The sequence below is a fragment of the Triticum aestivum genome, chromosome 3A (genome assembly GCF_018294505.1).
Source record: "Triticum aestivum cultivar Chinese Spring chromosome 3A, IWGSC CS RefSeq v2.1, whole genome shotgun sequence".
Taxonomy (NCBI): domain Eukaryota; kingdom Viridiplantae; phylum Streptophyta; class Magnoliopsida; order Poales; family Poaceae; genus Triticum; species Triticum aestivum.
This window is the reverse complement of record NC_057800.1, coordinates 610838993-610907746: the sequence shown is the minus strand read 5'-3', so window position 1 is coordinate 610907746 and position 68754 is coordinate 610838993. Positions and strand designations below refer to the sequence as shown.

Here is a 68754-nt window from a genome sequence, read left to right as displayed (position 1 = left end):
GGAAGGTGAAGGAAAAAACATAGACACTCCTAAAACAATAACACTTTCTTTTTAAAGGGGGAGACAATTATGTTATACCTACAAAGAATTACAAAGGTTTTACTTAACTTTTCCAACTACAACTCTCTTTCCCTGAATTCAACTTGTCCTTCATTGCGCTATTACCAATCATAATCCCCACATTAGCTTGCTTGTAAAAAAAACAAGTAACCTTGTAGATGTAGTATTAGGGCATGCACAATGATGTTGTCTTAGGTGTGTCACATAGGATAAATGTTGAGATGGAGATTAGCAAATTTATAAAAAAAGACTTGTCTTCTCTTGTCTTCTATCATTTAAGAGATAATCTTTTAGCATAATATGTTTCGTCATGTTTTTAAGAAATAGCTAATTATTTTAATAAGTAATAACCCATAACCCATTATAGACATATTTTTATTGTAATTCACTGAGTATAGATTACATGCAAGGTTTAAAATAAGACTATTTTATCAGCTGACCTTTGCTCATCCGAGAAACAATAACAACGGAAGTGGGATTTTCCCTCTGAAGCAACACGCCGGAGTCCAGTTCACTCCGCTGTACGATCCCATCCCCCGCATCGGGCAAGGCACCGCGCCGACGCCGACGCCGATCGCTCCCCACCCAAGGGCGGCCGGGCGAGCATGAAGGCCCTCGGCGCGCACGCCTCCGACCTGCTCCGCGGCCCGCACCTCGTCCGCGCCGCCGTGCTCTTCCTCGCCTGCGCCGCCTCCTTCCTCGTCGGCTACCGCTGGTCCGACGCCTCCGCGAGCCCCCTCTTCTTCTCGTCCGTCTTCTCCCCGGCGTCCCCCTCCTCCCGCATCTCCTCTCGCTCCCCTTCCGTCGCCATCTCGCCCAACTCCAACATCTCCTTCGACCCATCCCTAATCCCCGCCCCCGCAGTTGCTCCGCCCGCTTCGTCCACTCCCAATGCCTCGCCGCCCCCTCCAGCGCCAACTCCGTCGCCCCCGCCACCGCCTCCAGTGCCGACTCCGTCGCCCCCGCCCCCGCCTCCCCTCCAGCCCTCGCCCCCTCCCCCGCCCGCCCGCCTCGGCATCGTCGGCGAGGACGGCGCTATGCGGGACGACTTTGACATCGGCGCCGTCGTCAACGAAACCGATCTGGCCACGGACGAGGCCGCGACGCAGGAGCCTGGCAACGCGGGCACCGGCGGCGGCAACAGGGCTCGGATTGGGAAGTTCCCTGCCTGCCCCGCGAGCATGAGGGAGTACATTCCCTGCCTCGACAACGACGAGGAGATCAGGCGGCTGCCCTCCACGGAGCGTGGGGAGCGGTTCGAGCGGCACTGCCCGGCCAAGGACAAGGCCTTGAGCTGCCTCGTGCCGGCCCCCAAGGGCTATAAGGCGCCCATTCCCTGGCCTCGGAGCAGAGACGAGGTGAGCATTTGTGTTGATTCTTGCCGGTTCAACTGGTAAAGAACCTCTCGGTTTTACTGCTATGGAATAGTATGTCTTTGTACTGTAGTAATCTTCTTCTTGGGTTTCTGCTAGCACCTCTCTGCACACAGGGTTTATTGTTTCACTAATCACATCACTCAAAAGTTTTAGCTTGAATGAACTAGACATGATTTAAGCAACATTTGATGTATGCCATTATTGCTACAGAATCGAATTGAACCAACTGACAACTTAGTTGGCTTTTTTCCCAGAAACTGCAGCATCCATGTAATGGAATTTCTGTAATGTCATTCTGTGAATTGCAGGTGTGGTTTAGCAATGTACCTCATACACGCTTGGTTGATGACAAAGGAGGGCAGAATTGGATTACCAAGGCTAAAGACAAATTTACATTTCCTGGGGGAGGAACCCAGTTCATACATGGAGCAAATCAATACCTGGATCAGATATCTCAGGTTTGCCTTGATTATTATATTATAAATTACTCAAATCTTTTTGGAAACAGGAAAGGTAACTTCAAATTGCTTAAAACATGAAAGCAAATGAGTAGTTTCTAGAGAGTGTATAAGTAAAAGAAGAACTTAACACATATGGGTTCTAGATGCATTAGTGCTTAACAGGAACATGCAAAAGACAAATAACGGCTAAATTTTCATGGACTGCATCAGCTTCCACTGCTAAAAAACCTCTACCATTACTGAATCTCATTCAAAGCACATGTTTCTCTGTTTGCCCAGATGGTACCAGATATTGCATTTGGCTCTCGCACTAGAGTTGTTCTGGATGTTGGCTGTGGAGTCGCAAGTTTTGGCGCATACTTACTTTCACGTGACGTGTTGACATTGTCCATTGCTCCCAAAGATGTTCATGAGAATCAGATACAGTTTGCTCTTGAGCGTGGTGTTCCTGCAATGGTGGCAGCATTTGCAACACACAGACTATTATATCCCAGTCAAGCATTTGAGATTATCCACTGTTCCCGCTGCAGAATAAATTGGACACGTGACGGTGAGCACTCATTTTTTTTCTTTTTTGAGCATCAGTACAGACACAAGCGCTCATATACACGCGCATACACTCACGAGCACTCATTTTGATGTGTAGTTTTACTTCTTTTCTTTTCTTGATAATGCACCTACTTTATTCCTTCGATTGACAATCCACTTAATTCCTGTTGTCATAATTTACCTATTTCTAAGATGGAATCCTGCTCCTGGAGGTTAATAGAATGCTAAGAGCTGGCGGGTATTTTGCTTGGGCAGCACAGCCTGTTTATAAGCATGAAGAGGCCCAGCAAGAGGCGTGGAAAGGTATTGCTGCTTACTACTATGTGATAATTTTGTTTCTTTAGGGCTATATATACTATGTGTCAGTTTACACTGTTGTTATTTTTCCACGAGATGCATCCATAGTTGTCCATTTGTTGATTTTAGGATTTAGTCAGAGGAGTAAAGTATTCTTCTGTTTTCAAACCGGATTCCCGTTGACTGGTAATGGAAACAAGAAGTTCATTAGGACTAGAGGGAAACGAGTCTTATGCACTGCCAGAAAAACTCGATCTTGAGCTACAGGCATTACCTATTGGGTCTGTTTGTGATTCGTGCTATCCTATTGCAAAATACTAACTGATCTCAGCCAGAACAACTTAACACAGTCTTGACAGGAAAAATGTTATCATATTGTGTATGCCTGTATCTTTGGCATACACAAATGCTTTGACCTGAATTTCTGTGCTCTACTACCTATTCGGCCGTTCCCGGCTTCCCGCATAAGTTAAATTGCACGACTAGAAAGAGGATGCATTCCTATGGTTACACATGAACAATATTTTTCTAGTAACAACTATCTGCGCCAAACTGCTAATATGCACAGATGGCCTAATTAAATCTACAGTATGCCAGAGACATTCTTTCATGTAAAGGATGAGGAAAAGTGGGAGTACATAGTTAAACTGCAAATCCTTGGGATGTTGTAATAATAGTTTTTGATAACATTACTTATATCAGGTCAAGAAGCCTCTGATAATGAAATGCTGCATTGTTTTTTGTTTCCAAAATGATTGCTCACAGATAAATTTATTTGTAGAGATGGAGGACCTCACAACCCGACTTTGTTGGGAGCTTGTGAAGAAAGAGGGATATGTTGCTATGTGGAGGAAGCCTGTAAATAACTCATGCTATATGAGCCGTGATCCAGGGGTCAAACCTCCACTTTGTGATACTGATGATAATCCAGATAATGTCTGGTATGTTTCGACCTCACTTGACCTGGTTTTATTATTGAAGCCTCAGTTTAACACTTTAGTCACTTCTTGGATAAGTCTTGGCAGTGGAAATAACTTAACAACTCTCATTACTGGCCACATTGTTTTCTCTCCCATTAAGATCTTTAATTCTTGTTGGGCCTTAAAATAACACTTTAGATGAGAACGAGCTTTCATTTCCATCATCATTAGCAAGATCTGTCAAGCATTTTGCCATCAGTATGACAATACCTGATAAACACAAAGCATGTTGATAGCAAAATCTGCAAGAATCTGGCGTATAATTAATGTTGGGGCAACAATGTGCTTTAACCTGTTCATTTTGTTGTCTGCACTGCGATCATTTAACAGATGCTGAAATTCATATAGACTGCTTCTCCTTTCTTGGACTATATTATACTGGCACTGAGCTTATTTGACAAAAACTTTTTTTGTGCTACACGTTCTCTTTGGTTTCAGGTATGTTGGTCTGAAAGCATGTATCAGTCCACTACCTGTAAATAGTGACGGATCAACTCCCTTTCCATGGCCTGCACGCTTAATGGAGCCTCCAAGGAGACTTCAAGGTGTTGAAATGGACGCCTACTCATCAAAGAATGAGCTTTTCAAAGCAGAAACGAAATTTTGGGATGATATACTCGAAGGTTATATTCGTGTTTTCAAGTGGAAAAAGTTCAAACTCCGGAATGTAATGGACATGAGGGCTGGATTTGGAGGGTAATTTATTTGCTCAAAGCCCTTTCTTTCCTGGTCCCTCCATTCTCTTTCTCTTGTTGTTTCAAAGTTCAAACATAGAAATAGCCTCCAGTGCACACCTCTGACCATTAGAAGGTTGTTAAGAATAGACTTGGAGGTACTTACGATAGCAAAGCTACTAGATGGAGCACTCACATATGTTTGGATGAATATAGCCCGAAAATACATGGAAATACTGCTGGAACCGATGACCTCGGCTGTCACAACCTTTTGCTCGAATACTAGGCTATGAGTTGTCCTGAATACAAAATAATTAGCAGATCAGACTTTTGTGCTTGATGTGGAATATTGTTTTGTTTTGCGTGTAGGTTTGCAGCTGCATTAATCGGTCGCAAGCTTGATTGCTGGGTGATGAATGTTGTTCCTGTTACTGAGCCAAACACACTGCCTGTAATTTATGACCGGGGACTTCTTGGAGTGGCCCATGACTGGTAAGTTTTCGGTATATTCGTTGTCTGGCATAATATTAAGTTGGAATTGCTCTTCCTATAAGAATATTGCACTTCAACATGGAGTTCTAAGCATAGCATATCAGCCACCTATATTTTTTCTTCATTGCATCTTGTCTTCCTGAAGTGTTTGAATGAGTTCCTCAGAACGTGTTGCCATGCATTGAATTAGCCAACATTTTTTATTATAATATTATCAATGCTTTGCTTCCTATATTTTCCGGACATCAAATTTCTTTCTAAGAAGCAGCTGGTAGATGCTTGACGTGAACCTTTTTCTTGAAGAAGAAGAAAAGGCACCCAAAGGGCATCATGTAGTTTCCACCTTGATATTGCCCATTCTGCAATTTATATGTTTGTATGGACAGGTGTGAACCATTTGACACATATCCAAGGACTTACGATCTACTGCATGCATTCGGGCTATTCTCAAAGGAGCAGAAAAGGTAACCAGCTCTTTTGAACATAAATTCATGTTAGTTCTTTGTTCAGATTTCTCGACAAAAGATATGTAGAAATCTCCATGGTTGTATAACCCAGGAAACCCAAGAATACAATTGAGAACAAACTGCTGCTTTAGGCCTTCTAGCCTTTAGCAAAACATGTAAACAATTGATGTGCTTACATTAGAGGAGATGGTTTATTACATGGATGCCCGGCTATGTAGCTACGTTTGCACTCTTTAAGCACTCGGTTGACAACACCTTGCTTGGATTATTGTGTGATCTATTACTCTGTGGTAGTTGTAATGCAGAAGCACCGAGCTTACATCATCCATCGGATATACCTTATTTGCATCTCAACATATTCTCTCATTACCAGGTGTAACGCCTCAGTTATCTTGCTTGAGATGGATCGCATACTCAGACCTGGTGGTAGGGCGTATATCTGTGATAAAAAGGAAACGATAGAGGAGATCAAGGAAATAACAGACGCGATGGGATGGAGATCCACCATACGTGACACTGCTGAAGGCGCGTATGCTAGCAGGAAGGTTTTGATGTGTGACAAGCCGATGGTGCGCTAACCGATCAGGCAGACCATTCCCCGATCAGGCAGACCATTCCCCGGCAAGCAATGCTGCGGCGGGCGCCTGCGGTTTTAGTTCTCCGGCACCGCTGGAACTGACTACAAGAACTGCAGTGGACTGGAGATTGACATTGTGCTCCGTAGATAGGTTAGGTGGCGGTGAAAGCTGTAACTTAATTCGATTCATCATTTGTTTGTACGAGTCCGATCTAGCTCGGCGTGTTTTTGTTGTAACATATATATACGATGATCGAAAGAAGACTTGGCAAAGGTTTTGGTGAATAGAGAATGGATGAGATTTTTGTTGTACTGGGCTGTGATGAAAAGAGTGTTTGCTCCTTTGCGTGCATGGTGTCTCGATTCTGCTGACCGAGGTTTACAAATGTTCTATTACTGTTACGTTGGTCCATTGGATCTCATGTAGAATTGGAGTTGTCTCGACAGCTTTTGCATGTCACCTTTTATGTAGTTTTGATATGTTCTTCCATGCTGTATGTGGTACAGTTACATACTTGCATGCTATATGTGGGGGTGAAAAATGACAAGCCGGAAAATCAAACAAAAAATTCCGTATACAACTATAAGGATTTTTTTTTTGAGGGTCATAACTATAAGGAAATGAGCAATAGGATTGGAACACTTCCTTTTCGAGAAACGTAACAATCTTTTAGAGCAGTAGGATTTTTGTTAAAGCTTTATTAGAGCAAGTAGGGCTGGAACATTGTATTCTGATTTTTGGTTTAGAGTCGATCGGCATCACTGACCATGGGCTCTCACAAAAGCCCAACAGGCCGATCTATAAGAGCGGAGCCCTAAACCGTACCATTATGTGAAAATCTATAGTTCTCAAAAAAAAATGTGAAAATCTATTTTTTCCCTCACAAAGAAAAATGAAAATCTAAATAACTATGAGATCTGTCCCACCTAATGCCAAACAAATTGACTGGGCATGCGGGCAAAGCTCAATTATCTACTGATTGTGGACAGTACTATCTCCACATACACAAGAACTGTAATCACCGGCCCGAGTACAGTTCATGAGCTCCTGCACATGTGAGTACAGTCCATGAGGGGAGTATATCATGTGATACCATGACTCAAGTGCTCCCATGCTCTAAGTTTAAAAAAGGTCAAATTTGGATGTGTTAATTTTTTGGTGTTTTTTATGAATCTTCACAAGACATATGTCTACAACTCCTAAAAGTTTCAGATCCAAATTTGAAATACACATTGAGAAACAAAAATAAATAAATTCAGATGTGAATAGTGTTGTCTTGGACACTATTCATATTGTCTTTATTGTTGACACTATTCATGTTGGATTTGTCTTTTTTGTTCTTAATGTGTAATTCGAATTTCGAATTTAGATTTGAAATTTTTAGGGGGTGTAAACATATGTGTTACAACAAATTCAGAATTTTTTCCCCTGCAAAAAAGTCAGATTTTTTTGACACTTCTAATGCATTTGCGCGGCACATTAATTGGTTGGAGGGCCGGGAGAGATTCTCTAGCTAGCGCTAGGGTGGATTTCAGCCGGAATACACACATGTAGTGCAGTATACAGTGCTAGCTGTACCCCGTATACACGCTAGTTGGGAATAACACGAAGGGAGGATGGTCAGGATAGCAACCACCATTAGCATATTTTCCGCTTAATATACCATCTATTTGTAATTAAATTATATAGATAGTGAATGTAACATGCATATACTCAATCATAAACAACCATTGAACAAATATATTGTGTGTGTGGTGGTGGTGGGGGCCCCTGATATATAAATGGAGGAGCTGGAACACTTCAGAAATGCATTTGTTGCAAGCAAATGAGTGTGTGTCATCTTGGCACTGGGCACCGCGTATATGGCCTCACCCAAATCAAATCTAACCAAGTCCATAGCAAAAGTGCGGCCAAAGTGGACATCTTCTGGTGCAGCCCAAAGAATGACGACTTTAAATCTGCTTTGTAGTGGTTACTAGCAGGGCAATAGGAATATCATAGCCCCGTGGTCAATCCTGTTGCAACTGTGGCGGACAGAAACGACCGCGGTGACAATACCTGCCATTATCTTCATGTCTGCCACAACAACTGGAAATATGAATGAAGTAAATGATAGTTCTATATATACACATGGGAGTTAAAAAAACAGAAGAAAGCATACGAAGAAGAGAAAATAAAGACATGTAAACATGTAAATAAGCATGTCCAATCCATACTTTTCCAAAATGTATAAACCAAGCTTTAGAATCATTGGTTTCCCCCTCTGTTTTTTTCTGCACTATTGTACAATTTTGAAGCAATGATAAATAATTCAAATATGGAGCTGCACGTGGCCAATCAGAAGAGGGGTTTCCTTCTGTAATATGTCTCCTAGGAGTTAAGCAATCTAAGTATCTAACTTTGAGATGATGTGTAGCCATGAGATAGGCCAATAATACTTAACTTGCTTTGGTGCACCCGTTTAGAAGGTTAGTGTCACGTAAGCATGTTGGCCACGTGTATATCTAGAGGTTTGGACCATCGGTTTTGAAAGAGTCGCAAGAGTTTAGGTTTCATACGATTCAATGTTTCTCAGAAAAATTAATATGTTTAAACATTTGGAGTGGCTTATTTGCTGCGAGCAAAAGACTATAGCACCGAGAAAATAGAACTTTTGTCACAACTGTAGCAATTTGTGGCTTCTAAGATGGCAATTTTAATTTTATAACCGGTAATAAGCTGCGGGCAAAAGATAGGGAAAAGAGAACTTTTGTCACAACTGTAACAATTTGTGGCTTCTAAATTCTGTTTGATGGCTATTTTAATTTTATTAATCGGCAATAAGCCGCGGGCAAAAGATAGGATCTTAGTATTTCAAGTAAGAGTTTGTAGGGTAGCTCTTTACCTGGCACGTTGCTTGATGGACACGAAAAGTGATGTGAATGTTGTGTCAAGAAAAGCTTGGTTTAAAAAAAAAAGAGATCCATAGGCACTAGCATTTAGGACATATTTTTATAGAAGAAGCCTACTGGGTGAGATCGCGAAAATTCGCTTCCGACACGAGTCGAACCCCAGTCTGCAAGGAAACACCACTGTGTCCTTGCCTAGCCCAGTTCTCGAAGAAAAACTTGGTTTCATTTAGGTCATAATAGACTTACTAGAGTGTGATACATCCTTTTCTTGGATCATGTATAGCTCCTACTGTGATGTGAGTGGCTACACATTGTGGTTATTTTCCTCGAATTAGAAATGCAGATGTTAACCATGGGCTTGGCGTGCAGGACCTTTTTGCTATGGGACGCCAACTTTTCAGCAAGGCCCATGGTTCGGAGTCATATTTTTGAGTCCACGTAGTATAACAAAGATACCGTGGCAAAAAAAAAAATACCACTTTTATAACATTTTTTTGACCACAACAAAATAAAAATTTGATCGGCATGCAAGTTTTGTTTTGCTGTTCGAGTCATTTTTTGTCCCCAAACAAAAAGAATAGTGTCATTTTGTCACAGCTGCATTTTTTTGCGTGTGTTGGGTATATCAATTCTAGTGTTTCACTGTTAGTTGGTCCGCTGAATCTCATGTAGAGTTGGAGTTGTCTCTGCACATTTTTCATGTCAACTTTTATGCAGGAAATCAAAATAAAAAACGGGGAACTGGAAAATAAATACAAAAGCTGAAGGAAGAGAAAATCAGTACCTGATGATAGCTCGATATGTTGTTCAATTTTTTTGAACAATATTTTTCTTCGAGGGTTTTTTGAACAATATTTTTCGAGGACCTTTTGAACAATATTTGAGCATTTATCAAGTGTACCCGCCGTGGTCTGTACCATGGGCTCTCACAAAAGCCCACCAGGCCGAATGATAAGTACGGAGCCCTAAACCAAGTTCTCGTCTCAGATCCCCTGCCGTGTGGTAGACACAGCGCCAGCCGCCAGGTTGGTTAGGGCAAATCTTGTTTAGTCCCACATCGCTCGTCCGCAGCAGCAGGCACGACGAAGAGGCTATAAAAGGGACCAGCTGCCACCTTAATCCTCACTTACCTGGACGGGGTCAATGAGCGATCAAGAAGACTCATGGCCTAGGTTAGCAGCCTCCATTGCACTTGGGAGGAGTGCTGGCTTACCATCTCCCCAAGCGGGAGAATGGACGTCATAATTTGTGGTAGAGGGGGTACGCGTTCGCGCGGCCCCTGCCAATTTGAAGTTAAAATTTTCAGTTATCTTGCTTCCTTTTTGGTAGTTTGATTTGAAATTTGAAATGAAGTTTGCAGCCTTTGTCAAGCATCAGTGAAAAGAAGTCTCATGTTTTCCTTTTGGCATTTACACATTGCAATTCAGTTTAGGTATTTTGTTTGATCACACTAGTAATGCGATTCAAGTGCGCGTCGACCTCATCGTGTATTCTGCTACAAGCTTTGAGAACAGAGAGGATTTGTCCTCCAGCAACCTGGCTGGCGTTTGGTGCTCCACAGCCACGCCTGTAAAATTTTGCCAGTGTGTTCGTCAGTCCAGTACATAAATGTCACACCCAGATTGGGCAGATTAACAAGACGTTGCTTAAAGTTCATTTGAAGGGGTGATGATATGGTAGCTGACCATTGTCAAGAAGCAAGACTATATCGCTGTGAAGGACCGAGGTGATTCGATGCGCGATCGTGATGACGGTCGCCCCTGAGAAATGCTGCTGCAGTGTCTTCTGGATCAGGTTATCTGTTGCGGTGTCCACCGAAGCGGTGGCTTCGTCCAGGACCAGTATCTTGGTCCGTCTCAGGATCACCCTGCCGAGACAGACGAGCTGACGCTGGCCCACGCTCCAGTTCTCTCCGTTCTCCAGCACTGCGAGCGGAGTTTTGAATTTCAGAAATTTCAGAAAGAAGCCAGACTACAGGAATGTGAACTGTATGGTTCGATATAGATCAGACCTGGTGAGTCGAGTTTGAGCTCCTTTCTCCGAACTTCATCTCCTAGCTGACAGTGATCCAAGGCCTGATATGCAGAGTAACATTTTTTTAAGTGAGTGGTTTTAGAGCGTGTAATAATTCGAGAAATGAAAAGAAACGAAAGGACATCGAGACTACCTCCCAGATTTGATTGTCAGTGTACTCTCCTAGAGGGTCAAGGTTGTGTCTCACGGTTCCGTCGAACATCGTTGGGTCTTGCGGAATAATGCTCAATCTAGATCTCAGATCATGCAACCCGATGGTGCAAATGTCGACGCCGTCTACTATTATCTGGCCGACGGTGGGATCCATGATACGGAAAAGGGCCTGTATGAGTGTTGATTTACCACTGCCTGTTCTACCAACAATACCCGTCTTCATGCCTCCAGGAAAAGTGACTGTAAGGCCCTTCAGAACAAACGGTAGTTGTGGAGCATATTTCACCTGCATCACTCTGAAAATGTTAAGGAATTGTGATGGCAAAGCACCGGACCTAACAATTACTTTGGCCATGAGTCTAGATTTCTGACAGTTTACTGATAAGGGCAAAAAATGTACTTACATGGAGGTTATGGAGCTGAATTTCTCCCTCTGACGGCCAGTTATGAGCCAACCCATCTTCAGATATTGAAAGAGGGGCCTCTTCAGGAAGGCTTAGGTATTGCAAAATTCTCTCTACTGAGATGATCTTGTTCTCCAAATTGCACATGCTTGTTACAAGCGTTACTTGCATTATGTTCAGATTAAGCCCATATGTGACTACAAGGCCAGCAATTCCTGGACGTGGGATGGAATTTCAGTTGCAAACTCAGATCGTTTCCCCCACCATTTTGTTCAGTATAAAAAGTGTTCAAAACCTTTTCCTGTTTTTTTATACCGGTGTAAATTCCCCCTATCTTCAAATGAAACATAGATTCCAGGCTGTTATTTCAAAACAAATAAATGTCGGGAACTACCATCATACCTGGATCGATGATACCGGTCGGCAGATTGATTAAAAATATCAAAGAGATGGCAAATGTAAGGGATGATAGCATATCCATGCGGAAGCAAAGCCACTCCATTGCTCCAGCATTGTAGAATTTTGGTCGTGAGTAGGCATCCATTAGCTGGTTATTAGTTGCTAAAAACTGATTTTCCTTGCCAAAACTTCTAATGATTGTCGATCCAGTTATTGATTCTACAAAATGTTGTATGATAGGAGCTTTGCAAATCCCGACCATCCTTTGCAACTCTCTGGCTGTATCAATGTAGTAGCGCTGCAAAACAATAAATATAAGCGAAAATTCCATTTGTACCACCGAATAAGACCATAATTCTCTCTATACCGCTGAACACGTACCGCTAGTTTTGTTTTTTGATTTCATCTATTTTTGTACAGAAATTTGATCGGTTTTCTCCCAAAGAGCTGTGCCATAATTTGCTAAGAAAATTGTACACATAAGTTATAAATTTCTGGAAAATGGGTCTAAGTTTCTGTACAAAGGTGTTTGAAGTCTTCCAAAATTCTGTTCCCCCCAAAATATGCACAGAAATTTGTGCAAAAAGTATTTACAAATTTGTTCAGAGTTTGTACTTCCTCTGTTCCTAAATATAAGTCATTTTAGAGATTTCAATATGGACTACATACGGATGAATATAGACGTATTTTAGATTGTAGATTCACTCATTTTGCTCCGTATGTAGTCATATTGGAATCTCCAAAAGGACTTATATTTAGGAACGGAGGGAGTACGAAAGTTCTGCTGAGACTCAACGTCAACTTTTGGCGCCAGGGACATGGTGTACATAGTCCAACTAATGTCTATTTAGCATGCATAGAAAGAATCACATTACAAGTAAAAAACAGTCTTTACACACCTAAGGGGAATACATTGAATGAGGATGAGGATACATCGAATCGAAACGAAATACTCCCTCCGTTCATAAATATAAGTGTTTTTAGAGATTCCAATGCGGACTACATACGGAGCAAAATGAGTGAATGTACACTTTAAAATATGTCTATATACATCCGTATGTAGTTCTTATTGTAATCTATAAAAAGATTTATATTTAGGAACGGAGGAAGTAGTGATATTCAGTGGTACTGATGAACATTTCTCTCTATATACTTATATGTTGATCCTGCGGCTAAAACAGCGAAGGATAACAAGTAGGATAAAGTACCTGATACCAGAGGCAGATAGCAATTACAGGAATGAAAACAACAAAGACCTGCCATGCAACCTGAGACATCACAACAACAGTTCCACCAAGTTGTATGAAGGCAAACGCAATAGAGCCCATCCTGTTAGCAATGCTGGTGTCCACCAGGCTTTGATCAGTCGAAGCCTAAAAAAACAAGTTATTGTATCAACATGCTCCAAGCAAATAATAAACTGAACTTCCTAGGATTTGTTTTTGAGAATGACTTACCCTATTCAAGATGCGCCCACTTGGAGTGGAATCAAAGAAAGACATCGGAGCTCTGAATATGGACACATGCATCTTGTTAAACAGCAGAGTTGCTGTCTTGTATGCAGCTGGCACAAGAAACAGGGCTCTCACGAAGGTGCACACCGAGCTTCCTAGGGCCAATGCTACATAGACGTATATCAATGTGTACATGCTGACCGGAGGCTCGACGTCCTTCGACGCAGGAGCAGCCCAGGCCATCCAGTAATTGCTAGCAATGTGAAGCACTTCGAAAAGCATCTGCGCGAGCAGCACGAATGGCACAAGAGCTCCCCCATAAGCTAAGGTGAGATACTTCCAGTAGACCCAAAACCCCACCCTGCCCCTCTCCCTTTCTTCTTCTTGCACCAGCTGCCCACTCTGACCATGGCCATCATCTTGCTTGACATTTTGCTTATCCTTCTTCTCAGCTGATGGCAGTGATCCCGACAGGCTTGCTGCGCCGCTAGACGAGAAAGCCTCACTGGCTCCATTTGGAACTTCGATTGCGTCGATTGCTGCAAGAGCATCCTGGTGAGCACCAACCAGTTCCATAAACTCTTCCCCTGAGCCAAGTATTTCGTTGTAGCTGCCAGATTGTGCTATTACCCCATCTTTAATTACCTACAACACAGTTACTTTATAAGAGACATACTTCATGGCAATAAATATCACATGAAGATATTTCAAAAAGAAATATGCAAGAATGATCTGCTCATGAAGATCTCACCAGAATAAGATCAGCTGCAGGTAGAAATTCAAGCTGATGAGTGACATACACCACTGTTTTCTGAACCAAAGCCCCAAGCAAGCATTCCTACAGAAGACAGAAGAGACCGTAAGAAATGTGTTTGTCAAAAAAAAGGTAGTACCATTATACCTTGAATATGTGGGATCCTGTATGAGCATCGACAGCACTGAAGGGATCGTCGAACAAATAAATGTCGGCGTCCTGATACAGAGCTCGTGCTATCTGAACTCTCTGCTTCTGCCCACCGCTGAGGTTGATGCCTCGCTCTCCAATGACCGTCTGGTCGCCCGACGGGAAGCTCTCCAGGTCTTTCTTCAGCGAACACAGCTCTAGCACTCTGTCATACTTCTCACTGTCCATCTCCTTGCCGAACAGTATGTTCTCCTGAACCTTGCCGCTCTGTATCCACGCTGACTGGCTCACATACGCTATTGTCCCGCAGGTCCTGACCACTCCTGATAGCTTCGGAACCTCGCCAAGAATGCAAGAGAGCAGGCTCGATTTTCCGGAGCCGACCGTGCCGCAGACCGCGACGCGCATGCCTCGACGAGCTTGAAAGACGAGCTTGAAAGTTGAGGTCCTTGAGCGTTGGCATTTCAGGCGAGGCGTCCCAGGAGAAGCACCCATTGCTGACCTCGATTGCAACATCCGAGCTGCCGATTGGCAGCCTCTGCACAGCGTCCGTCGGGAACTCCTCGAGGCATAGGAAGGATGCTAGGTCTGGATGATGGCCGAGATCCTGTCTGGAAGGTTGTATATCGATTCCTGCAGCACCCGGAGTGTGGCCAATGCAGACAGCACCTTGCCCGACTCCAATGGTATCCCCATCAGGACGCACGCTCCGAAGGTGACCACGGCGATGAATGTAGGGGCGCTCCAGAAGATGAAGGTGATCATGGTCGAGGTGTAAAGGTACTTCTTGAGCCAGTTCGTCTCCGTCTTCCTGAGGGCGATGATCTTGGACAAGAACTTCATCTCCCACCCCTGCAGCTTGAGGATCCTCATGTTGCGCAGGATCTCGGACGTCGCCTTCATCCGAACGTCCTTGCTCCTCATCAGATTCTGCTGGACCTTCTCCTGGACTTTCACCGAAGGGACGTTGACGAGCATGACAGCCGCGGTGGCGCCGAGCGCGGCGAGCGAGGCAAGCCCGAGAGTGGAGTAGAGGACGAACATCGCCATGCCTACTTGGAGCGGCACCAGCCACAGGTCGTGGATGTACCAGGAGGAGTTCCCGACACGGTCGGCGTCGACGCCGACGATGTTGACCATCTCGCCGCTCGAGTGGGCCTGCCTGGAACGGCCGGAGAGGGCCAGCCCCTTCTCGTACACGACGGCGACCAGCGCGGACCGCGCGCGTATCCCGACCTGCTGCAGCCGGAAGCACGAGTGCTGCTGCGACAAACACTCGAACACCTTGGCTGCGATGAAGGCGAGGACGAGGAGCTGCCCCTTGCTCGGGCGCCTCTCGTCGCCGCCGTTGAGGTACTGCACGAGGGAGTCGATGAGGTACGGGCCGACGTAGGTGGCCACGTTGTAGACGAGAGCGTAGAGCGCGGTCACCGCGACGTGCCAGCGGAAGGTGCGCACCAGGACCTTGGCGAGCTTGAACGCCGTCACCCTTTGGCTCGTGGTGCCGTCGCCGGCGACCGTCGCGAGGTTGGCCTTGAACGAGGGGAGCAGGCCGGCCACGCTGTCGCCGGGGTCGAGGCCCGGGACGTCGTCGAGGCCGAGGGCCTTCTTGTGGCCCACGGCGAGCAGCGGCCCCATCCAGGAGAAGGTGAGGACGCCGAGGAGGCCGGCGCCGGCGTACGCAGAGGCACAGGCGCTGCTGCTCTCGCTCGCGCCATCTAGCAGGGGCTCCTCTGAAGCAGAACCGCCCGCTAGTTCGCTCTTGCCGAACAGCCCGGCGACGAGCAGCACCACGGCAGCGAGGACCGAGACGGCGTCGAGCGCCCAGGAACGCGCGGGCACGGGGAGCCCGTCGAGGCTCGTCGCGGCGTGGACGGCGACTGCGAGGACCGACAGCAGCAGGAAGAGCGCCCACCAGAGCCTGAGCGGCGCCGGGAACCGCTCGTCGCGGCGGAACTCGAACTGCAGGTACGCCGCGAGCAGCAGCCACGCCACCCCGCGCGCGGCGGCATCCACCTGCTCCACCGCCGCGTGGAGCGTCCACCCGGCGCCGGCGCCAAGGTAGCAGGAGTACGCGGCGAGGAGGAGCTGGAACGCCGCCAGAGCCCACATGGTGCAGGTCGCCACCACGTAGCACCGGACCCCGCCCACGGTGCTCACGGTGTCCTTCCCGCGGCGGGGGAAGAGCCGGCTCCCAGCAACGGCGAGCGCGAGGATGAGGTGGACCCCGGCGCTCACGCCGTGGAGGAGGAAGCAGGGCAGTGATCGCTCGCTCGCCTCCATCGCTGCCGCTCGGTCAGGGCGAGGGCTTACACAGGGTCAGTCACTCGCATCGCCTCTGGTCGTGACGGCGCGGCACCTTGCGGTGCAAGGCGACGCCGTCCTCTCCACGTTTGCTCTGATCGCCGGTAGTGTGTTGGCGGCCAAGTCCTTGGTCAATTCTTGACTTGGGTTGAAGTTGAATGTTCTCTCGTCGGTTGCTCTGATTGATTTTGTTTCTCCACTGCCTTGTTGGAAATGGCGTCACACCACACCGATGGAATGTGCGTGCACAAGCTCGTCTTTAGCTTTCGATACCGACTGCCGGCTCTCTGATTTCCACCGAAAAAAGGGACGGGGTGAATGCGTACGTGCATGGTGCCATTGGTGCGGTATATTACAAAGAGTTGAGTTGGTTAGGTGCACTGGCGGAGCCACGATTCGAGTAGAGGAGGGGGGGTTGCAGACCCCTGGTTAGGTGGACAGTGATATCCCTAACCCATCAGGGTTCAAATCCTGGTGCTCGCATTATTCCTGAATTTATTTCAGTATTTCCGGCGATGCGCTTTCAGTGGGAGGAGACGTTCCCGTCGACGACGAGGCGCCTACGGTGACTTCGTAAATCTCAAGATGATATGCCGGCTCAGTCTCTCGGAGGTGCTCATAGAGGTAGGGCGCTCCACCTCAGCCCATATCGCGAACTCGAGGTCCTTGGCTCTGCCGCACTTCACGACGTCCCCGACCACGCGAGCGATAGTGGATATGCAGGACTTCGTCGGGTAGAAGCTGAGCTGCAGGCGGGGTCTCGATGGCACGACGACATCTGCACGTCGGAGGAGAGATCAGTCTCAGCGTCGTGTCGGTGTAGACGACCATTGCCTGACCCATCATGGCTGGCCCTTCGCAACAGGTGTTAGACATCTAACGGACTAGCCAGGAGAGGGCTACCATACCAGGACTCATGCCCATTCTGCAACCAGGAGGAAGAAACTATCAATCATCTATTACTAACTTGCGTGTTCTCGAGAGAGGTTTGGGCGCACATCTGCCATGCACTGGAGGTGCCGGCATGGGCGCCTAGTGGGACTGAGGTGCTTTTCGCATGGTGCCAAGGTAGAGAGAAACAGGGCCTAAGCATCAAGACTACTAGGGCAATAATTTTGCTTGGTCTTTGGGAGCCGTGGAAGCATCGAAATGCAGTGGTCTTTAATTTGATGGTGTTGCTTCGAATATTGCCAAGGTCATGCGACATGTGGAGCAAGAAGGAAGAGCATGATGGAATGCAGGCTCATGAAGAGCAGCGTAGAGAGTTTATTCGGCAGGTTAAGTAGGTGGAGTATGAGTGACTAGTCGTATCCATGAGATAGACCATAAGTATGGTGTGGACTGTGGGGTGGATTAAATGGCGCGGTGTAACATGTAAAATGTAACCGCACCTGTGGAGGGCTCTGTTTGCCCTTTCCTTTTTTTATTTACTAGTAAGCTTGCACGTGCAACACACGTCTGGACTGAAAGCATATTATACAATGAAACATATCTTTTTATCATAATTTCATTTCAAAAATATACATTTCTAATTCCCAAGTTATAAAGATAGGATCTATTTTATTGACAGGATTTATCACTACTTTAGCTACTTTAGTAGCTTGGCCAATTACACGGAATTCGTGATTATTCTATTTCCTGATGCTTGCTATGTATAGTGGTCAAATAGGATTATTTTCTTTGCGAGACCTTTTACTATTTTTTATCATGTGGGAGTTAGAATTAATTCTTGTTTACTTACTTTTATCCGAGTGAAGCGGCCCCAGGTGTAACATGTGGAAATTGACAGGATTTATCGCTTCACTCGCAGCAAACCATCAGGTTGCATCGATATCATATCTTTATCACCAAAATAAAACATGAATCATGCTACTCATTGCCTATAGGTCCTGACCAATGTAGTTCAATGGCCAACCCTTCCCCTTGCGGTTGTACCAAGCGACGACCCATACATACCCGTCGACGGAGCCGCTTCGCCCAACTCACAACAGCTGTCGTCGGCTCGCTCGTCTCCCTCACAGAACGGCATCGCTTCGCTCGCAGCAAACCATTAGGCTGCATCGATATCATATCTTTATCACCAAAATAAGACATGAATCATGCTACTCATTACCTACAGGTCCTGACCAATGTAGTTCAATGGCCATCCCTTCCCCCTGTGACTGTACCAAGTGACGGCCCATACATACCCGTCGACGGAGCCGCTTCGCCCGACTCACAACAGTTGTCGTCGGCCCGCTCGCCTCCCTCATAGAACGGCATTGCTTTGCTCGCAGCAAACCATCAGGCTGCATCGATATCATATCTTTATCACCAAAATAAGACATGAATCATGCTACTCATTACCTACAGGCCTGACCAATGTAGTTCAATGGCCAGCCATTTCCCCTGCGGCTGTACCAAGCGACGGCCCATACATACCCGTCGACGGACAATGCGGATGCCCGAGCCAGTGCAGCAAGAATAACACTTATTACGTGGAGATCCGGACCAATGTAGTTCATTTGACAACATTTACTGTTCATTCTTCCATGGTCAGGTCCTGACCAATGGAGGTACAATTTTTTTTGCAATCTATCCATTTTAAATAGCATGCCTCTCCTACAACTTTCAGAAAACATGCTGGCATGTCCTATGCCCAAATAATGGCCATTCCAGGTCCACAAACAAATTAAAAAATACAGGTAGCCGTTCGAGATTGTAAGTCTAATAGTATAGTGACCAGGATGGGCATCCCATCTAGTCTCTAATTTGGGGTTGTACTTGGCCCCTTTTTTGTATGAATTTAGTCGGTTCACTCAAATTTTCATCTAAGCTCAATAAAACTGAGCCATGCATAGCTAGTCTTTCCACGGCCAATAGCAGCTTTACACAAAAATAGCTCATCATGAACCGGCAAAAGCATCAGCTACGCGATGCATGTGAAATCGCATCCCAAGTCCTAAAGGTATATGGCTATTGAATATCAAGAAACAAGCTAGAAAGCAGCAAGGCAATGAAAATGGATGGATTCCATGGCAGCATGATCTCTGTGCCCTCCTATCATTGTGAATCTTGATTAGGGCAGGGAGAAACTGCCGAGTTGCCTTCTTTGGTTCCCGTGTATAGACACCTGCAGCACACAACTTTTTGTAGCAAAATGTAAAATAGTAACACTGTTCCAAATGGATTTGCATAGGCCCTACGGAAAAAAGTATAGTCGTGAACCATGGTGCATATATATAACAATGTCTGAATTAAGATGATGAGCATTACAACAGGGGGAGGTAATTGACCTTAAATCACTTACATATGAATATGTATACTCTAAATGTAGGCCTTGACTGAGAAGCAAGACAGATCTGGACATTCAGTAAGTAAAGCCACAAACTTATCCACCTCTTCATCCTTGAACAACATATTTCTATAAGATAGTATATCTGTATATGCACTGAACAAAGCCCGTATGTTGGAATAGAATAATACTCATGAATGTAATCAAATGAATTAAGAATTTGCTAATATGTCTAGCAAGACACATCTCTCATCCTCGTTCCTCCTCGGCACAACTGCATTCCATAGTATGGTTATACATATCCTCAAACATGTAGGAACTAATATTTGTCTTTCTCATGTGCATGAAGAAATAGTTACATTTACGTGCTAGAAAACTAATTGGATGAGAAGTACATATGCCGCTCATTGTTGTTTTTGTATAAAAACAGTACGAAAGTGGGATCATAAACTCACCAATCCTTGTTGTCTCTCTTTATTTACAGAGCATTTAACCTCTGCCTCACACAACGTATATATGTCTCAGCATTCAGCATGTACCTTTTGTCAATGTCAACATACTCAAATACGACATCTTCACCAAGTTCCAATGTAACAGGCTGTCAAGAAAAAAGATGCAATACCAAAGGTGAGAATGGCAGTCTATTGGCCAATATATTCTACTGTAATAATTAGTCTAAAGGAGAAAAGATGCATGATATGTGATAAATTAGTACAAATATAAATAAAATTATAGAAATGTGGAACAAACCTTGACCCTAGGAGTTGCAGCAACTATAATCCTTTTACCAGTTTCATAGCTCCAAATTAATGCAACCTAATAGTTTATCCATCCCTTCACCTGGTGACCTCTTGGACTTAAGTAGAGATGATTTCTGAAACAAAATGTGAGATGTTTAATCTGGGCCACACCCAAACACACTTATGTACTTTGTTTTGGAAAATATGTATTCAAATAGTTGCATAGAAAATGGTGTCAAGAAAGAGCCAACTTAATCAAATGGCCTTGCTACATATAATCGATAACCTTCAAGCTATTTCGAAGTCCATATTTCTTTTATCAAAAACCATAATAAAGTTCTTGTGTCATAACAAATAACCTGCTGGGCAGGATGCAGAACCTGAATGCTTTTTCCATCTGCATAACACACTGCAGTTTATGAGAAACCGCAAAAAAAATCATATCACCCAAGAGAGGCAACCTAGCTACAAACACACATCAATTGCATTGTCCGAAATAAATATTTCTAGCATCAATTGAAACCATGTTTGAACTATAAATGAGTAATGTATGTAGTTAGTGACATACAGCGATCCAGCCACTGAAGTTTGTGCTCTTGAGCACCTGCACAGGCACGAAATAAGTAATCATAGGAGAGGGAAATCACTAATGAACATTGCAAGTTTGCAACTAATTTGTAGAGTGTGGTTAATCACAGTCGACCGGGCAGAGAAGAAAGCACTCATGATCCTACGTACTGCTGAACACCCTCCCGATTATGCACTCCAATGGACTATTGTTCGCGTCATCAATCTGCACAAATTTGCAAGATGAACTTGGATAATGCATTTCAAGTATGAACTGCTAGCTAGGAGATAATTGAATGTGGAGCACCTGACGAGGGTGACGATGCGCTTGGAGGCGGGAGCGATGCACTGGCCATGGTCATCAAGGACGAAGCCAGCGGGTGGCTTGGGCATGGCGTCGCCCGACCATGTCCTCCCCCCCAGCGAATCTCCCCCTCCCCCTCAGCCTCCTCGTTGTCATAGTCCTTATACCCTGCCTCATCGTCGAAATTCTCATCCAGCCGCAGAGCGTCGGGCGAGCGGGCCATGCCTGCCGGCGGCGCGCGTCTGGATTGCTCCCTGGACGGCGGCCGCTCGGCTAAGCCTCTCGGCGGCCCGCGGCCCTGGTGGTGGCGACTGGGTGCGCCAGCAGGGCCTCGCCTCCCTGGCGTACCTTGTTCTTCGCCGTCGTCGTCGTGGAGCCTGGGCGGCAGCCCATGCTGGCGGGTCTGCGGAGGAGGGCCGTGGTTCCTGGGTGGCGGCCTGGACGACCGCTGCTGCCTCGGCGGTGCAGTCACTCGGACGGAGACACACCTCCCGCAACCCACTCTTAAGCAGATTAAGCCTCGGCCCAGCGTTGAATCGGCTGGCGGCGAGACCGCGACCCACGCTTAAGCAGATGCGAGCGCTCATAGGGGTGTGGCGACGGCATGGGGCGGTGGCGGGGCGGCGGAGTGGAGGAGCGGTGATCGGTGACCCTCCGAGCGGTTGGCGGCAGCAATAGGGGAGGGATGGCATGTGGATCGTGGCATCGTGCTCATGTATTCTAGGACGACGAAGGGGTACGGATGGATTAGCGCGGGATCGGTGGGTTAGTGGAAACGTGGAGTGGCATTGGTGGGTAATTAAAGTGTAAAATACGTTTGATAGATTGGAGCCATTTGGACCATCAGATTGCAAGTTTCAACGGATAGGATGATTTGGTTCTCCGCCCTCTCGTGCTTTTATAGGGGTAGTAGATACAGCGATCCAGCCACTGAAGTTTGTGCTCTTGAGCACCTGCACAGGCACGAAATAAGTAATTATAGGAGAGGGAAATCACTAATGAACATTGCAAGTTTGCAACTAATTTGTAGAGTGTGGTTAATCACAGTCGACTGGGCAGAGAAGAAAGCACTCATGATCCTACGTACTGCTGAACACCCTCCCGATTATGCACTCCAATGGACTATTGTTCGCGTCATCAATCTGCACAAATTTGCAAGATGAACTTGGATAATGCATTTCAAGTATGAACTGCTAGCTAGGAGAAAACTGGATGTGGAGCACCTGACGAGGGTGGCGATGCGCTTGGAGGCGGGAGCGATGCACTGGCCATGGTCGTCAAGGACGAAGCCAGCGGGTGGCTTGGGCATGGCGTCGCCCGACCATGTTCCCCCCAGTGAACCTCCCCCTTCCCCTCAGCCTCCTCGTTGTCATAGTCCCTATACCCTGCCTCATCGTCGAAATTCTCATCCAGCCGCAGAGCGTCGGGCGAGCGGGCCATGCCTGCCGGCGGCGCGCGTCTGGATTGCTCCCTGGACGGCGGTCGCTCGGCTAAGCCTCTCGGCGGCCCGTGACCCTGGTGGTGGCGACTGGGTGCGCCAGCAGGGCCTCGCCTCCCTGGCGTACCTTGTTCTTCGCCGTCGTCGTCGTGGAGCCTGGGCGGCAGCCCATGCTGACGGGTCTACGGAGGAGGGCCGTGGTTCCTGGGTAGCGGCCTGGACGACCGCTGCTGCCTCGGCGGGGCAGTCACTCGGACGGAGACACACCTCCCGCAACCCACTCTTAAGCAGATTAAGACTCGGCCCAGCGGAGAATCGGCTGGCGGCGAGACCGCGACCCACGCTTAAGCAGATGCGAGCGCTCATAGGGGTGTGGCGACGGCATGGGGCGGTGGCGGGGCGGCGGAGTGGAGGAGCGGTGATCGGTGACCCTCCGAGCGGTTGGCGGCAGCAATAGGGGAGGGATGGCATGTGGATCGTGGCATCGTGCTCATGTATTCTAGGACGACGAAGGGGTACGGATGGATTAGCGTGGGATCGGTGGGTTAGTGGAAACGTGGAGTGGCATTGGTGGGTAATTAAAGTGTAAAACACGTTTGATAGATTGGAGCCATTTGGACCATCAGATTGCAAGTTTCAACGGATAGGATGATTTGGTTCTCCGCCCTCTCGTGCTTTTATAGGGGTAGTAGATACAGCGATCCAGCCACTGAAGTTTGTGCTCTTGAGCACCTGCACAGGCATGAAATAAGTAATCATAGGAGAGGGAAATCACTAATGAACATTGCAAGTTTGCAACGAATTTGTAGAGTGTGGTTAATCACAGTCGACCGGGCAGAGAAGAAAGCACTCATGATCCTACGTACTGCTGAACACCCTCCCGATTATGCACTCCAATGGACTATTGTTCGCGTCATCAATCTGCACAAATTTGCAAGATGAACTTGGATAATGCATTTCAAGTATGAACTGCTAGCTAGGAGAAAACTAGATGTGGAGCACCTGACGAGGGTGACAATGCGCTTGGAGGCGGGAGCGATGCACTGGCCATGGTCGTCAAGGACGAAGCCAGCGGGTGGCTTGGGCATGGCGTCGCCCGACCATGTTCCCCCCAGTGAACCTCCCCCTCCCCCTCAGCCTCCTCGTTGTCATAGAACCTATACCCTGCCTCATCGTCGAAATTCTCATCCAGCCGCAGAGCGTCGGGCGAGCGGGCCATGCCTGCTGGCGGCGCGCGTCTGGATTGCTCCCTGGACGACGGCCGCTCGGCTAAGCCTCTCGGCGGCCCGCGGCCCTGGTGGTGGCGACTGGGTGCCCCAGCAGGGCCTCGCCTCCCTGGCGTACCTTGTTCTTTGCCGTCGTCGTCGTGGAGCCTGGGCGGCAGCCCATGCTGGCGGGTCTGCGGAGGAGGGCCGTGGTTCCTGGGTGGCGGCCTGGACGACCGCTGCTGCCTCGGCGGTGCAGTCACTCGGACGGAGACACACCTCCCGCAACCCACTCTTAAGCAGATTAAGCCTCGGCCCAGCGGAGAATCGGCTGGCGGCGAGACCGCGACCCACGCTTAAGTAGATGCGAGCGCTCATAGGGGTGTGGCGACAGCATGGGGCGGTGGCGGGGCGGCGGAGTGGAGGAGCGGTGATCGGTGACCCTCCGAGCGGTTGGCGGCAGCAATAGGGGAGGGATGGCATGTGGATCGTGGCATCGTGCTCATGTATTCTAGGACGACGAAGGGGTACAGATGGATTAGCGTGGGATCGGTGGGTTAGTGGAAACGTGGAGTGGCATTGGTGGGTAATTAAAGTGTAAAACACGTTTGATAGATTGGAGCCATTTGTACCATCAGATTGCAAGTTTCAACGGATAGGATGATTTGGTTCTCCGCCCTCTCGTGCTTTTATAGGGGTAGTAGATACAGCGATCCAGCCACTGAAGTTTGTGCTCTTGAGCACCTGCACAGGCACGAAATAAGTAATCATAGGAGAGGGAAATCACTAATGAACACTGCAAGTTTGCAACTAATTTGTAGAGTGTGGTTAATCACAGTCGACCGGGCAGAGAAGAAAGCACTCATGATCCTACGTACTGCTGAACACCCTCCCGATTATGCACTCCAATGGACTATTGTTCGCGTCATCAATCTGCACAAATTTGCAAGATGAACTTGGATAATGCATTTCAAGTATGAACTGCTAGCTAGGAGAAAACTAGATGTGGAGCACCTGACGAGGGTGATGATGCGCTTGGAGGCGGGAGCGATGCACTGGCCATGGTCGTCAAGGACGAAGCCAGCGGGTGGCTTGGGTATGGCGTCGCCCGACCATGTTCCCCCCAGTGAACCTCCCCCTCCCCCTCAGCCTCCTCGTTGTCATAGTCCCTATACCCTGCCTCATCGTCGAAATTCTCATCCAGCCGCAGAGCGTCGGGCGAGCGGGCATGCCTGCCGGCGGCGCGCGTCTGGATTGCTCCCTGGACGGCGGCCGCTCGGCTAAGCCTCTCGGCGGCCCGCGGCCCTGGTGGTGGCGACTGGGTGCCCCAGCAGGGCCTCGCCTCCCTGGCGTACCTTGTTCTTCGCCGTCGTCGTCGTGGAGCCTGGGCGGCAGCCCATGCTGGCGGGTCTGCGGAGGAGGGCCGTGGTTCCTGGGTGGCGGCCTTGACGACCGCTGCTGCCTTGGCGGTGCAGTCACTCGGACGGAGACACACCTCCCGCAACCCACTCTTAAGTAGATTAAGACTCGGCCCAGCGGAGAATCGGCTGGCGGCGAGACCGCGACCCACGCTTAAGCAGATGCGAGCGCTCATAGGGGTGTGGCGACGACATGGGGCGGTGGCGGGGCGGCGGAGTGGAGGAGCGGTGATCGGTGACCCTCCGAGCGGTTGGCGGCAGCAATAGGGGAGGGATGGCATGTGGATCGTGGCATCGTGCTCATGTATTCTAGGACGACGAAGGGGTACAGATGGATTAGCGTGGGATCGGTGGGTTAGTGGAAACATGGAGTGGCATTGGTGGGTAATTAAAGTGTAAAACACGTTTGATAGATTGGAGCCATTTGTACCATCAGATTGCAAGTTTCAACGGATAGGATGATTTGGTTCTCCGCCCTCTCGTGCTTTTATAGGGGTAGTAGATACAGCGATCCAGCCACTGAAGTTTGTGCTCTTGAGCACCTGCACAGGCACGAAATAAGTAATCATAGGAGAGGGAAATCACTAATGAACACTGCAAGTTTGCAACTAATTTGTAGAGTGTGGTTAATCACAGTCGACCGGGCAGAGAAGAAAGCACTCATGATCCTACGTACTGCTGAACACCCTCCCGATTATGCACTCCAATGGACTATTGTTCGCGTCATCAATCTGCACAAATTTGCAAGATGAACTTGGATAATGCATTTCAAGTATGAACTGCTAGCTAGGAGAAAACTGGATGTGGAGCACCTGACGAGGGTGATGATGCGCTTGGAGGCGGGAGCGATGCACTGGCCATGGTCGTCAAGGACGAAGCCAGCGGGTGGCTTGGGTATGGCGTCGCCCGACCATGTTCCCCCCAGTGAACCTCCCCCTCCCCCTCAGCCTCCTCGTTGTCATAGTCCCTATACCCTGCCTCATCGTCGAAATTCTCATCCAGCCGCAGAGCGTCGGGCGAGCGGGCATGCCTGCCGGCGGCGCGCGTCTGGATTGCTCCCTGGACGGCGGCCGCTCGGCTAAGCCTCTCGGCGGCCCGCGGCCCTGGTGGTGGCGACTGGGTGCCCCAGCAGGGCCTCGCCTCCCTGGCGTACCTTGTTCTTCGCCGTCGTCGTCGTGGAGCCTGGGCGGCAGCCAATGCTGGCGGGTCTGCGGAGGAGGGCCGTGGTTCCTGGGTGGCGGCCTTGACGACCGCTGCTGCCTTGGCGGTGCAGTCACTCGGACGGAGACACACCTCCCGCAACCCACTCTTAAGCAAATTAAGACTCGGCCCAGCGGAGAATCGGCTGGCGGCGAGACCGCGACCCACGCTTAAGCAGATGCGAGCGCTCATAGGGGTGTGGCGACGACATGGGGCGGTGGCGGGGCGGCGGAGTGGAGGAGCGGTGATCGGTGACCCTCCGAGCGGTTGGCGGCAGCAATAGGGGAGGGATGGCATGTGGATCGTGGCATCGTGCTCATGTATTCTAGGACGACGAAGGGGTACGGATGGATTAGCGTGGGATCGGTGGGTTAGTGGAAACGTGGAGTGGCATTGGTGGGTAATTAAAGTGTAAAACACGTTTGATAGATTGAATCCATTTGGACCATGAGATTGCAAGTTTCAACGGATAGGATGATTTGGTTCTCCGCCCTCTCGTGCTTTTATAGGGGTAGTAGATATAGCGATCCAGCCACTGAAGTTTGTGCTCTTGAGCACCTGCACAGGCACGAAATAAGTAATCATAGGAGAGGGAAATCACTAATGAACACTGCAAGTTTGCAACTAATTTGTAGAGTGTGGTTAATCACAGTCGACCGGGCAGAGAAGAAAGCACTCATGATCCTACGTACTGCTGAACACCCTCCCGATTATGCACTCCAATGGACTATTGTTCGCGTCATCAATCTGCACAAATTTGCAAGATGAACTTGGATAATGCATTTCAAGTATGAACTGCTAGCTAGGAGAAAACTGGATGTGGAGCACCTGACGAGGGTGACGATGCGCTTGGAGGCGGGAGCGATGCACTGGCCATGGTCGTCAAGGACGAAGCCAACGGGTGGCTTGGGCATGGCGTCGCCCGACCATTTTCCCCCAGTGAACCTCCCCCTCCCCCTCAGCCTCCTCGTTGTCATAGTCCCTATACCCTGCCTCATCGTCGAAATTCTCATCCAGCCGCAGAGCGTCGGGCGAGCGGGCCATGCCTGCCGGCGGCGCGCGTCTGGATTGCTCCCTGGACGGCGGCCGCTCGGCTAAGCCTCTCGGCGGCCCGCGGCCCTGGTGGTGGCGACTGGGTGCGCCAGCAGGGCCTCGCCTCCCTGGCGTACCTTGTTCTCCGTCGTCGTCGTCGTGGAGCCTGGGCGGCAGCCCATGCTGGCGGGTCTGCGGAGAAGGGCCGTGGTTCCTAGGTGGCGGCCTGGACGACCGCTGCTGCCTCGGCGGTGCAGTCACTCGGACGGAGACACACCTCCCGCAACCCACTCTTAAGCAGATTAAGCCTCGGCCCAGCGGAGAATCGGCTGGCGGCGAGACCACGACCCACGCTTAAGCAGATGCGAGCGCTCATAGGGGTGTGGCGACGGCATGGGGCGGTGGCGGGGCGGCAGAGTGGAGGAGCGGTGATCGGTGACCCTCCGAGCGGTTGGCGGCAGCAATAGGGGAGGGATGGCATGTGGATCGTGGCATCGTGCTCATGTATTCTAGGACGACGAAGGGGTACGGATGGATTAGCGTGGGATCGGTGGGTTAGTGGAAACGTGGAGTGGCATTGGTGGGTAATTAAAGTGTAAAACACGTTTGATAGATTGGAGCCATTTGGACCATCAGATTGCAAGTTTCAACGGATAGGATGATTTGGTTCTCCGCCCTCTCGTGCTTTTATAGGGGTAGTAGATAAAATGATACGCATGCTATGCTATGCAAAAAAAGTCGGCCACGTTCATGAGCAGACAAGACAGCTGATGAGGGTTGAGGGAGGTGCCTCCACCATCTAGAGAGCACGCTGGCCTGAATCTCCGTGCGCAGATCAAGGTGGTCGAGGATCTGGAGAAGAATGTCGTCGGGGAGAGCGTTGATTCTGTCTTCGTCTTCGTTCGCGCTAGCTCGGCCTTCGATCGTCTTGGCACGCACTAATTCTTCCTTCACCCCAAGTGGCGGAGCCAGGAAAAATGTATAACACGGGCCGACTGAAGGCAGCAACACTTTCGTACAAATTTTTAAACAAAAAAACAGTGAGGCAGATGTAATAGCATGATATTTTTCATTGATTACACCACCATTCACCGTTGATACAAAAGGATATGCAATTTTTCAATGGTACATCACACAAAAGAAAAATCTAGATAATAGAAGATAGAGAAACTAACTTGCTCCAAGCCTTCAACTAAATGGCACTCGACGTGGTGGTTCATCGAACTCATCTATAATTGCATCTGTTGATATTCCAACAGCAATCTCCTTTTCAATATAAATTAGCAAGCAGTCCCTTAGAAATCCATCTTCCATTTTATTCCGAAGCCTTGTCTTCACAAGTTTCATGGCAGAAAATGCACGTTCTGTAGTTGCCGTTGAAACCGGTAAAGTAAGAACAAGCCGAATGAGTCTGTACATTAAGAAGTAGTTAGACCTTTTAGCAATGAATAAATCAACCAATACAGGAACAGAGAACATTAGATACCTGTCAATCAAGTAATATTCATCTGATTTTCCACTAGATGCAAGTCGTTGACAAAGTTCTGATATAGTTGTCAAATTCTGAAACTTTGGGCTTGTGGGTACAACATTCTCGTAATGTCGTAACTGACATCTTAGATTATTCATTTCTTGTTCTTTAAAATCAGCAGGATAGAACTTTGAAGCTAGAGAACATATATTATCAATGTTAAATGAACGGAATGAATCTTTTGGGTCCAAGGAAGTACACAGGATGAGAAGCTCTGTAGCTTGTTTGTTGAATCTACAATTCAGCTCTTGTGCTTGCTGATCAACAGCAACCATGAAAATGTCACAGCGATAATGGTGCTCAACTGTAGTCTCATCCTCCGCACGAGAATTAATGAAATCCACATATAACTCACTGAAATGTGGTGTTTGAACTCCATGTTTGGTACAGAATGAAAGCACGTCAGCTTTAAGCTTGTTCCAACCATTATCTCTTAGCTCCTGGATCAACATTTTGGTAGTCTTAACATCATCCATGGCATTCACAATATCTTGAGACTTTTGTTGCAACTTTTTGCATAGCATGTCCGTGATTCCCATAAGTTCTTTCATGACATGCAGAATAAATATGAAGTCAAAAGACATCATCAACTTAACAGCACCAGAAGCCTTTGCTCGTGCGGAAGGTGAAGTACCAGATCCTTTAGCAGTTGCAATGCTTTTAAGTACCAAAAACAGTAGACTGCATCTTTATCCGGTGAATATTCTAACCAAGGGAAGCTCTTAAACCAATGATATTGAAACTTGCGTGGATGGGTCACCGACTCATCGGGAGGATACTCATCCATTTTAAAATGATATGCCCCATGCTTTATATATGCCATTCGAGCTTTTTCTTGATCGTTAGGAGGATAATCTGAAATTTGGCACCGCAGACCTGGTTTTCTTTCTACCACCAAAATAGCAGAATCATCATTGCCCCTCCCTCTCATAACCTGAGGTGGTGTTGTTGATATTGGAGTTTCTTCTATTTGTTCTTGTTCATCCACTTGTTCTTCTTCATCTACCAAGGGAGGGGCATCAACCAAAATAATTTGTTCTGGAACATCAGTTCTTCTTTTCTTCTCAAAAAAAGAATGCAGTGTTGCATGCTTTCTTTTATTTTTGGCCATGGAGACAACTGATTACCCTAGAAAAATTGAACACAGACCACTATAAGACTATCCACTTTAGAGAATTGAAAAGCCAAACAAAAATTATAGAACAAATTTCAGATCTGAGCGACAGAGAAAGAGGGATCTCAAATCAAGAATATATACCTCTTCTTGTGTGCTTGCAGCAGCTTGAAGAAAGATGAGCCGTTGGCCGTCCAGCCGGCCGGCGGCGCTGCAGCAGCTCAGGAGAGAGCAACTAGAAAGATTTAGGAGATTTGGGGGCTAGTGGTTTGTCTCCATGGATGAGCAGAGCAAAGGCTGGACCACAGGGGACCAAGGAAAGGGAAAGGTGGGAAGAGGAATCACGTGTGGCTGGGAGCCGGCGGTGGCTTTGCCTCTTTGTGTTTGGGATTAGCTTTTAGGATAGAATAACACTAGAGAAAAGTCAAGCCTTGTACAGGATTCATTGTGCCAAGTTTGCTGTTGCTCATCGGTTAGGGAGGGCCACAAGGCCCAGAACAGCATAACACATAACTTCTGAAACAAAAAATCGCTGCTCTAATTTTTTTTTTTTTTTGACATGTTGGCCCGGGCCTTGGCCCTAGCTGGTCCCCTGCTGTCTCCGCCGTTGTTCACCCCGGCTCTGCATAGTTGACACTGGACAAAAGAAGGTTTTTCTATGTTGGCGTTCGTTAGGGGGAGGTGAGGTTTGAACGAGAAGTCTGGATGGACGTAAACTTACGACGTTGCGAGGTGGCTCCATCTCCATTTCTGGCCATAAAGAATGTAATAACTACAGTTGCGAGCTGCCTGTTGAGACTTGAGACGCACCGATCGGCGCTATGCTGAAATCTAACGAAGCGGCAGCCGGGCTTCTCGTTGTTAGCTAGGACGCGATCATAGGCTCGGACGCCTCCACGGATTTTGAGTATGCCCTGCGTACATGACTCAGGTGGTCGCTCGCCTTCAACAAAGTCCATATTGAAACCCTGGAATCACTAAGATCCACCCATCGTGGCAGAAACTGCTCCACCTGCCATTGTCTATGGCTTTCTGGGACTATACTTCTTGCCACCGCGACGATTGCCAATTGAGTCATCCCAGTGGGATCCTCCAGGGGCATGTCCAGTATAGGTTCAACTGTATCAGCCGTAACTTCTCAAAAAGAAAAAAAAAGTATCAGCTATAATTGTACTGTCAGACAGGTTATATTTCTGACAATCGTTTGCAACCAGTTCAGAAAGATGCCTATATTCAGGACTAGGTAAATACCGAAGGCCAACTAACTAGAAGAAGCCTCATTGGCTGTGGTGGTCTCGTCAGTCTGGAAGCCTCGTGTCTTTCCGTTGTTCCATACCTTGGTGACAATCTGTACGTAAGCTTAGTACAGGGTGCTACAAAGCAAAAGCATGACTGCATGACTACATAGTACATACATGGTCCTCCTCGTCTTCTTTGAATTCATAGCACTTGCACGCATAGCGAGGAATTTCAAAGAAGGTTCTGTCAACCGAAACTACAAGTTTTGGATCCTACAATCCACATGACCACGGGCTCAAGCACATGAGGCCGGCTGGGAACTAGGTCAAGTAACATAAAAGGATGCAGATCGTCGGGCAAAAGCTTACTAATTAAACATACTTGGTACACACTACTGGTAGAAAAGCTGAAAGATCATCTGCTGCTACCCTGGGACTACCTGTCGGTGGATATCGTTGGCTTGCTACCGATATTGCCCTGCTGTCCTGCTGGATGATGCTTGGGATCGCGAGCTGGATGCGGAACCATTGTGGAGACGTCCACGCCAAAGCCCATCAAACATTGCAGTCACATCATGCACATTAGCTTGACGATCTGAAGTCGTCGCAGGATTTGCGTAACGGTTTGCCGTGCCTCTCGCACCTAGTTTTGAACCAACTTCAGGTGTGCACAGCAGCGAAAGCAATTCATTCCGGCCGGCCAGCCTACTGGAGGAGATTGTACTTTTAGCATGTTCGAAGGCTCTAACAATACGCTGAAGCTCTGGCACATCAACTGTTCTAGCTGCATTATCAGGTCTCTGAAATGGATCTTCAACCTAGGCAAAAAAGGTTTGGTCAACTTGAGGCCAAAACTTTTAACGCTTTGAATATAGCCACTAAATGTACTAACGAAGGAAATACTTACAAACAAGCAGTAAGATTTGGTCATCCAGTATAGGCCGCCTTGTTTTCGCAGGAGCCGACCCGTGTAAGTGGATACAACCTCACTAGAATGGACAACAATACGCCCAAACTGCAAACAGTACTGCATATACAGTTGAATGGGCATCAATACATTTGTTTATCTCAGAGGTTATGATAATGCTACAGTAGTAGTACAATGCATTTTGGCATAGTCCATGTTATGTCTTTTCCGAATGAAAATTATACATACTACTCCTTCTGTTCACTTCTATAAGACCTTGAAGACATTTCAGACAATGTGCAAAACAACCTATTTTGAGTTGTCTGAAACGACTTACAAAAATGAACGGAGGGATTACCAAATTTCATTACAGTACTGCATATACATACAGCAAATAGTGCACTTCACCTGAAACTCAAATGTGCTTTCAAGTGAAAATATCTTGAGCTAACAAAAGGAAACTAATTTTGATTAGGTGAGTGATTAACTGATTTGCCCACAAAATTGTACGTAGTTGCCAAAAAGGTTAACTATATAGGCTGGCCTAATCAGACTTATAAGTTATAACCCAGTAAGGATCCTGCATTTGAACAAACTTAACTACACCACATAAGAACAGTGTACTGGACAATATGTTCAATTACCTTCTCAAAAAAGGTTGCAAGGAGATGAGACAGAGAGCTCTGATTTCTTTGCCCTATGTTCTGGCGTCGAAATTTTGCTATATTTGTGGCACAGATCTCATCAACAATTTTTTCATTATAAGGCCCAATTTCTGCATGTGAACATAAGGGGTAAATTACCAGCACTAATACGCAGTACACCAGACAATCATTAGTCTCACAAACAAGCCAATTTCGCCTCACCTCCTAGAATGTTAAAATCAAAAAACTCTTTCATAGGTGGTAAAATTGCAGGCTTGCATGTCTGCAAAATGCAAGGTAAAGAGCGCGAGAGATAAGCTGCTGAGTTTGATAAAACTATAAATAAGAAATAGGTGGCTTCCAAAGTAAAAAAAAAAGTACCTGAAAATGAAAAAGGACAAGTAAGCAAAGCGAATAGGAGTTCAGGGTTCCATTTTTTGGATCATTAATGTTTTGAGCTTTTGCCCATTCCTTGACCTGCAAGAGAAATATGGTGTTAAACTCAGGCTTATAACTAAGAAATTGTAGAAACAGAAAACTATCTCTTGGATACAAAGAGCTTACCAATAAAACCAAATCACCAAAGCGGCTGTCTAAGGTATTGATCCAGTACAACACTTTGGATTTAATTCGACCAGGGTAGTTATTGATGGATATATCACAGGAAATGCCAAAGTGGTTGCTCACATATTGAAGGACTGGAACTCTTGCAGTAGGAATGAAGTTCACATCTCTAGCAACACTTAAATAAAGTATGGAAATATAATTAAATATAAGATTGTTCTTTCAAAATTGATCACAAAATTTAAATAAGTACATCCGTAAAGACATCAAAAGGTATTGCATTCAATCAAACAACCCCGGAACATGATTGTATCAGAAAAATGATCCGGACATCTGAAGCAACCAAAAATCAAGAGGGTGGTCTTGAATAGATTGATCAAACGTATACATCACTAGGGTACAAGATCTTTCATTATGATCACAGGTGCATGGATCTAAAAGAAGTTACCACTAATTTGTAAAGCTTTCATTAGTTTTCTCAAGAGATTTTGCTTCTTTTCCTTGCTTGTAGAGAAGCCTGAGACATTTGGCAGCTCAACTGATACATCCAAATCGCCTGATTTTGCATAGAGTTCTGATAGAAAGGATCCAAAAGGTTTGACAGCGGCATCTGCCAAGGGAAATCAGAACAATATATAAGAAAACCATACTTAGTGCTAATAAGTTCTCAACACCTCCTAAAATTTTAAATAACATATGCGCTGACTCACTAGGCATAGTATAAGAAAAGAATAACAACAGTAAAAGTGTATGCTGTTTTGAGCAATTTCCGTAATGACAGTCATTGAATAGCCAATGCCTTCCGCTTACAGCACTCACATTTGGCACAAACCAGACTTATCCGCTTTTAGGATTATGGATTTAGAAGCATGTCACTTATGAGTGTTCTCATAGAATGCAGCTGTTACGCAGAGCCCATAACCTATATAGTCCCTTTAAGGGGGAAAGCCTTCCTTCAGGTCCTTGAGTAATACAAGTAATGGAAGGTACAATAAAATGTTCAGATGGGGGTCTACGTTAAAGTAGTCTACCAGAAAGGAAAACATTTTCCTTCTATAGTTTAATTTATTTAAGTACTACCCAAGCTTTGTGTCAAACAATTCTATCATTGCACACTTAATAGATATCAGGACTGTGTCCAAGTGATGTAAAAGAGCTGTGTGGTAACCAGATACTGAGAAGTTACCGCCTAAGCCACCAACTAAATAGATGGAATTCACAATCTCCTGAATTGCATGCAGTCGTTTGTTCCGATCGTCCTCTGTTGGCTTGATTATGGAGAGAATATCTTTTGTACACTTCTCCAGCACATCATAGTTTTGGACGTGCTCAACCATTCTGAAACCCTGCAGAACAAAGTTACATATATAATCAATAAGTTAAAAGAGTACAAAATAGCATTGCCTAAGCTTTATAAATCTTATATGACAAAATATAAATTAAGAACATCCTTTTCTCAACTAAGCAGAAAAGCCTCGTGTCTTGATGTGTTGATAGAACGAAAAGGTTTATGTAAAAAATTAAGGATAGGCAACACCCACTGACAATCGGACACTGCATTTCTGTGGCGGAGCCAGCCGGACTTTGAGCCTGGGCAAGCCTGACTGTGGCTAGGTGAGTAAACTTCTGCAAAAAAACACCATCTTCAACCTCTTGGATCATACCACTTCTCAGCGGATGATCTCCAGTCATGCCTGGGAAGCTGCCTAGGTTTGCCTGGAGGTGGCCCTGCCACTGATTGCAGTTGCCCCTTAGGGAAGTACGGCTAGAAGTCCCGCCAAGCAGACTGTAGCACATACGTGCTTCAGTTTCGATGTGAGGCGTCAAGCGTTGGACATTCGGCTGCTCGCCATCAAAGGTGTAAGCCTTCTGCAGCTTCCAATACACCACTTAGGACTATTCAAACATCATCAAAGCTTATCAGTTATATGAAGGAGGATGTTTGCCCTGGTTTTCATTTGCACATATTTGCTCTCAACAGAATGTAAATGAAAGCATGAAGCTATTTTCTCCATGAAGTATTCTCTAAAGGTTTCTTGGTCAGGATAATTGCTCTGAGGGATTGAGGAAGCCAAACATATTTTGTCTCTTCCTAAAAATAGAACATGTTGAGACTTGAGGCAAGGCAGACCTGAAACCGAGAACTTGCACATAAGAAAATTGCAGCTATAACTAATCTTGTCGACACCTTCCGTCAACATTTATTCGTGCAATGCAACAAGACGATGCGACTATGAATGTTAGCAGATCAAATCCAAACCAAACGTACTGAATAGCACATTTCCCCGGTGCCACGAGTAATTTGGTTGGTAAGGACGTATTTCCCCCCTGTTCAGAGATTATAATTTGTTAATAAAAGATCCCATCATATATCACACAACCGCCTCCACAGTACGCACCACACGTAGTACCACGGCCGGGTCAAAGTTGTAAGCAAGCGCCGGAAATGGCGCGGTGGCCGGCAAGCAACCAGAGCCGCCCCCAAAATCTCACAAAACCCTCGAACTCGAATTAAGATGCATCGCCTCGTCAGAGGCCAGAAGAGCGGGGCGCCGTATTTCGGCCGTCAAACAACGCACGGCCCCACGGTGTGCGCTTTGTCGGCGGCCGGTAAACCCTAACTCGGCGATCAAGGGAACCCGCCGACGGATTAAGCAGCGATAAACCCGATGTACGGACTAAACCGGAGAGGCCAGGGGTTTACCTAGATAAGGTTGCGTATGGACGGGAGTCCTGTGAGGCGACGGGCCGGCGGCGGCTACGAGGAGGCGGCAGATGAATGCGACTGCGGCGGAGCTAGGTTCGCGGAGGTGGAGTGGGAATGGGAGGAAGGAGGGGCGAGATCATCGCGTCGCTTGTTTGGCAGAGCCGCGTCAGAGTAGTTTCTTTATTGTGGAGAAGCCGGACTGCGAAGCGACCACAGTCCACTTCTTCAATGAGCCACACGGAGGAGACCTGATTTTGCGTGCTGGGTACCGGGCTTTTGGGACCCATTTTGAAATAAAGGATTTTCATATGCTTTTCATTGTCTTTTTTTTAACACTGACGCACCTACACAACGTGCGCACACACCTCATGAGCATATCAGAGAGACTGAGCCGACACATCATATTGAGATTGACAAAATCGTCTCCGTAAAAAAATTGACAAAATCATCACATGTGCCTTCATCGATGGAAACCTTTCCTCCCGCTGAATGCATATCGTCGAATGGCTTGAAATTAATTTAAAACAATATGACTAACAATATCAAATTTAGGACTTGGTTTCACACGAGGATCCTAGATACGCTCAGTTCACATTTTTCATTGTCATTGTCATTATTCTGAAAATCCGACTCAAAATCGATACACTCTGAATACCTGACCGTATATATCTCCATCTTGCATAGATACTTCATACATAATGATTCATGTTGGCCCATTCTACCACACAATTTATCTCACTTCTTTACGTTCTTCGTTTATGTTCCTCTTCTTCCTTCGGTTAACTCTTGCTCCTTATGTTCATGCAACCTCATAGGTCTCTTCTACCAATCTTTTTGTAGGCTTGTCATTGCCACAAATTGTGTTCTTCGCTTGTTGATCTATTCTGTCTTTTATGTGCTCTTGCCATATGGGATCATTCCGAGCAGAGCTTGTTGGTTTAAAGTTATAGTTCCAAAAGTAGCCGTTGCTTTCTGTCTTTTTGTGATGGTATTTCTTCACCACCCGCTCAAAAATCTTTGTACCTATCATTCTTTTCTTGTAGAATAGTGGAATTCATACCATCTAATGGAAAACACAGATTTACCATTTGTTCTACCTAATGATATGCGCCGCTCATCCTAGATGGACTGAGCGAGGGCGAACAACATGTCCGACTCGAGCTGAAGGGCACCTTCACTACCGTCATCGTCCGAGGCGGCGACTGCCGCGACGGCCCCTGTGCTGACAATGGCGTCTACCGCCTTGGCCCTACCGGTCGCGTTATGTGCGATGTGGGTGATGTAGGTGCCTCAGCGCGCGAGCACTTGCCAATCGTGCCCGATGCGCGAGCAACGTGGCAGCAACACCAAGCATCTGCAACAACCCCTCGCGCAAGTCGATGAGTTGTGGTGTGGCGGAACCATTGGTTTTGTTGCGGCGCCAACGATCTCGACGAGGGAGAACATGGAGCAAGGGAGTTTTATAGCATGGCGAAATTATATTATTTTTTTGACCAACCGCTTGACGTGCTTGGTCGGCAAACCTCGGTGATGCGCGTGAAAGTAGGCATTGGTGCGCGCATTGTGCCATTGTGGCACAGACACATGGTGATCGGCAAAAAATGGGCGGCACGGAAGCAGGAGCCGAAGAGAACCGGCAGGAATCAGACCAGTATAGTCCATGCCTAGCCCTTCCTGCACAGTAAAGAGAAGGCGTGTGGACCGACGGTTGTTCTTATCCATTTTGCAATAGCATACACAAATATTTTGTTATTAGCGTGAAAACTGTATCATACACGATTTTTGATAATAGAATCACGCAAACATTATCACACACAGTTTACGTAACAAAACACCGTGTGTATTTTTTTTGTGGGATAAATTTCCAATCTATTCATCATTTTTCAAAGCAGTACAAAAAACACTAGAAGTAAAAATTACATCCAGATCCATAAACCACCTAGCGACGACTACAAATACTGAAGCGGGCCGAAGGCGCGCCGCTATCATCGCCCCTCCCTCACTAGAATCGGGCAAATCTTGTTGTAGTAGACAGTCGGGAAGTCGTCGTGCTAAGGCCCAAAATGACCAACGCACCATAACGGCAATCGCCGCCAATGAAGAGAAGCGTAGAATAGAAGGATCCAATCTGCAGACACATGAACACAAACTAACGAAGGCCAGATCCATGTGGATCCACAGAAAACAAATGCCGACCGAATCCCGCAAGATCCGCCGAAGACACATCTCCACACGCCCTCCGATAATGCTAGACGCACCATTAAAACGAGGACTAGACGGGAAGAACCTTATTCCAACTTCAAAAAACCGCCGTATCTCGTCTTACTAAATAGAACACAAACCCTAAACACACACAGATAAACCTTAAAAAACAAAACAGGAGCCCTCCCACCGGCAAGAGCCGAGATCCATCACGCCTCCATGGCCTAAGACCACATAAGATGAAGTAGATCTGCGGCGGCGCCGACGGGAGGCATCAAATCCCGATCGGCCTCGCGCGAGACGCACGAGCCGAGACGTACGTAAGATTGAAGTAGCACTGTGTGTATTTCATCTCACACATTTTCCAAACAAGCTGTGCGACAGGTGAACTCACTACACACAATTTCGTTTGTCAAATAGTGTGCAATACATGGCACACATCTTGACAAATGCTTAAGCATTTTCTAAGAAACAAAAAAAGGGAAAGCATGTAAATTATAATTAAAAAAGATACAAAGTTGGAAGAAATAGCTAGCACGTTGGGAAAATAAATGAACACGAACCAAATAGTGATTGGATGGTTGGAAGGACAGTAATATCCCAGCTCATCAGGGTTAAAGTCCTAAACTTGACATTGATGCTCGCATTTTGCTAAACTTATTTTAGACCTTTGACGATGTGTGTTTAGTAGGGATAGACGTTCTTATCGACTACCTAAAACGAGCCATGGAGCAAAGGTCACTCCCCACACCTTCTCAACCTGGGTGTTTTTTCTAATTTGTTTATTCCAAATGTTTTATCTTTTGAACTGTTTTCACTGTTGGATTTCTTGTGTCGAGATATTTTAAACTAGATTCCATGTTAACAGATTTCGCTAGAATTTATTTATGAAAAGCCCAAAAAAGGAAAACAAATACCAAAAAACTAGTAAAAAGAACGAAAATCGAAAAAAATGAATAACAAAAAAAGGAAGAAAAAAACGAAGCACACTTGCATTTTCGCTTTATATTTCTTTTTCGAGAAGCACAGTTGTACTTCTCGTGAAAGCACTTTTTTTCTTCTGAGAAGCATAGCTCACGGAAGAAAATATGTGCTTCTAATGGAAGCACGTTCTTTTTTCCTTTTTAAGGTTGTGCTTCTCGCGGAAGTAAATCTACGCTTTCACTATAAATATGTTCTTCTCGACGAAGCACATTTTTTCCTTTTCAATGTGCTTCTCATGGAAGCATAATTTTTATTTCCAATTTTTTTCTTCAAAAACCTAGGGATAACCACGCAAAAATTGAGAAGCCATAAAAAAACACATCTAAAACCCGAAGACGTGTACAGAACAATAAAAAAAGTTAAATTTCAGAGGGAGCGCCAACATGCCACGTGGCGGCTGGTGGATGCTTCACTTGACGCGCTCTCATACCACAAAAGTTACCCTTACGGGACCCGCAAGGGGTAACCGTTCATTAGTTGGTCTCAATTATGTCTCGCTTGACGTGAGACTGGATGGAGCTCATGAATGGGCCGGTCCAATTAGCACGCCCAACCAGGCGCCTGCCTAACTTGGCCGGCCCAGCGCGTGGGAGGCCAATGCCTCATTTTTCCTGTTTTTTCATATTTTTTACTTCCAATTATTCTAAATATATATATATTACAAAAAACACTTTGCATTTTAAAAAAAAAAATCATTCATTTGATTTTTTAAATGTGTGTAGTAAAAATGATTTTGATGTATATGAAAAATGTACAATATGTATGAAAACAAGTAGACATAAAAAATGTAAGTTTCCAAAAATGTTAATCATGTATGTGGAAAATTATAAACATGCATATTAAAAATGTACAATGTATACAGAAGAAGTTGATATCCAACAATATATGTTTCAAAATGTTAATCATGTATTTGGAAAATATTAAACATGCATATATAAAATTTAAAACATGTATGAAAATGTATAAGATGTATAAAAAAAGTATGATGTGTACAAAAAAAGTAGACATCAAAACATATATTTTAGGAATATTAATCCTATATATGATAAATGTTAAACTTGTATTTAAAACTTTTTAGATATAAATAAAAAATGTAGAATGTGTATGAAAACATTGGACATTGAAACATTATTTTTGAAAAATGAGGAATATGCGCCGGCCCGGTCGTTACTCGGGAAGGCAAATTGTTCCTGCGAGACGGTGCACTCGCTATATTTGAAGGAGCTCCCAAAAGGAGATTTAGGTTTTATGTTAGAAAGAGAGAGACAAAGACAAAACAGAAGGGGCAACCCAAAACTGGATGGGCGGAATAAATTGGGCTGGGCTACAGGCCAATTATGTCAGCCCACTAAAACTTGGTTGAGTTAGTCGATTGAGTCTTAGCCACGCCCTAAAACAAATCCCACAACACACCATAAAAAAGAAAAAAGAAAAACAAATCCCGCGGCGCGCGCATGCCAATTGTCACGCTGAAGTTTTCAACTGCCGCGCGCCTCCTCCACCCTCCTCATCACCCGCTCCCTCGTCGCCGGAAAGGGGGAGGGCGCCCTGCCCCAGTTGGCCAGTTCTTCTTCGAAGGCAAGATGCTCGTGCTCCAGCCGCCACACCTCGTGCCCCACACCGCCGACCCCTCGTTGTCTCTCTTCAAAGTTCTCGAGCCCGGCTACACTGCCTTCTTGCTCGCCCTCTTCCATCTCCTCCAGGGCCGCCTCCTCTGCTTTCGCGCCCGCCTCCCCTTTGCCAGGAGGGGCGACGTCCTCACCTCCGACTAGGGCATCGACAAGATCCTGATCACCGCCTTCCAAGCCCCCGCCGGCGTACAACCGCGTCATCCTCATCGCGGCTATGTCTTTGCCCTAGGAGTTAATTGCATGAAATACCACATCTGGGGCATTACATGCAGATTGATAGCAACTTTCGTGATTTTTACATGTCAGTACCAACTCTCGGCCGCGCGGCTGCAGAATGGTCTAAACTCCGTATAAGCATGTATTGACGCTGAAACTGACCGATGGGACCCTCCTGTCAGATGCACACATGGCATATTTTTTCACAAAAAACCCCATTGCATTTATGTAATCATGCAAAAAAGGCCGAAACAAAATTTTCCACGCTAAAACAGCGCCAGGATGATTCGAACCTCCAAAAACAGCGCCAGGATGATTCGAACCTCCAATGCCCAGGTTATTCGCACGAGCCCACACAACCACGCCAGTCATCAGTATGAGAGATGCTACACGCTCATATTCCTTCGTAAAATATAGAAAGCAGACACGTCCGAGCCATTTTTGATTGTTTCATTTTTTTTGTTTGGCTTTTTTCGGATTTCTTTTATCTTTTATCGTGTGACATTTTTTCCAGATCATTGTATGTTCAAAAATTGCTCAATATATATAACAAAAATGTTAATTTTTGAAAGTGGCGCTTTGGCACACGGGAGCGCGCACTCCTGGTTTTAAAATGTGTTTTAAACGTATATTGAAATGTCAAAAAATCACAAAAATTTGGCGCGTACATCTCGATATTATCTATGCTCACAAAGTGTTACGCGAAAAACCGACAAGTTATGTGTCGCGTGTGGAAAAGACAAATTCGGTGTTAAAAAGTGCTTTTCGCAAGACATCTTTTTGTCTTTTTATAGAAGCCATAAAAAATATCAGTTTTCTCTGAAACTTGACGTGCACATATATAATGTCGAGATGTATGCGCCAATTTTTTGTTTGGAATTTTTTCACACTTTGAAATATTTTGTCCGGTGGCAGGAGCGCGCGCTTCCACGTGCCAAAGCGAATTTCTAGTTCATCTTATATTATACAGTAAGTGTATTCATACAATAATATTCAGTGTATATTTTCAAATAATATCACTTTTTTTAAAATCAATATATATTTAAAACATCATCGTATATTTTAAAAAATCATCATTTAATTAAAAAATATCATTGTATATTAAAAAATGTTCAATAAATATAAAAAATATTCTTCATAAATTATACAGTAAATTTCAGTGTGTATTTATACAATAATATACAGTGTGCATTTTCGAAAAATATCACAATAATATAAAAAAATCAATATATATTAAAACTTCATCGTATATTTTTAGAAAATTCATTATATAACTAAAAAAGATCATTGTATATTAAAAAATTCAATGTATATAACAAAAATGTTCTTTGTAAATTATACAGTAATGCTCAGTGTGTATTTATACAATAATATTCAATGTGTATTTTCAGAAATATCACCTAACATAAAAAATCCAATATATATTTAAAAACTTCAGCATATATTTAAAACTATTCATCATATAATTTTAAAAAATGTTTAATGTATATAACAAAATTGTTGATCGTATATTATACAGTAATGTTCAGTGTGTATTCCCAAAATAATATTCAGTGTGTATTTTCAAAAATGTCACACAATATAAAAAAAGTTCAATATATATTAAAAAACTTCCTTGTATATTGAAAAAGTCATCATATAATTTTAAAAGATTATTGTATACTAAAAAATTCATTGTATATTGTATGATAATGTTCAGTGTGTATTTATACAATAATGTTCACCTTGTATTTAAAAAAACCAAAATAATCAACAAAGGCCGGAAATGTGTATAGTTTATAGAGTGTAAAAGATGGAAGCCTGGTCTATAACTCAAGCCAACTTGTGGCGTATTGGTCTGCGAGCGCTAGCCCAATTGGCGCGACGCATGTTTGAATCTGCTGGGGCGCCGGTTTGGTTTTGCCGGAAAAATGTCTACAGTTTAAATTATAAAAAAAAGAAGTAAGCCTGATGATTAGAGCAAAGCAACGAGTGGGGTGTTGGGCAGGGCGCAGGCCGTTAATTTATGCGACCTTTTTTTAGAGGAAAAAAAGGTCACCTTTTTTTTTTGCAAACAAGGGCATTTGTGTGATTACATATAAAGCAAATTTTTTTTTGGTGAAAGAACATGCCATGTGGACACCTGCCAGGAGGGCCTAACCAGTCAGTTTCCGCGTTAATACGTGCTTATACGGAGTTTAGACCGTTTTGCAGTCGCGCGTCCGAGAGTTGGTACTGACATGTAAAAATTACGAAAATTGATATCAATCTGCATGTGGCATGCAATTAACTTTCGCTCCAATGACGGATTACACGGTTTGACAGTTACGGATATTCAGTATTGGCGGTTTTGAGTGGGGTGTTGGGCAGGGCGCGGGCCGTTAATTTGTGCGACCCAGGTACAATTCCTGGCGTGTTGCGTGCGGCTTTTTTTAGGGGAAAAGGTGTCATCCTTTTTTGCAAACAAAGGCATTTGTGTGATTACATATAAAGCAATAGTTTTTTTTGTGAAAGAACATGCCATGTGGGCACCTGACAGGAGGACCCAACCAGTCAGTTTCAGCGTCAATACGTGCTTATACGGAGTTTAGACCGTTCTATAGTCGCGCGTCCGAGAGTTGGTACTGACATGCAAAAATTACGAAAATTGTTATCAATCTGCATGTGGCATGCAATTAACTTTGGCCCAGTGACGGACTACACGGTTTGACGGTCACGGATATCCAGTACTACCGATTTTGAGATTCAGGATTGGTGCATCGTCTCTACGGACTTCTCCCCATCTTCTGCTGCTCGACTGCAACGAGGCCCTCACCTGCTGCTCGACCGCGACGAGGTAATTGAATGTAAACCTGATGGTCTGAAATTAGCAAAGCTTTTGTATTCCAAGAGGCATTAAATCCTCTCCTGTTTTTGTTGTACTTCGCACACTTCTGCTCGTAATCTGGGTTCTTGATTGTAACAAGCATAGGGGAAAAATTACGGTTAATGATGCTTGAAAAGATAGATAATCTTGTGAGAGGGAGTAAAAAGCATAAAACCACTACAATCGCAGAAACCCATCACTTTTTATGACAAAAACCACTGAAAGTAAAGCTAAACTTTGACATTCTATATCTTCTCCTTGACAATGTACCGAAACGCATAATACATTGTTCTCGACTCTAGCATCGTGAATGGTGCTAACAACATTTTTAAAGCATTGGTAGCCTACTGTGCAAACAATCATTAGCTTCATGGCTATATTCAAAAAAATCATTAGCTTCATGGCAATCGAATAAATTAGGGTGACGGAGCTACGTTGTAGCCAGGGGGCCGATGCCCCCCCACCCTTCCAACTGGTTTTGTAAGTCTTGGTTTCATGGCCCTATAATTAGCATAATTTACCAAAATTCAGAAGAATTTTTTTTTCTACATCATACAAATAATGTGCTGTAGTAAACAGTGAGAATAGTCATGGTAATTCATTGACTCTTGAATGCTTCAACCCAATAGATCATCACAATTTCTACATCATCAAACTTCATTGACATATCCAGCAATAATCTTAAATGTATCTCAACACTCAGGCTTAGACTTAATCTCATCACCACTCTCCTGTCTAGCTGCAGCCGAAGCCACCAGGCAACGCAGGAATCTCATGATCTGAATGAGAAGTAATTGTGCAACATATATAAGCATGACATGAGCATTGCAAAAAAAGCATGACATGAGACTTGGTGCAGTACTATAGGCGGGTCCTTCACTAAGAAGTACGCTCCAGTAGCCCTTGCCTCCTCCGAGACCACAATCGCAATTCCATGGGTCTTCTTACTAAGCTCCTGATTGTAACAAAGCACAGGGGTAAAATTATGGTTAATGATGCTTGAAAAAATAGATAAGCTTGTGAAAGGGAGTAAAAAGCATAAAACCACCACAATCACATAAACCCATCACTTTTTATGAAAAAACCACTGAAAGCAACGCTAAACTTTGACATACTATATCTTCTCCTTGATAATGTACCGAAATGCATAATACATTGTTCTCAACTCTAGCATTGCGAATGGTGCTAACAACGCTTTTAAAACATTAGTAGCCTATTTTGCAAACAATCATTAGCTTCATGGCAATCAAATAAATCAGGGTGGCGGAGCTACGTTGTAGCCAGGGGGCCGATGCCCCCCACCCTCCCAACTAGTTTGTAAGTCTTGGTTTCATGGCCCTACAATTAGCATAATTTACCAAAATTCAGAAGAGAAATTTTCTACATCGTACTAATGATGTACTGTAGTAAATACTGAGAATAGCATGGTAACTCATTGACTCTTGAATGCTTCAACCCAATAGATCATCACAATTTCTACATCATACTAATAAACACAACATGCTCAAACTTCATAGACATATCCAACAATAATCTTGAATGTATCTCAACACTCAGGCTTAGACTTTGGTCAATCTCATTAGCACTCTCCTGTCTAGCTGCAGCCGAAGCCACCAGGCAACACATGAATCTCATGAACTGAATGAGAAGTAATTGTGCAACATATATAAGCAGGAGATGGGCAATGCAAAAAAAAGGCATGACATGAGACTGGGTGCATTACTTCAGGCGGGTCCTTCACTGAGAAGTACGCTCTAATAGCCCTGGGCTCCTCCGAGACCACAATCGCAGTTCCATGGGTCTCCTTACGAAGCACCTGATTGTAACAAGCACATGAGCAAAATTACTGTTAATGATGCTTGAAAAAAACAGATAATTTGTGGGAGGGAGTAAAAAGTATAAAACCACCACAATCACAGAGAAGCATCACTTTTTAATGACAAAAACCACTGAAAGCAAAGCTAAACTTTGACATATAGGAGTAGCACTAAACTAGCAAAAAAAAAGATTTCTGACCCATGAAGCCCACCCGTCCGAGTTGAGTTGGGAAAAAGAAAATTGGGCATGTTGACTAGTGGCAAATTCAGCTTCAGTGACTTCGTGAAGCCAAGTCCCGCCGTGACTTAGCTTCCTCTATCAGCAATTAAAGATCCGATGTAGCAGATTGACCCATTTTTTAAACTGAAAAAACTAAAGTGTTCAAAAAAAATTTAAAAATCTTTCCTATTTCAAAAGATTTGAGTTGGTGGTGAGTTCACTCACCCTCCATCTCGTACATATGGGACCCATCGGATTAAAATAGTGGCAACCTCCACCCAACCAGCTCCCTCACAATTTTCCCTAGTATTATTTTTACAGTGAATTCCGGTTTTTACCTCCTATTTTGATATTATTGACACTAATTACCCCATTTAGGGACATTTCATCGGTTTTATCCCATTTAGCAAATGTTTTGCCACATTTTACCTTGTTTAAAATTTTGTGTGTGTCCTGACCGACTGTTAAGGGCTATGTACCAAATACAACAATAAAGGCTGGCACTTCTACATGTATTAACTTTGTACCGGTCAACATATTTGCTACCTAGGTATTCAAATATGTAGATGCATAAGATTTAGTAAAGTGGTATATTTACATCAGTTTTAATCTGATCCACATAATCATGCAAATTAAGGACGTATATGATAATATTGAAGAAAAACATAGATGACTTCAGATTATATTGGTAACAGTTTCTCCTAATTTTTTTCAATGGTAACATGCCACATCGATCATATTTGTTACCTCGGTATTCAGATATGTAGGGTAGAGAAGATTGCCGTACCGGCAGCCGCCCACTCCAACGATCGTCAACTGCCATGCCTCTTGCCTGCCGCTCTTCGCCTACGTCGTCCTACCCCCTCCTAACAAAGGAGGCAATGGTTTGGGGCAGGATCATGCGTGCAATCGGAAAGAATGCGAACGATGTGCGCCGTGAATATTGATGGCCAGCATGGTGCGGTCCTACTTGCAAGTTGTTCGTTGGATGCGAGCGATCTGCTCTCGTGCAATCATATCATGCTGGGTTAGTCGGGAGAAGTTGCGAGGACCAGTTCAACAAGAAGAAAAAAAATCAAAGAAAATCGTTTGATGTGGCACACCAGCTGGACCTGACAATCAGGACCTGCCGGTCAGAACACACATAAAGTTTTAAACAGGGTAAATTGTGGAAACACTTTCGCTAAATGGAGTAAAGCGGATGAAATCTTGCTAAATGGGTAATTATTGTCGAAAATATCAAAATACTCACTCCGTTCGGAAATACTTGTCTTAGAAATGATTGTATCTAGAACTAAAACAAGTCTAGATACAACCATTTTTAGGACAAGTATTTTCGAACGGAGGGAGTAAGAGGTAAAAACTGGAATTCACTCTATTTTTTACATCTGGACCGCCCCTTGCCATCCTCGGGCCTGCTGTCCAATTGGAGGCGTGGTCCACCTCCACGCCATCCTCCCCTGGACAGCAGGGATGGCTGCTCCTCTACAACAATTGTCATCTTCAAGCATGCTGTCTACTTGGGCATGATTCGGAATTGGATCGAGCAACCAAAAGCTCGCTGACGATGATCAAGACCGGAGCTCGGCACGGTGCTACGGTGAGCCTCAATACGGGACTCGGACAGACTAGTCTCTGGTCCGGGCTGTCTCGCCGCGCCCGACGGCGCTGGTCAAGCTAGGTAGGATGGGCTGGGCGGTGGCGGCGGCGAGTGGAATGTGGTCATGGAGGTGGAGCAGCTGAGGCGTCATGCATGCGTGCTCGTGGACGTGGTCGTGGCGCCGTGGCGGAGGAGAAGCATCACGGCGGCGGCCCCAGTCGACAGCGTGGAGACCACAACCACGAGCTGCATGAGAGCTTGGTGACCGCGCGTGCATGCGCTGGGCGAACGACTGCATAGAGATCGGTGGTGCGGGCAGGCGGGCAGCGGCGTACGTGCATGCGCTCGGCCAGGGCGGCGTGGTGGTGTGGTGGCCTGCCACCGGCGTTGGCGCGGCGGGTCCGGGGTATGTGCAGCTGCAGTGCATGGCAAGGGGCAGAGGAGGGGACGGCGTCGTCGGGGAGAGGATGACGATTGACGAAGGCACGGTGGATGGATACACGATAAGTACATGCGGCGTGCGTACGCTAGCAACGGCGGCGCCGTGGATGGATTCATGCGAGCGTACATTGCGTTTTCTTTGAGTCGAGCGTACGCTGTTGGGCTTTACTCTTTAGCCAACGTATAATTGGGCTGCTCTTATTAACTCCCTCCTCTCACTTAAACGGGTTGGGCTATTCCCTAACCAAATACCCCTCCGTTCCAAATTATTCGTCTCAGAAATGGATGTATCTAAAGCTAAAATACATCTAGATACATTCATATCTGCGACAAGTAATTTAAAACGGGAGAGTAGATACGTTGTGTTTAGGAGAGCCTTGAAACTGAGCCGGGCCAAAACCGTCTCGACTCGGCTAGTCCTCTTATCCTCCGGGCCAAGTTGGAGGGAGCCCAAAAGCCTGCCCGGCTAGTCCATGACAATGACCAGTGCGTCCCGGATGGGGGGACTGCTCAGGATTGACGACAGGACCACCAATGTAGGCTCAGCGTCATTGGGGAGCAGAGACAGTATGTAGGCGACTTCGAGCGTGAGCACCCGATCTAGGGCATGCTGCACATCGGCCTTGGCCGCTATGGTCGGTGCGAGCATTGCATGAAGGTCACACTCTAGCTCCTTTGATAGCCATATAGCATTTCATTGCTCCTCAGGAAGCAGCGAGTATTATTTCTTACTCACGGCGATCATGGCCACGACGGCAGAGGCCATGAGGACCATCATGGATGCCTTGAGCACGACCACACTCAAATGCACCGGATGTTAGATAGATGCAAATGGGCCCCATTCAAAACATATAGTATTTGCAATCATGGTAATTTCGATTCATTGACTATTCCTGGTGGCACATTGAACATCTATCATACACACAGATGGAAACTTCCATGTGTGGATTAATAATCTTTGCTTATCATCTGATGCCTTGCATGAAAGTGCTCAACGTTTGTTTCTTTTTCTCGTTGCATATTTTTATCAATCTTCCCGTGCAACATAGGATGGCAAATGATGTGAAATATCACGCTGGACACTGAATCTTTGATATGTTCACAAAACCCCACTTATTATCTAATCAACCCATCCTCAAGTTCTTCTAAATACATTCAAACATTACATTTGGCAGGATGTAGCTTGGCTTATGTTGATTTCAAGTCCTCTCAAATCTATATGCGTGTATTTTTAAGAATGTTGTCAATAGTTCATACCATTTTCAATGCGATACAATAACATGCTGGGAGATCTCAAGTGTAGATTAGAACGTACTACAGTTATAAACTTCAACATTAGAAACATAGTGCAAAGATTAAAATGATGATGTGATAAGAAAAATGATGTGCATATTACATTAGTAGAAATGTTCATTCATACTCCATCCGTTCCTAAATATAAGTCTTTTTAGAGATTTTAATATGAACTACATGCAGATGTATATAGATGTATTTTAGAGTGCAGATTCACTCGTTTTGCATGCAGTTCATATTGGAATATCTAAAAAAAACTTATATTTAGGAACAGAGAGTGTACATGTGATAAGAAAAGGAACAACAAGTTGCTTCTTTTGTGACTTAAGAAGGTCTTGATTGATTTCTTTAATAATCGGATGCAGCTAAATTACTTTTGGCTCTACATTCATGTGGTTCCGTAGCATAGCACGGGCATCTTACTAGTATCCAATAAATCATAAGTGTTTCGTTTTATATTCTGGGAAAGTTTCAACCCATTTGGATGTATGTTTATGTGATCAAATAGCCTTTTGAGCTTAAATAAATAGAAGATGTTTCTTTACAAATGACACATCCAAAAGGATTGAAATTTTCACATAATACAAACGAAACATTTATGATTTATTGGATTTTTTTCAATTTCTTCTGAGCACTTTAAAATATTTCATTTGGAATATGGATAGATCTGGTACGTCGGATATTCAATGGATGACTGATAAAGAAAGCTAAGTTACGGTGAGACTTGGCATGAAGTCACTGGGTCCAGGGGCGCCAACGACGGCGGGGACCTGTTCGAGCCTCCGTCACCGAGTTTGTGGGCGATGGATCCCCGGACTACTCCATCCTCCGCAAGCTCGTCCCAGCCGAGGCACCCAAGGCACAGGGATGCTCGCGGCCGCCCCGGCGAAAAGGGAGAAGCGGGGCTCGCCGGTGGGACTTCTCCCCTGCAATTGAGAATAGCAACGAGCTAGAGGGTGGAAGAAGAGGAGGCAACAAGCACAGGGAATCGAGGAAAGGAGCTCTAGAAGCCTGGCATGGCCATGGTGGTTTACCTTGTCGGAGACGATGAAGGAGGAGGCTGCGGTCGAATTGCCTGAGCGGGAGGGCCCTCAAGAAGGGGCGGAGCTCGCACAGGGGGGGGAACGGGGCTCACGAATGGTCCTAGTGGCTTAGCACCGAGGCGTCGTGTGCTTGGCCACCAAGCCCATGGGGTGGTTGCGGCCTCCGGCGAGCAGTCGCCATGGCACGAAGGAGTGGTGCTAGCAGCTGGGTGCTCTAGCAGTGACCCTTGAGGAGGACGCGCTCACTACCTCGCAGCAATCGATTTCGCTGTCAATCGCCTTGCCGCCTCACTGGACATGGGGCGTCGCCGTGCAGCTCTCTATGGCGCACCTCGAGGACGAGCCCCGGTACTAATTGCTCGTGCGCGAGCTGGGCGAATGCGTCGTGCGCGTGCATGACCTCGGCAGCTGCAAGCAGGGAGGTGGCGAGGGGCGCGGGGACCCGACCGAGGAGCCAGAGGTGCTCTTCTTACTACCTGCTCTATCATTTTTATGTAATTCCTGCTAGTCTGACTGGGTTTTTTTAAGGGTGCTACTCTGACTAAGTTTGTTCAATCAGACATGAACTTGTCCGTTATTATAATGAATAAAAGCCTCAAGGGCGTTTTTCTCCAAAAAATAAAGAACATGTATTTTTATCATTTATGCCATAAGTTGTGTCCCATTACTCAGTTTCGCCACTAGAAATTTTAACTGCTCACAAATGCCGTCGCTTCGTTAGGTGCATACTAAAAAATGTCATTGGACACCATTACTATCAACTCAAATCTCATTTTCCATGTTATAATGACATAAATATCTATGTACCGACATGTCAGCACTCACTCTATCTCAGTACAATAAATTGTGGGTCTCACTTGATCCCAACAATGTTCTTTTTTTCATGTAAAATTATTCGCTGCTTACTCCTGAAAAGTGGGGCCACATTTATTATTGTGAGATAGAGAGAGCTGACATATGGGTTTAGAGGTATTTTTGTTATATAACATGGTCAATGGGGTTTCCTTGCAAAAAAAATGGTCAATGGGTTTGACCTAACAATAACGTTGTCTAATGATATTTTTGAGCAAACATCTCATTAAACGATGTCATTTTTGAGATATCTAATAGCATTTTGAGCAAGTATCTCACGGAACGATGGCAATTTTAAACAGTTTAGGCCCTATTTGGTTCCAAATAAGTCACCAACTTATAAATCGAAAAATGCAAAAAGTGACTTATTTTGCCAAACGGACCCAACTTATAAGTCACCCCAACTTATAAGTCATAAGTTGCTCCACCCCAACTTAAAACTTATAAGTCACCCCCTTTTGCATGGGTCCCACCATCTTTACATAAAAAAACAAGATAGAAAGGTGTGCTCAGGTAACTTATAAGTCAGGCGGTAACCAAACAGGCGTGACTTATAAATCACTGATTTTAAGTCACCCGACTTATAAATCAGGTGACTTATTGGAACCAAACAGGCCCTTAACTTCTAATAGCCAAACCGAATAGTGCGACACAACTAATAGCATAAATATTAAAAAACCAAAAGAAAAAAAGCTCTAGTCACATGGTCAATGCCGTATATGTATCACAAACGAGTGGCTAGAAGATTCGTGCGAGAGGATACGGGAGGGAAAGGTCCCTCCATATAATTTCCGTTACAAATATCATTTTTTTTCTTCTGCAATGGGCATTAGGAATATCATGACTCCACCATCAGGACAAGTTAGCAACCATTGACAACTGGGGACACCACCGCAAAGCAATGGGAGCTACCATAATATCCTATTTATCAAGAATCATGTGCTTTTTTTGTTTTCTGCGATTCTTGTGAAATTGCATATTTGAGACCATGTTCAGTGATCGACATCCCCATGCGTTGAAATTTTCTATCCCCAGAGTTCTTTTACAACCCCAACATTTAAAAAGAGAATCATAGTACAAAAGAGTGAAACATACCATCCCAAATGATCTTTCTTTACAACCGACTTCAAATAACACCTTTTTTCATGAATTGTTGTCAATTCTCAACTTTCTTTCAATCTATATTTTTTTACCATAATTTAAATTTGGAGTAAGCTTGACATGTTTTTAGGAATAACTACGTGTTTATTGAAAATAGCATACACAGGTGTCCTCGTACGATTGCACAAAAGACCTCCAAAGAAACTGCATCCATCGTCATCTTCGCTCGTTGCCGACCATAGTCGTCGTTGAAGCACCGTCGGTGATAGGAAAAGCAAGCAACCCCACAAACCAAATTCAACATGGCAATGGGTACCCTCTACCCGCGAACCCGGCGGGTAAAAACCCTATTAGAGTAAGGGTATGGGAAATAAAAATATCCATGGGTTTCTAAATGGGAAAAAAAATATACTCATCGGGTATGGTGGGTATGGGTACAGGAAGGCAATACTCATACCCGCAAACCGGCAAACCCGTATACTACTACACTATGTCAAGTAGGTCCCATGTGTCATTGACTAGATTGAGAAAAAAACCTAAGCTACCAGGCACTAAGTATAACTTGTCAAGTATATTTGTTGTCGTCTCTATCCTCACGCCTCCATCCACCTTCAAAAGGGAAAATAACTAGGTGCCGCGACGACTACAAGGTGGGGCATGATCATGGTCATGGCTGCCCTATGCAACGTCCGGCTACTCCGACGAGCAACACGTGTGCTCCACCAATGAAAAGGGTGAAGCATGAGAAGCGCCCCATTTGGTGAATTGTTTTGCACTCCACACTTGACATTTTCTTTTTAATTTCTATTGTGCATGAATGTGTATGATGTATGAATGGATTATTTGAATGTCTTGATGATTGTTTAGTCAACTTTGAACATGTTGAAATATAAATGTTGAGATGGGTATTTTTACCCATGGGTATTACCCGTACCCGACCGGGTACGGGTATGGGAACAATTTAAAACCCGAGGTGCGGGTACGGGTACAAGTTTGGGCAAAAAATATTGAGACGGGTGTCGGTTTGGGCACCCATTACCCATACCCATACTCTGCGGGTGCCATGTTGAAACCTGATCCGCCAAGCACCAGCGTAACTTATCGGGCTGTTGAGACAACTGAACCTCCATCAGTCTGTTCATTAGATGAAGCCATTGTTCCCAATGATTGCCAGCTAGCGTTCTCCTAAACTGAATATTAAGGGGAATCGATTGTAGTACCGTTGCAACGAAGACATCACGTCGTTGAACAATACCATAAAGAGACGGATATTGAATCGCATGGGGTCTCTCATAGCCAAGTATCTTCCCAGAATCGTGTGGTAGCTCCGTTACCAATAACAAACTTTGTCCTGTTAAAGAAGGCTACTTTGACTCTCATAAGACCTTTCCAAAAAGGCGAGTCAGTCGGCCTCACAGTCACATGGGACAAAGTTTTGGAGTGAAGATACTTACTACGAAGGATCTGCGCCCAAGTGGCATCGGTCTCGACGGATAACTTCGACAACCACTTGCTGAGAAGACATCTGTTCTTGACCTCAAGGTTCTCAATTCCAAGACGCCCTTGGTCTTTCGGTCGACATATAATATCCCACTTGGCAAGTCTGTATTTTCTTTTGAGTTCATCGCTCTGCCAAAAGAAGCGAGAACGATAAAAGTCCAGTCTTTTCCTGACTCCAACTGGGACTTTGAAGAACGACAAGAGAAATATAGGCATACTCGTGAGGACCGAATTTATCAGAATTAACCGACCTCTATATGACGTGAGCTTGCCCTTCCAGCAACTCAATTTCTTTTCAAAGCGGTCCTCGATACACTTCCATTCTCTGTTTGTCAGCTTATGATGGTGGATTGGTATTCCTAGGTATGTAAAAGATAAAGTCTCCAAATCACACCCAAACAATTGCCTATAAGCCTCTTGTTCGTCCTTGGCTCTACCAAAATAGAACAATTCGCTTTTGTGAAAATTGATCTTTAACCCGGTCAATTGTTCAAATAAGTATAACACCAGCTTCATATTTCTCGCCTTTTCCAAGTCGTGCTCCATAAAGATGATCATATCATCGGTGTACTGTAAGATAGACACACCACCATCAACAAGATGAGGTACCAGTCCACCCACCTGTACAACCTCCTTAGCCCTTCCTATCAAAGTTGCCAACATATCAACTACAATATTGAACAGAATAGGGGACATCGTATTTCCTTGTCTCAGGCCCTTATGTGTCTGGAAATAATGCCCTATGTCGTCATTTACTTTAATTCCAACACTCCCTTTTTGCGTAAACGACTCGACCTGACGTCGCCAGGCTTCATCAAAACTTTTCATACGCAAGACCTGTTGAAGGAAAGACCATTTGACTTTATCGTACGCCTTTTCGAAATCCACCTTAAAAACGACTCCATCAAGTTTTTTCGAGTGAATTTCATGGAGCGTTTCATGAAGGACCACAACCCCTTTTAGGATGTTTCTGTCCGATATGAAAGCAGTTTGGGAATGCTACACCACAGAATGCGCAATCTGGGTGAGCCTATTAGTCCCAACCTTGGTGAATATTTTGAAACTAACATTGAGAAGGAAGATCGGCCTGAACTGTTCAATCCTCACAGCCTCCGTTTTCTTAGGAAGCAGGGTTATTGTTCCAAAATTCAGGTGAAATAGCTGAAGTTGTCTAGAGAATAAATCATGAAACATCGATAACAAATCCCCCTTAATAATGTGCCAGCATTTTTTATAAAACTCCACCGGAAAACCATCCGGCCCAGGAGCTTTATTATTCTTCATATGTGAAATAGCATCAAACACCTCCTTCTCCGTAAATGGGGCAGTCAAAATTTCATTCTCATCAGCAGCAAGTTGAAGCACATCCTCAATCCTGGACTCATCCAGGGATACACAACTATCCTCCGGGGGTCCGAACAACTGCTTATAGTATTCGGTAATGTAGAGTTTTAGGTTTTCTTGTCCTAGAATTGTCCCTTCGTCTTGTTTAAGTTGGAAGATTCTCTTCTTTCTATGCTTTCCATTAGCGATTATGTGAAAGAATTGAGTATTTGCGTCCCCCTGGACGACTTTGCGAACCTTAGCCCACAAAGCCCACTTCAATTCCTCCCCACATAGAAGCTCTTTCAATCTCATCAACGCCTCAAGCTTTGCATGAAGCTCTGTGGCAGGAAGAATCGTGGACTCAGCTTTGAGATCCAAGGACTGAATAAGTGTAAGGGGCCTCTCCTTTTCAACCTTATATATCCCACTAAGATTCTTAGCCCACCCATGCAAAAAACTTCTCAAGTGTCTCAACTTATTCTACCACCGCTCGACCGCAGTCCTACCTCCTGCATCCTTAGTCCATTCCCTGGCTACCAGATTGAAGAAGCCTTCTCGTTCAAACCATGCCATTTCGAACGAAAAGGAATTTTTGTTCCCCATGCAAGTGGGCTCCTCAGAATCCACAAGCAAAGGCGTGTGGTCAGAAATACCACGCGAAAGCGCCTGGACTGTAACCAAGGGAAATTTCTGTTCCCAGTCGACGCTCGCTAGGACTCTGTCCAGCTTCTCAAAGGTCGGAGTGGGTAAAGTATTAGCCCAGGTAAACTTCCTACGTGAAAGCTCTATCTCTCCTAGATCCAAACTTTCGATAATAGTATTAAACATGAACGACCACCTACCGTCGAAATTATAATTATTCTTTTCCTCTCTTCTTCTAATGATATTGAAATCACCTCCAACCAGAATTGGGAGTTGTTCAGAACCGCAAATTCGAACAAGGTCCGCCAAAAAGTCTGGTTTGTGTTCAGGCTGTGCGGCACCATAAACCGCCACCAGAGCCCAATTGAACCCATCCACCTTGGACTTAATCCGGAACTTAACTGCAAAGTCACCCATCACTACGCTCCGTACTTCCAATGAATCGCAATTAACTCCAAGTAATATCCCACCTGACCTTCCTCTCGGTGGCAAGCAGTGCCAATCAAAATCGACACCACCCGATAAGGTACTAAGAAACCGCGGAGAGAAATTTTCTCTGCCACTTTCCGAAAGCGCAATGAAATCCAACCTATGCTCGATAGACGCATCCGCCAGAAACCTTCTCTTAGCCAAGTCCTTAAGACCTCTGCTATTCCAAAAAATTCCTCTCATATTTCATCATGAATTTTTTTTCGTAGTTCGGATCCTAGCACTCCTACGCACCGCTGACACAGGATAGACCTTCCGCTTCCACTTGCGTTTGGGCTTAGTTTGATCCTCCACCTGGTCCTCATAACCAGACTCTGTGGACGTAACCACTATCCCATCAATGGTATTCTCCTCTACCTCGGATCCAAGACAGGAAGGTGCAAGATCCGCACAAAAATTATCGAGTACCCTGACCCTCAATGCATCTATCTCGGAGTCATTCATAGGCCTGACCGCAGCTAAATTACGAATCATCTCTAAAGCGCGTTCAACCTCCAAATCAAGAATGTCATTAACGGAATTAGATATTTCACTATCATTTCTGCCTAGTGAAACTCCTAATTGATTTGCATTATTAATAATTTCATTAGTAGTATAATGCAAAATGGAATTAGAGATGTTGACTGACATACCAGTAGTGGCCTCAATACCACGTAGCTTGGCCGCCCTCATGGCGCACCGCTGCTGCATGTCATCAACCTCCGGGTGCTCCTGGAGACGACAGCTCATCCGTCTCCCTGCTGAAACCGGGTCCGGAATCCCACCGAACGCTATGACCTCCTCCCGAGACACGGGTGCTCTCGAACCGTGGTCCGGAGACTCAAGGGCGGTGGATGGCGAAAGACTGGCCTCTTGCCCGTCCTCTACTGCCGTCCCGGCCCTCCGACCGATGTGGATCGCGGACGCCGCCGGAGGCATGGCCACCCGAGCCGCCGGAGAAGAGAGGGGAGTCGAGGCCACCTGCCCCGGACCCCCTCCCTGCGGCACCCCCGTCACTGCGGTAGGAGAAGCGGAAGCCGAGGCCACATGCCTCATACTCCCTCCACTCGGCCCCGCCGACGCCACGATAGGAGGAGAGGAAGTTGAGGCCACCTTCCTCAGGCTTCCTCCACTCGGCCCTGCCGACGCCACGATAGGAGGAGAGGAAGCCGAGGCAACCGCGATAATCAATGTGTCAAAACCTCTTCTGTGCACACCAATGAAGTTTCTCCTCTCCCTCAACCATCATTCGACAAATGTGTCCGTACTTGAGGGGATGTGAATGTTAAGCCCAAGTCGAGTCGAACACCTTATGCCAGACCTCAAGCGCGTAAGAGCACCCTGCCAGAATGTGCTCGATGTTATCCTCTACTTGTAGGCACACGAAACACTCTGATGGCTGATCTTGAAGCCCATGTCTCGCCCGTCGATCCGAGGTCCAAAGCATTGCAGTGCTAGCCAAACAAAGAGCTTGCATTTGAGCGGCGCCCAGCTCCTCCAAGTGCACGACGCTGTGGGGGATCTCTCGAAGTTGGAGAACAGATTGTTGTAAAGCAATCTCCCCCTGCACGGTGCGGCTGTTGATGGTTCTCTTTAGCACCGTGGCCACGAACAAAGGGGCGATGTCTGCCGCTGAGAAGCCATGGATCCATTTGTCTCGCCAAAACAACACCTTATCTCCTGTGTCCACCTTGATACGTATTAACCAACATATCAAAGACCAAAACGAGCATCCGGATCATCAATCATCGGCAGACCTTGCCATGGCCGTTGCGGGTCAGTCCTTGTGAGCTCTTCGATGACGCATGAAGCCCACCCATCGGAGCTGGGTTGGCAAAAATCGCCATGCGGGGATGTTGACTGGTCTTTTTCCTCTTCCTCCCCTATCTTTCTTTTGCACTACAACAAGCACCGCACGTGCATTATAGAGAGCAGCCGGCCGCGACTCACCCTAGTGGCGGCGGGAGCGGAGCTCGACTGAGAGCTCGCAAGGGGCGCCGGTGCCGGCGAGGACGTGTTCGAGCCCGCGTAACCGAGTTCGTGAGCGATGGATCCTGGGACTCATCCATCCTCCGCAAGCTCGTCCCAGCCGAGGCGCCCAAGGCGGGCACTAGGATGCTCGCGGCCGTCCGGCGGAAAGGGGGAAGCGCGGCTCGCCAGTGAGCCTTCTCCCCTGCTATTGAGGATAAAACGAGCTAGAGGGCGGAAGGGGAGGAGGCAACAAGCACTGGGAATCGAGGAAATGAGCTCCAGCCTCCAAGAGCCTGACGTGGCCGTCGGTGGCCATGGTGGTTTACCTCGTTAGAGACGATGAAGGAGGAGGCCGCGGCCGAACTGCCTTGAGCGGGAGGGTCCTGAAGAAGGGGTGGAGTTCGAACAGGGAGGAACGGGGCGCGGGGATGGTCCTAGTGACCTAGCGACGTCGACGAGCCCGTCGTGTGCTCGGCCACCGAGCCCATGGCGCGGTTGCGGTCTCCTGCGCACAGCGGCCATGGCACGACGGGAGTGGTGCTAGCAGCAGGGTGCTCTAGCAGTGACCCCCCGAGGACGACGCGCTCACTGCCTTGCGGCAGTCGATCGCCTCGCCGCCTCAGGGCACACGGGGCGTCGCCGTGCAGCTCTCTACGGTGCACCTCGAGGACGAGCCCCGGTACTAATTTGCTCGTGCGTCGTGCGCGCGCATGGGAGGTGGCGAGGAGCGTGGGGACCCGGCCGAAGAGCCAGAGGGAGGCGTCGCGCCAAGTCCTCCGCGTCTTCTCGGTACTTCTTGACGAGCCCGGGGTAGAGGAGAGCGGCAAGAAGGAAGGGAAAAAGCAGGAGCTGCACACCAACCTCCATGGATTGGGAGTTGGGACTCACTTGACACGGGCTCGAGGGGAAGCACGCTCGGGCACTCACGGCCGAGGCAGCCACCCGGCCACCCGGGCGGCTCCTCCATCCTCGAGCAGCTCCTCCTTGGTGCTCCAAGCCGAACGCCCCTGAAGACGTCAGCGGCTCGAGAGGCCCGACGACGGGACGGCGGAGAGACCGTCGTGGTGGTGTACGGCCGTGGTCCGAGGAAGGAGACATAAGTCATGCTCAAGACAAAATGCGAGAGAGTGAGAGAGAGAGAGGAGGAAAACACTGTGTCAGCCGTCTGGTGGGTAGTTTTCATCAGACCATTCCATCTCGGGAGTACCTAGAACTCATTTAGATGAGATATAATTTGGTCTCATTCATTTGAAAAACAAAAACATATACCATCCACGTCAGCACACACACACATCTTATAGCATCTTATAGCATCACATCCAATAGCTATAAAAGATGAATGATATCAAATTATATCTCATCTAGATGAGTTCTAGCAAAACTGTTTCATCTCCATTCATTTTTCTTTTCATCCAACGGGTGCATGTGCCATCCATATCTAAACTAATCCCATAAATCACGCTGATTGCCGTTTATTGCTAGCGGCAGCGGAGACCATATATCGTTCAACCAAACGGAAACTGCCTCCTCCATCCATCTATTTCCCCGGCAGCAGGCTACGTACATCGCGTCGTCCTGCGCGGTGTTGAACACCGACGTTCACTTTGCCATTTTGTGCTTTCTCTCTCCTTGGATCTGGGAAAGAGTTCCGGTGCCAAGAACAACCATGAGCACCAAGCCAGCCCACAGCTCGTTGTTGTTGGCGGCATCGTCGTACTGCTTGGTCATCTCATCACCGATTTTGTCGATGTACGCTCAGGCAAGGGGTGTGATGGAAAGCTGGGTAATGATGAATTACGAAGCTTCATTAAATTATCCCTATTTCTAATGGACGGGTCGTTTGTTTGTTCGTTCGCTCCCCCTCCCTCATCGATCGATAGACGACCTCCCGATTCCACGCGCCAACGTTTTTTTTAATCGGTGCTGCTAAATCTCAGTCGACTGAGACTTTTCTCAGTCGACGCGTCCACCGTTTGATTGGTACTAGCTTTAAGATTCGCGCTGTAAGTGGGTTTGTGTCGTTCTAGCCTGTTAATGCAGCCGGTTCTTTTTTCTTCAGGTCTTCTGGTTCTCTGGGCTCTTTTTCTTGCGGGTCAGAGGGTTTGCGTGGTGGGTGGAGGAGGTGTGGGGGCCTTTTCAATGTCTTTCCTGTGATTTGTTCTTTTTATTCATTTTAATTTTGTTTTTTTTGTGGTACAGCGGTTGTGAGCTTGGCCTTTTTTCTTTGCCTGCGTTGTTATGTTTTAGGGAGAAAATGGTATTCGTCCATTTCTTTTCATGTGTGATCCTCAGAAAAAGAAAAAAAATCTTTTCATGTGCTGTTATGTTTGTCTTTTTTGTTTTTCCATTTCTTCTTTTCTAAATAATTTTTGTAAATACATGAATAATTGTAGAATTATATGAAGATTTTTTGTATAAATATTTTTCTTCTTGTAAAATTACATGTTTTGTAAAGAATATAAAACTTTGATATTACATATATATTTATGTAATTTCGCTTGCGTAACAATAGTTGCACACTCGCTTGCTACGCGTAGCTGGATGTTCATCGTCCATGTGAAACTCCTTCAAAAATTATTCAATATAATTAGTTTATCAATAATTGTTTATATTTTTAGGTTCTACTTTATTTGTATTTCTAGTTTCTATCTTTTTGTTGTATTGGGTTTTTCCGTTGTTGTTACGGCTACACTAAATCTCAGTGAGATTTAGCGAAGTCTCAATCGATGGCACTAAGATTCGTATGTACGTGTACGTTGGCTTGAACGAGCCCTTTTCTTTATCGCTGCACGGGCAGGTGGAGATGAGAGAGCCTTTCATTTATTTTTCTTCTTGGCCTTGTTCCCTTTGCTGTGCAGCCGGAGTGTTCTTTTAGTTATTTTTGTCAGCCTGCAAAAAAAGAGTACTTTGCTTTGTTTCTTTTTCTCTCCCTACACAAGTGAGTTTTGCCTGTGGGAGAGGAAGTCTCGGTGGCTTCTCTTTTTCCCAAAGAAATTTTCATTTTCATTTTCCCTTTTTCTTTTCCTTTTTCTTTACCTTTTTCTTCTTGTAATTGTTTTAATTTTCATTTAATTTTTATAAGTCTTTTACTTTTCTTTCATTTGTTTTTATTTTTTACTTGCTCGTCCCGTTTCATATTTTCCCTTTTGTTTTTCTTCTTGTTTATTTAATTTAATATTTCATTTTTCGGTTTGTCCTTGCTTAATAATGTTGTGTTTTATTCTATTTGATTTTAGCATATTTTCCAACTTTCTAGCAGCCCCGTATTTTAGCAACGAAATTGCTTAACAATATTTTTGTTAATCATTTTCAGTTGCACATCCATTAGATGTTTTGTAAGTAAATATTGGCTGCAATAGTTGAAATTTTATTAATGGGATTGCTAAAATTCAGTCGATTGAGTTTAACCGAAGTCCTGGTACACATATATGGTCGTTAGATCACTGTTTCCGTAAGATTCACGCAACATTGCTTCTCTAGTGTTACCCTAACCTGTTTAGCGCTCGCTTCTTCTTTTTTTACTTTTCTCGTGTTCGGTATTGATGCGCGATGTGCTGGTTGTGAGAGGCATTTTTCATTGTTTTTGTTGGACTTTTCAATTGCCATGTACACACCATATCTACCGTGGAGTACTCGTCTCATGGGAGGGGTCTTCGTCCCTCAGGGTTCTTCAGTTGCATTTTTTCATCTATTTTCTCCTCTTTTATGCCAAATCTCTATTTGTGGATTTATTTACGTATGCATTTTATTTTTTATGCTTGTATAATGTAGAAATGCTTTTTCTTCGATGAATGGGGATTTTTTAACCATGTAGACATAAATGTTAGAGGGTATGTTGGTTGTTAGCGGGGTTTTAAGCCATGACTTTTGTTTTGTACAACCGACATTTTCATATATTTTTTTCTTGTTTATGCGTAAAAGAATATTAACATATATTTTTTCTTGCACCCGGCTACAAGTGCATGTCTTCTAACCCGACCGTAATTGGACTTTTTTATTCTATCGGAGGGGACGCCGGAAGAGGGGGCAGGCCAGTTGCAAGCCCGACAACAGCCCCACAACTACATGTCCCCCAACATGGTTGCAACTCGACTTTTGTTTTGTCGGAGGGGACAGACCAGTTGCACGCCCGACAACAGCCCCGCAACTGCATGTCCCCCAATATGGTTGCAACTCGACTTTTGTTTTGTCGGAGGGGGCGCCGGGAGAGGGGGCGGGCCAGTTGCAAGCCCAACAACAACTCCGCAACTGCGAGTGCCGCACCCAACCGCAATTGCATGTCCGCCAACATAGTTGCAACTCTACTTTTGTTTTCTTGGAGGGGGCACCGAGAGATGGGGCGGACCAGTTACAAGCCCGACAATAGCCCCGCAACTCCATGTCCCCCAACATGGTTGCAACTCGATTTTTGTTTTGTCGGAGGGGGCGCCAGGAGAGGGGCCGGCTAATTGCAAGCCCGATAACAACCCCGCAACTGCAAGCGCTGCACCAGCCCACAACTGCATGTCCCCCAACATGGTTGCAACTCAACTTTTGTTTTGTCGAAGGGGACGCTGGGAGAGGGGGTGGGCCAGTTGCAAACCCAACAGCAGCCCCGCAACTGCAAGTGCCGCATTCGACTGCAACTACATGTCTTTTAACCCGACCGCAACTGGACTTTTTTGTTTTGTCGGAGAGGACGCCGGGAGAGGGGGCGGGCCAGTCGCAAGCTCGACAACAGCCCGCAACTGCCAACGCTGCACCCCGACAGCAACTGCATGTCCCCTAACATAGTTGCGCTGGACCTTTGTTTTTTCGGAGGGGGCAGCGGGAGAGGGAGTGGGCCAGTTGCATGTCCGACACTAGGAATGCAACTGCAAGTGTCGCACCCAACCACAACTGCATGTCTTCTAGCCCGGCCGCAACTGGACTTTTTGGTTCTGTCGAAGGAGGCACCGGTAGAGGGGGTGGGCCAATTGCAAGCCCGACAACATCCTCGCAACTGCAAGCGCCGCACCCGACCGCAACTGCATGTCCCCCAACATGGTTGCAACTGGACCTTTATTTTTGTCGGAGGGGGCGGTGGGAGAGGGGCGGGCCAGTTGTATGTCTCACACTAGGAATGTAACTGCAAGTGTCGCACCGACTGTAACTGCATATCCTGTAACCCGACCGCAACTGGAGTTTTTGTGCTCCGTCAGAGGGGTCGCCTGTAGAGGGGGCGTGCCAGTTGCAAGCCCGACAACAGCCCCACAACTGCCAGTGCCGCACCCGGCCGCAACTGCATGTCCTCCAACATGGTTGCAACTGGACCTTTGTTTTCTCGGATGGGGTGCCGGGAGAGGGGGCGGGCCAGTTGCATGTCCGACACTAGGCATGCAACTGCAAGTGTCGCACCCGGCTGCAACTGCAGTTTTTCAACATGACCACAACTTAGTGTTGTTCTGCCAGTTTTTTATGAAAAAAATATTGCAGGCCATATCTCAACTATAACTGCAAGGGATACAAGTACTATCAACTAGTCGCTACCTACAGCTTCATTATTTTTTCAAATGCACATTAAACATTTTCAAAATGCATTTTTATATGTTAAAGTATATGGTGAATATTTTTAAATCTATTTGAACATTTTTAATTACACAATATTTTTATCAACGCACAATGGATATTTTTCAAATGTACAAACACTTTTTTCTGAAGTATAACAACGAAAGAAAAAAAAGTGCTTCCTTTTTTTGGTGAACATGTAACTGAAAATGAAATCTAAATAAAAACATTGAAAAAAGGAAAAATTAAATCAGACAACCCAGGGAATAGAACAAAAACTAGACAACACGCAAAAAAAGAGAACAAAAACTAGACACAAGAAAATCATACAAAAGAACTAGCATTACACTAGAGACTAGATACAGGAAAGCCAGACAACAAGCAGCGCCTAGAAAATCACATGGTATTAAAAGAACGCTGATCCAAAAGAAAGAACAATAATAAAAGACAAAAACAAGGGCCGGCCCATCAAAGACTGGACGAGGGAATAAGATGGGTTGGGCTATAAATTGGATGATGTCACCCGACTGATACTTTGCCACCAGCAGCAGCAGCATCTTTTTCAATATTCCTTCTGGTTTTTTTAAAAGAAAAACCTGGTTTTCCACCAGCAGCATGAAAATCGACCGATCATTGACATCAATTTGCGTCCCAATCTTTCCTTGCACATCGTAATTTTCCATAGGAAAACCATGACATCAATTTGCATCCAAATCTTTCCTTGCACATCCTAACTTTCCATAGGCAAGGTCTCCTTTGAGAAACAAAACATCATCCAATCTCTCATTCCGTAGGTAAAAATCAGGGTACGAGATTTGATTGCATGACATGCAATGCATGAAAGAAACCCCGGATCCTACCCGATTTCATGGCGCCTCCTCCAGTTCTCCCATTCTCCCGCTGATGAGGCATCCCCATGCCGGCGGCCCTGTCCAGCACGCTGCGTCCCCACCGACGGCACCCAGAGACGTCCCAAGGCCTGTGAAACTGACAACGCCGTGGATCAGACACTACACCCAGACAAACCAGATGGGGGAGCCGTCGGCTGCCCCGCCAGCCTGAACTGACGTGGAGAGGAGGACGCCGGATACTCACGTGGCTGGCCCTCTTCCACGATGTCTGCGACCAAGGGATGCGCAACCGGTGTGTCCACGGTCAAGGCAGAGCGCGACCAACGGAGATGCGGACGGTGTGACTGTCGTGGAGCGATCGCTTGTGCGGCCGGTTGCTAATCGACGGTATGTACGCCTCCTTGAACCGCAGCCGGCACCAAAGTATTATCCCAGAGATTGTTGTGGGAAGGAGGAGGCGACTTGGATCGGGGAGCATATGGGTAGTCACTTGCAGAAATGCAGAGGCAATGTCAACGGCTGCTGACCCTCTTGTTGGCCACCTCTGATGGTGGCGCATGGTACTGGAATCAACGCCAATTCCATCGCCATGCCCCTTCCCTGGTAAAGACCCAAGCTCCTCTCATCTCCGCTCCACTGGATGCACTTTCCTGCCTTAGCCTTTCAGTTTTTTCAGGGGTGCAGTTTCTCCGCCTCATTAAGCAAGTGATATACACAGTGGAGCAAGAATTAACACCAAGGAAGAGGAGGAATACAAGTTTTTGTACGTGACATATTCGATGAAATGTAGTGCAGGTACTACATATTTTAAATTTTGCGTGAGGACTCAGGCGTGTGGTGCTACGTCTTGAGCTTGCGCTGATTTTCTCCGAAGAGGAAGGAAAGATGCAACAGAGTAGCGTAAGTATTTCCCTTAGTTTTTGAGAATCAAGGTATCAATCCAGTAGGAGGCCACGCTCAAGTCCCTCGTACCTGCACAAAACGATACCTACTCGCAACCAACGCGATTAGGGGTTGTCAATCCCTTCACGGTCACTTACGAGAGTGAGATCTGATAGATATAATATTTTTGGTATTTTTGGTATAAAAATGCAAAGTAAAAAGTAAAGGCAAAGTAAAAAGCAAAGCAAGATTAAAGTGATGGAGATTGATATGATGAGAATAGACCCGGGGGCCATAGGTTTTACTAGTGGCTTCTCTCAAGAGCATAATTATTCTACGGTGGGTGAACAAATTACTGTTGAGCAATTGACAGAATTGAGCATAGTTATGAGAATATCTAGGCATGATCATGTATATAGGCATCACGTCCGTGACAAGTAGACCGAAATGATTCTGCATCTACTACTATTACTCCACTCATCGACCGCTATCCAGCATGCATCTAGAGTATTAAGTTAAAAACAGAGTAACGCCTTAAGCAATATGACATGATGTAGAGAGATAAATTCATGCAATATGAAATAAACCCCATCTTGTTATCCTCGATGGCAACGACACAATACGTGCCTTGCTGCCCCTTCTGTCACTGGGAAAGGACACCGCAAGATCGAACCCAAAGCTAAGCACTTCTCCCATGGCAAGAACTACCAATCTAGTTGGCCAAACCAAACGGATAATTCGAAGAGACTTGCAAAAATAACCAATCATACATAAAAGAATTCAGAGAAGATTCAAATATTATTCATAGATAGACTTGATCATAAACCCATAATTCATCGGTCTCAACAAACACACCGCAAAAAGAAGATTACATCGAATAGATCTCCACAAGAGAGGGGGAGAAATTTGTATTGAGATTCAAAGAGAGAGAAGAAACCATCTAGCTACTAACTATGGACCCGAAGGTCTGAGGTAAACTACTCACACTTCATCAGAGGGGCTAGGATGATGTAGAAGCCCTCCGTGATGACGGCCCTCTTCCGGCGGAGCTCCGGAATAGGCCCCAAGATGGGATCTCGTGGATATAGAAAGTTGCGGCGGTGGAATTAGGTTTTTGGCTCCTGTTCTGATCGTTTGGGGGTACGTATGTATATATAGGAGGAAGGAGTACGTCGGTGGAGCACCGAGGGGCCCACGAGGCAGGGGGCGCGCCCTAGGGGGTGCGCGACCATCCTCGTAACCTCCTCTTTGACTCCTTGGAGTAGGGTCCAAGTCTCCTGGATCACGTTCGGTGAGAAAATCACGTTCCCGAAGATTTTATTCCGTTTGGACTCCGTTTGATATTCTGTTTCTCCGAAACACTGAAATAGGCAAAAAAACAGCAATTCTGGGCTGGGCCTCCGGTTAATAGGTTAGTTCCAAAAATAATATAAAAGTGGAAAATAAAGCCCAATATAGTCCAAAACAGTAGATAATATAGCATGGAGCAATCAAAAATTATAGATACGTTGGAGACGTATCAGGCATCCCAAGCTTAATTCCTGCTCGTCCTCGAGTAGGTAAATGATAAAAAGAGAATTTTTGATGCGGAGTGCTACTTGGCATAATTTCAATGCAAATCTTCTTAATTGTGGTATGAATATTCAAATTAGAGAGATTCAAGACAAAGTTTATATTGACATAAAAATAATAATACTTCAAGCATACTAACAAAGCAATTATGTCTTCTCAAAATAACATGGCCAAAAAAAGTTATCCCAACAAAATCATATAGTCTGGCTATGCTTCATCTTCACCACACAAAGTATTTAAATCATGCACAACCCCGATGACAAGCCAAGCAATTGTTTCATACTCTAACTTTTTCAAAACTTTTTCAATCTTCACGTAATACATGAGCGTGAGCCATGGATATAGCACTATAGGTGGAATAGAATGGTGGTTGTGGAGAAGACAAAAAGGAGGGGAAGATAGTCTCACATCAACTAGGCATATCAACGGGCTATGGAGATGCCCATCAATAGATATCAGTGTGAGTGAGTAGGGATTGCCATGCAACGGATGCACTAGAGCTATAAATGTATGAAAGCTCAAAATGAAACTAAGTGGGTGTGCATCCAACTTGCTTGCTCACGAAGACCTAGGGCAATTTGAGGAAGCCCATCATTGGAATATACAAGCCAAGTTCTATAATGTAAAATTCCCACTAGTATATGAAAGTGATGACATGAGAGACTCTCTACTATGAAGATCATGGTGCTACTTTGAAGCACAAGTGTGGTAAAAGGATAGTAGCATTGCCCCTTTTTATTTTATTTTTATTTTTTTGGGCCTTCTTTTTCTTTGGCCTTTCTTTTTTTTATTGGGACAATGCTCTATTAAATGATGATCATCACACTTTTATTTATTTACAACTCAATGATTACAACTCGATTCTAAAACAAAGTATGACTCTATATGGATGCCTCCGGCGGTGTACCGGGATATGCAATGAATCAAGAGTGACAAGTATGAAAAAATTATGAACGATGGCTTTGCCACAAATACTATGTCAACTACATGATCACGCTAAGCAATATGACAATGATGAATGTGTCATGATGAACTAGATGGTGGAAAGTTGCATGGCAATATATCTCGGAATGGCTATGGAAATTCCATAATAGGTAGGTATGGTGGATGTTTTGAGGAAGGTATATGGTAGGTGTATGATACCAGCAAAAGGTGCGCGGTATTAGAGAGGCTAGCAAAGGTGGAAGGGTAGAGTGCGTATAATCCATGGACTCAACATGATTCATAAAGAACTCATATACTTATGGGCATCCCCAAGCTTAGGCTCTTGCCACTCCTTGTTCCATAATCCATCAAAATAATTCACCCAAAACTTGAAAACTTCACAACACAAAACTTAAAGTAGAAAACTCGTGAGCTCCGTTAGCGAAAGAAAACAAAAGACCACTTCAAGGTACTGTAATGAACTCAT

At 45.6% G+C, this 68754-nt stretch overlaps 3 protein-coding genes, 2 non-coding genes and 4 pseudogenes across 9 annotated transcripts; 3 read left to right on the top strand and 6 right to left on the bottom strand.

The window, feature by feature from the left end:
- The first annotated feature begins 517 nt into the window (after positions 1-517).
- LOC123062583 (probable methyltransferase PMT11) lies at positions 518-6245 on the top strand. The gene is made up of 9 exons (XM_044486163.1): positions 518-1418; positions 1745-1894; positions 2177-2447; positions 2639-2749; positions 3525-3684; positions 4162-4419; positions 4767-4889; positions 5276-5353; positions 5730-6245. The coding sequence occupies exons 1-9, from the start codon at positions 666-668 to the stop codon at positions 5932-5934; spliced, it is 2109 nt and encodes a 702-aa protein (XP_044342098.1). The 5' UTR covers positions 518-665; the 3' UTR covers positions 5935-6245.
- Positions 6246-9947: 3702 nt separating this feature from the next.
- LOC123063932 (U1 spliceosomal RNA) lies at positions 9948-10108 on the top strand. The gene has a single exon (XR_006430628.1). It is a non-coding gene; the product is annotated as a U1 spliceosomal RNA (small nuclear RNA).
- A 94-nt stretch (positions 10109-10202) lies between these two features.
- Positions 10203-16757, bottom strand: LOC123062582 (ABC transporter C family member 3-like; annotated as a pseudogene).
- Positions 16758-18955: 2198 nt separating this feature from the next.
- Positions 18956-22802, bottom strand: LOC123057040 (uncharacterized; annotated as a pseudogene).
- LOC123057039 (potassium/sodium hyperpolarization-activated cyclic nucleotide-gated channel 3-like) lies at positions 21849-26934 on the bottom strand (annotated as a pseudogene).
- LOC123057038 (uncharacterized) lies at positions 26641-28150 on the bottom strand (annotated as a pseudogene).
- Positions 28151-28708: 558 nt separating this feature from the next.
- Positions 28709-30710, bottom strand: LOC123062581 (uncharacterized). Its single transcript, XM_044486162.1, has 3 exons — positions 30445-30710; positions 29142-30314; positions 28709-29066 (listed from the first exon to the last, which is right to left on the bottom strand). The coding sequence occupies exons 2-3, from the start codon at positions 29771-29773 to the stop codon at positions 28844-28846; spliced, it is 855 nt and encodes a 284-aa protein (XP_044342097.1). The 5' UTR covers positions 29774-30314; positions 30445-30710; the 3' UTR covers positions 28709-28843.
- A 993-nt stretch (positions 30711-31703) lies between these two features.
- LOC123058787 (protein HESO1) lies at positions 31704-36535 on the bottom strand. 5 transcript variants are annotated; one of them, XR_006427296.1, is made up of 9 exons: positions 36358-36535; positions 34840-34999; positions 34102-34263; positions 33654-33831; positions 33471-33566; positions 33312-33372; positions 33090-33220; positions 32446-32565; positions 31704-32356 (listed from the first exon to the last, which is right to left on the bottom strand). XR_006427296.1 is itself a non-coding variant. In XM_044481468.1 (8 exons), the coding sequence occupies exons 5-8, from the start codon at positions 33343-33345 to the stop codon at positions 32003-32005; spliced, it is 639 nt and encodes a 212-aa protein (XP_044337403.1). In that variant the 5' UTR covers positions 33346-33372; positions 33471-33566; positions 33654-34263; positions 34840-34999; positions 36358-36535; the 3' UTR covers positions 31704-32002. The 5 variants fall into 5 exon arrangements, 1 of the variants encoding a protein (XP_044337403.1); XR_006427297.1 differs by having other exon boundaries at positions 33654-33822; XR_006427299.1 differs by lacking the exon at positions 36358-36535 and adding an exon at positions 35195-36350 and having other exon boundaries at positions 33654-34263; positions 34822-34999.
- Positions 36536-49211: 12676 nt separating this feature from the next.
- On the top strand, positions 49212-49296 carry LOC123063836 (small nucleolar RNA R16). Its single transcript, XR_006430586.1, has one exon. It is a non-coding gene; the product is annotated as a small nucleolar RNA R16 (small nucleolar RNA).
- The last annotated feature ends 19458 nt before the right edge of the window (positions 49297-68754 follow it).

Bases quoted from the DNA above. Each gene is read 5' to 3' on its own strand.
- LOC123062583 (XM_044486163.1), top strand. From the start codon at position 666: ATGAAGGCCCTCGGCGCGCACGCCTCCGACCTGCTCCGCGGCCCGCAC. The intron at 1,419-1,744 runs GTGAGCATTTGT...TGTGAATTGCAG, and splicing joins GGCCTCGGAGCAGAGACGAG to GTGTGGTTTAGCAATGTACC. The intron at 5,354-5,729 runs GTAACCAGCTCT...TCTCATTACCAG, and splicing joins TTCTCAAAGGAGCAGAAAAG to GTGTAACGCCTCAGTTATCT.
- LOC123058787 (XM_044481468.1), bottom strand. From the start codon at position 33,345: ATGAAAGAGTTTTTTGATTTTAACATTCTAGGAG. The intron at 33,221-33,311 runs GTGAGGCGAAAT...GTTCACATGCAG, and splicing joins TGATTTTAACATTCTAGGAG to AAATTGGGCCTTATAATGAA. The intron at 32,357-32,445 runs GTAAGTATTTCC...TTTTTTGCCTAG, and splicing joins CCAAATCTTACTGCTTGTTT to GTTGAAGATCCATTTCAGAG.
- LOC123062581 (XM_044486162.1), bottom strand. From the start codon at position 29,773: ATGATGTCTTTTGACTTCATATTTATTCTGCATGTCATGAAAGAACTT. The intron at 29,067-29,141 runs GTATCTAATGTT...CTTAATGTACAG, and splicing joins GAATATTACTTGATTGACAG to ACTCATTCGGCTTGTTCTTA.